At 32.8% G+C, this 72089-nt stretch overlaps 3 protein-coding genes across 3 annotated transcripts; 2 read left to right on the top strand and 1 right to left on the bottom strand.

The window, feature by feature from the left end:
• The first annotated feature begins 25108 nt into the window (after nt 1-25108).
• LOC106693624 (odorant receptor 13a-like) lies at nt 25109-26928 on the top strand. The gene is made up of 8 exons (XM_053737392.1): nt 25109-25147; nt 25211-25577; nt 25645-25667; nt 26136-26176; nt 26248-26359; nt 26439-26546; nt 26609-26809; nt 26869-26928. The coding sequence occupies exons 1-8, from the start codon at nt 25109-25111 to the stop codon at nt 26926-26928; spliced, it is 951 nt and encodes a 316-aa protein (XP_053593367.1).
• A 22503-nt stretch (nt 26929-49431) lies between these two features.
• On the top strand, nt 49432-50136 carry LOC128667442 (ribonuclease H1-like). The gene has a single exon (XM_053737393.1). The coding sequence runs from the start codon at nt 49432-49434 to the stop codon at nt 50134-50136; it is 705 nt and encodes a 234-aa protein (XP_053593368.1).
• A 19145-nt stretch (nt 50137-69281) lies between these two features.
• Nucleotides 69282-70226, bottom strand: LOC128667443 (uncharacterized). Its single transcript, XM_053737394.1, has one exon. The coding sequence runs from the start codon at nt 70224-70226 to the stop codon at nt 69282-69284; it is 945 nt and encodes a 314-aa protein (XP_053593369.1).
• Nucleotides 70227-72089: the final 1863 nt, after the last annotated feature.

The following is a 72089-nucleotide window of genomic DNA, read 5'->3' on the forward strand; positions in this document are numbered from 1 at the left end:
CTTCGGGTTTTGTTAGTCTATAAAAAAGTTTATAGACTTTATTTTATAAACCATTATTCAGTTTTAACAATTAATCTTACGTTGTTTGGTCGTGTCTAAATTATTTCACAAAATATTATGATTCACACATCCGTACAGCTTGATATTCACTCAGAAATTGCTATTCGATAAAATTTTTTAGAACTCCATTGTATAAAATTTTATATAATTATATAAAATTTTTTCGTCCGAATGTATAAATATGTATGATTATATAAGATATATAAGATTACATAACTATATAATAATATAAATATATATATATATAAATATATGATTATATATATTTATATATAATGAAATTAGAAAGAGTTATACAATTATATATAAATATATATCGTTATATAAAACTATATATAAATTTATATAATTATATATGTTAATGTAAAAACAGTTTGAAATAATTAGATATGCCTTATATCATTATATATAATTATACGAAATTATATATAATTACATAAAATTATATATAATTTCATATGATTATATCTTATTATATATAATTTTTTTTTCCCGGGTTTATTTTTCTCAATACTGAACTATAAATTTTTTTTTTTTGAGTTTCGTCCCACACGGGCCGATACAAGACAAAAATGTATTTGTTGGACTGGTTACCTCGAATGTGTATTCGATTGGAGGATAAAAGGTGGATCATATAAATCCTTGGAGAAATAGCTTGGGCGCCCATAAATATTTTAGCGGTGGATAATTGAAGTGGCAAATATTTATTGTGCAGCAATTGCATGTTCTCACGTCAGACAGTTTATTAATTTTACTCAACACATGCACGCTATTTACGTTTTATCATGCTTAAAATCTGAACTGGTGAAAAATTTTTTGTCAAAACGCAATAAAGATGTCTACTATCCCGATTATTGTGACGTAATAAAAATCAACGTAACTATCTTCTGGGCTCTAACTGAATATTGGGTAATTACAACTCCCTGTTATAACCCATTGAGCAGCCAAGATCGGAATGGCGAATGTTTTTAACGTGGAGTTAAATTTTTGACATTGAATTTGAATTTCTGTTAAATTAAATCAACATCCCTATAATTTTGTCATATTCTTAATATTATAAGTTTTTTAACTTCCCGCTAAGAAAATCGATGATTTTCAAAAATTTCGGGAAGTTAATGTTTTCACCCCGATTTGCGAAAATCGAAATTCCAACAGATGTTGACGTTTTGAGGTTCTAGGAAGCTATTCTGACTAAATTCAAGAAGATGTCCGAGTGTATGTATGTATGTATGTACGTACGTACGCACGTATGTACATATTCTGTAACTTTTGAACGAATGAACCGATTTTGATCGTCGAGGTGTCATTCGACGCGGTTTGTTATTTACTATAAGCACTAAAAATTTAAGCTTAATCGGTCGCGTACGTTCGGAGATATTTTAAAAATAAAATTTTTTCAAAAATGTTTTTTTTGAATAACTTTTATTCGCTAGATGGATTGATTTCAAAATCTAATCAGCTCTAAAACTTTGTAAGCCGCGCCGAATTCTACCTCAACCATTAAAATCGGTTCATTCGTTCAAGAGAAATCGTTAACGAACGAATAAAAAAAAAATTTTTTTTTTAGTTTTTTTGAAATTTTTAAAAAACGTCTTGATCGGTCAATTTTGAATTTTGATCAGCTCTAGAACTCAATAAAACGCGTCAATTGCCACCTCAACCACCTCAATCGGTGAATTCTTTTGAGAGATATCGTTGTAGAAAAAATGGTAAAAAACGATATTTTTCGAAAACAAAGGCATACAAAAGTATTTTCAAGCTCGAAACCAGCGAGAAGTTTTGGGGCTTGCCGGCAGGGTCAACTGACAGACCGATTTTTTTTTATCATGTAACTAAACAACTATTTAAACTTCGCATTTTAGACAATTCATAAATCGTAAGTAGCGCACGTGAGTTGAATAAAATTATGGGCAAAACATGTAGGTTAAATCATAATCCGTCATCCGCGATATGTTAGCACTTGTCTCCGGCGCGCAGTATGCACTCGCTTCGCTCGTGCCTGCGCACCTACTACTCGTGCTGACACATTATTAATAATGTACCCTACTAGTTACGCCAATAACTATTTCCGCCTGCTTGTAAATAATTATTTTATAATTATTTTTATTGTTATTTATTTGTATTCAATTTGATAAAAACGGATAATAACAATAGAAATTTGAAAAATCAAATAAAATGTCTAATTTTTATGTCGAATTTAATGATGTTTTAATTTTTTATTTTCCTGATAGCCACGTCAACCGCAGCTTAACTTCAAGCTACGGCCGTATTCTGAAGCAAACTTAAAATCAAATGTTGGAGATCAAACGGTTGCGGTAAAGGCTCGTCCATACCTAACGAAATCTCGAATTTAAAAATCTTAATGACTTTATGAATATTTATAGGGCTCGGATAATAAAAATCTTCCGAGGAAGTTCGACTTCTACTTTTACCTAGACGCTAAGAAAATCGCTTTTATGGTAATTATTAAATAAATCATTCGAATTCTTAAATTTGAAATTTCTTTAAGTGTGGCCCAGCCTTAAGTTGACCGTAGATTATCTATAACTTGGATTTAATTTGACTTAAAGTGTCACAGTCAGACAATGACGTTAAGTTGATTAAAAGTTTTACTTCCAATTGACGGAAAGTTTTTCTGTCAAATTACATTCAGATGACGGCAGTTAATTTGCATTAACTTGCACGCAAATATTATCCAGTCAAGACTTGCCAGAAACTTGTCGTTAAGTTAGCCAAAAATGTTTCACTACAAAACTTGCTGAGCAAGGTGTGGCTATCAGGGTTTATATATAAAACATCGTAGACAATAAGTGACATCAAGTATTATACTCTCGTTCGGTTGGTAACACTCACTTCACTTGTATTCCCAAATTCCGAACTCCAGTATTATTCTCAATGGTATTTGTTATCCAAGGTACTATTTTCCATGTTATTTAAATAGGAAATCAAAAAATGTAAAGAGCTACCTCTAAAACTTAGATTTAAGAGTCGATATTCTGAAAGAATTTTAATTTTGATATATCCTATCAATTTCTGGTCTTGCCCAAGAAAAAAAAAAGTTTTTTGATACAACCTAATATATATAAACTTTTGAACCAATGGTATTTTTTGAATCCACTCTATTAACTATGAAAAATTATGGCAAAATTCTTCGAAAATTTCGCTATGAGGATAAATGCCAAAAATTTCTATGATATCTACTAAAAATTTGTTCTTCTAAAATTTTTTTCTAAAAAGATGTGCTATAAAAATTTGAACATTTTTAGGGATTGAAAACTGCAGATGCAATATATTCATGCAATTGGGAGCAATCGATGGTTAATCACAAGGGTGAATTTAGTGGTGAACACCGACAAATAACAGTAGAAATAAATCAAATGATAAACTTTAGTTTAATGCGTGCCCAAAAGCCGATTTTTTTTAACGGAGGACTATTTTATATCCTATCTCTACAAACTTTCAAGGCAGTAAGTTCAAAGCTAATTGCTGCATTGCTTTAGTATTTTAACTATCTTATTTCTGCAGCTTACAGGTTTTGCATTGTCAAATGCTGTCGTACTACGTCAACTTTCCAGAGAAGCATAGAATTTATTTATATAGAAACCATTAAAAAAATAAAAACTATTTATTCACGTAATCAATTTTTTCATTCATTACTTTATTCGCAAAATTAATTAAAAATAAAAATCAATTTTTAAATTAAACTTACCAAACAATTTAGTATGCTGTTGTTACTGTCTTTCGACAAAACTTCGTCCCATGAATTACCTTTTTTCAAGTATTTATTAATGATTGAAATTCATCAGTTGATGATATATGACCGAACATTCTACAGTCAAGTTGACGAAATTTAGATATTTCATCTGAAACAAATGAATCTTCTAACTAACCTCACTTTCGCACTATACAATTTTAAAGAAATAAATTTTACAGAGTAGAACACATCTACAGCGTTTCGCTTATGAGATATTTAATTCACTTTATTGATAAGTAGAATAAAATATCAAGTACATTAGTATTAGACACATCCATTTGTCATCAAAGTAATATAGAAAACGATATTATTTCATTAAATATTCGGTTTGTATGAATAATGGGGGCCATAAATCAAGTAGTATATTTTACTCTGTTATTAACAATGAGAAAATTGATAGCAAATCATCTTAATTATCTACAAAACACTGTATTATTAGTAATGACTTTAAACGCTTTAAATATTAAGAGCTTCTGATCGACCAATTGTAGTATTTATACATCTTGTAATTACGATATCAAAGAGAAACTTTGTTCAGCACTCATTATGTTGGAGGTCATTGTCTTTTATTGGGGTTTACGACTTCATAAGGTTTTACTTAAACAGTTTCTCTTCAACGGTAAAATAAAAAACATACAAAATATTGTTTGACTTAGTTTAAAAAAAGTTGCATACAAATAAATTTCATGTCAACTTTTATAAAGTAATCTGCAACAATTAATTAAAATTAAATATATAAATAGTAAGTGCTATTTTTTATTAATATGTTATACCTATAATATTTATTATTACACGGAGAGAATTTTTATAATCAATTTTACTCTATAATTGTAAGTAAAGTGGAGCCAGGACGAACTATTATGGTTTCACATTGATATATTGTTCGATGATAAGGTTGAAAATATTCAATATTCCGTCATTTTAAAACACGAAAGAGTAAAAAATAAAACAAAAGGTATTGGTTTTTGTTATTTCATATTCATTTTGTATTGGCCCCGGCTCCTAAATTTTAAATTGTAGGGTACATTTTTTCAGAAAGTTCTTTCCGTATATGTATGTAAGTCAAAGTGTTAAATATCATGTAAGTCGAAACAAAGGACGCCACGGCTAGATAACCGGTGAGAAAACATTTGAGTGTCAAAACAACCGAAATACCTCAATCCTGACTAGTTATTCGCGGTTATTTTGTAATGGATTCCGATCCGAACAAGTTGATGGTGTACGTGTTTGTGGTTAAAAGAAATGATTTGCAATATTAAATGGCCATAAGAAGGGCGATTCAAAAGTATTCAAAGTATTCAAACCATTAAAAAGTATTTCAAATTTTTTTTTTTTCTAATCGTTTTGAATAGTTTCTTTTGATAAGGGAACTTACTCGTGTATACTCTAATATTTTTCTGATAAATAGTCGGTAATTAGAAGATATTCACATAATTAAATAATATGTAATTTACCTCGTCAGTTCATCAGCTCATAATTCTTATTGAATTAAGGATTCAATATACACCAAATAATATGAGGTTTTATCCTAAATGTGATGGTGGAAGTCAAGGTAGTCAACAATCCTAGTGGAAATTTTTCGGACTTTTGTCTGAAAAAGTGTTTAGAACTCTAGAACTGAGTTTTTCAGACAAAAGTCCGAAATATTTCCCCCAGGGAAGGCAACCCCAACATATCCTGACCATCTTTCCTCATACCTAATACTTAGGTTAGAGGAAAAAATTGTTGACAGGTTAACCTTTAGCACCACCGTCCATCTTACGGTTTTAAATAAAATTAATTATTAAGTATATACCCTAAAAGCCACTCTAGCTCGAAATTGAGAGTAATTTGAAGATTGAAATTACCGAAATTTGCTGGCCGAATATTGCTGACATTTTGTGCACATATCGTTTACTGGGGCCTATCAGCTTTCACAAACAGTGTAATACTTGGCTGAAATTATGAATAAGTACAATAATTTAAGCCTTCCGTAAGTAAAAACCGCTGAAAACATTTTCAAATTTCAAGTCAAGTTTATACATTTCAATGCAAAAGTATATTGTTGTTACATTGAGTATCATCCTAACAAAAATGGAATAAAGGGGACTTCTCGATATTGCTGTGATTGTGTGAATGGCAGGCATACAGTTAGTTATTGTTCGCATGTAGCAGCCATAATTTATTATCTATCACATGCTAGTTATTTATCAACAATTGTTAAGCCAGCAGAAATTTTAAATCGAATTTTCAATAATACAGAGCACTAAGTAGTTATTAATGAAGACAATGATGAAGATTGATTTTATTGTGTTTTTTAGGCACATTTGTTAATTTTATTATCATTGACATGGTGTTATGTCTATTGTTACGTCCAACTAGTAGATTGTACTGTGATGTTGGACAATATTATTATAATTATTATTTTCGGCCCTAGTCTTTCAACCAATAGACCGGGATCACACTGAGGAATTATCTGGGAGGTGTTATAAAATAAAGACGTTGAGTTTATAATTTAAATTACTATCTATATTCTACAATTAAACAACTTCATTTGTGCATACAATAAACTTGAGATTTACTTTATACCTTAAAAATTAACTTTACATAAACTCGAAATTATACGGAGATATTAGGTATGTTGTTGCTTATACCTACTCGTATAATTTGCGTTTCACAGAAACTATTAATAATTAATTCGAAACAGTAAATTTTAAATGTAGAATTATTTCTATAGGTTTGTGTCACGAGTTACTATTGAAGTTGGACATTCATTTGTTTTATGTGTTAACTTAACTTTACAGTACCTGTAGTCGCTGCAACTGGATGTTTGTATGATAGTATTTTACACTGACTCTAGGTATTACTTTTATTTTTCTTTTTTTGTTTTATTTTGACCGCTGAGTTTTATACTTGGCAAATCACTGATTTTAATAAAATGTTGCAAGATGATTAATACCGTAAATGTAAAAATACTTGTACAATATAAACTAGTACGGAACTAGCGTAAAGCTGAAGTATGTGTGTGGACACAAAAAAAACTTAAACTAGTACGGAACTAGTGTGAAAACTGAAGTGTGTGAGTACACAAAAACTAAACTAGTACGGAACTAGTGTAAAAACTGAAGTGTGTGCGTACACAAAAACTAACTGTTTAGTCCGGGACTAAAATTGAAGAGAGCATTTTCTCTTTTGTGACACCTTTTATACTTTTCTAATTGGTTAATCTAATGTATTGTTCTGGGGGAAGACTACATCCAATCGGAGCGCAGCTCCTTAAGGGCCTTCCCTTTCCTCATGGTTTTCGCCCTGGAAAACACTCCCCGATGTGGGCCTATGTGCGTGCGCAACCGTGCATACACCCACATGTACATTATTGTATTTACTTAAATATATTTATTATAATATTTTAGATTTCTTTATTATTGTAATTTTATTTTATTTGTTATGAAATTTAAATTTAATTATCATTAAATTTCAAATCTACCTATGTTAAAACAACTTAAATTTATTGTAGTTTATTTATTATAAAATTTATATTTAGTTATTATTGAATTTCAAATCAAAATCTACTTAAAATTTACTTGCTATCATATTCAAATTTATTTGTTGGTGTTAATGATTTGATTATATTTTGCAACTTGATAGTTAATCAATATTTTGAATAATTTGTTGCAAAATTCTAACATTTAAACATTTTCATTAGTTAACATTTTCTGTTAATGTTTAATTTTTATTTCCTTAATGACCTCTACGTCATAGGATTTTGTGTCCGTCTCTAATTTTGTCTATTTATTCTATGATAAAATATTCCAACAAAAGTGCACTTAAAGTGAAAGTAAGGGATTTAGATTGTGTAAAGATTGTTTATTACAACTAAAATTTATTGACCTCTTACCTACGCCGCGTACGCTTTTGTTGATAAATATTTTTTTAAATATATATATTTTTTTGTTTAAAGTGTTTCCAAATAGCCTCTGGGCCTTTACAATTACCTGAAGGGTCATTAAAATTACATTTAGTTGTTTGCTCTAGCATTTCAACAAATGTCAAAACAAACAAGTCTAATCTTTTTAAAAGCATTCCGAATTTTATAAATAGAAAAAGTAAAATCTGGTCGTCGGCTAAATTTTTAGCTGGACGTAACACTATTTTATGTTGGAAAGCCGATTATTTTTGTATTTCTTGACTATTAAAACGATATCAATTTGTTCAAAGACTAAATTATCAGAAAAAGTCAGTTTTTAATTATTTTCATAATGTTGCACCGAACCGAAAAAAATTGAAAAAACTCCCGAGTACAGAAGAGTGTAAAAGACGTCTTCTAACAAAATTTGGTGATTGCAAGTTTTCAATAACGCAGTCAAAAAAATGATTTTAGTTTTCTTCCTTTTGTTAAAAATCGGCTTTTAACTCGGGTATCATGACAAAAGTATTTTGTCATGGCTTTTACTTGTAAGTATTAAGGGAAAAATTGCTATTGATTAATTTTGAATGTTACTACTCAGTGAATACATGACCTTGTTTTGACGTCATACGTAGGTCATAGAAATGTCACAGCATCTTATGTAAATTTGATGTCAATCTGACGTTCAACATGACTTTAATATGATGTAAAAACTTGACATCATATTGATGTAAGCATGACTCTTGTATGACGCTACAGTTATGACATATGTATTACGTACGCTTGACATAAAATCTACATCACATTGTTACGTAATAATAAAGTCATTGTTGTATATCATAATGACGTAATTTTAAAATCATCCATTTATGTCAGTAGCAAAGTCACGGTTATACGTAGTATAAATGTCACTCTTGAATCATATCTTTACATCAGTGACAAGTCAGTATTTTACGCAATGCTGATGTAATTTCAGAGTCATAGTGTTTTTATCATCTATTTATTAAAATAAAACATTAGCGTGCGCATAAAAAAAATTAACCTTTTTTAGATGATATACCAAAAATATCATTGAGGATGGAAAAGAAAATGTAACGACAGTTTGAACTCTTTTGATATTAAAATTGTAAAGTGCAGTATTGCAATTTTTCAATCAATTGAATTTCATACAATTTTGTGGAATGGCCCAATGAACACATCAACGTAACAGGGATGTCACATTTATAGAATGAAAACTTTCGGTTACGTAAAATCGTAAGTCACAAGTACATCACATCTTCATAACATGTATATCATAATATCACACTCATTTATGTAACATTGTTACCTAACATAGTAAACGTAAATGTGATATTAATGTGACGTACATGCTACATTGGTTATATAGCGGTGATGTTATTTGAATACCATATTTATATAACATAGAAGTTATGAAAAAATACAAATTTTACGTTGAAGTTACATAACAGTGACCTCTAAGTGACATCATTTTCTATTAAATTGTACAAAGCACTTTTATGCGCTAGGAATTATATTTGCAATATTAAAAAAAAAACATGGAGGAAAAATATGAGATATTAATATGTGATATATCGGCGGAAAAACATACATATATTTTTTTATACGAAAGTATATTTTTTTTTTAATAAATATGTAAAAATCTCCAAGTTCTTGTTTTTATTTATTTTTTTCAATACTGAAATATTTTGTCTTTATTCAAGTATCGTCCCACATGGGCCGATACGACAAAAATGTATCCGTTTTACTGGTTCGTTCGATTGAGGGATAAAAGGTGGATCGCATGTATCCTTAGAGGAACAATTTGCGCGCCCATGAATATCTTAGCGGTGGAGTCCTGAACTACCAAATGTTTATTGTGCAGTAACTGCATGCTCTCACGCCAGACCCTTTATTAATTTTTCCGCCTGCTTGTAAATAATTATTTTTAAATTATTTTTATCGTTATTTATTTGTATTTAATTTTATCAATAAGAATAATAACAATAAAAATTCAAAAAACCAATGAAAATTGCCAATAATAAAATAAACATATTTATAAGCAAACGAAAATACAGATGTAAATTTATATAAATTAATAAAAACGTTTACTCCATCGATTCGACATGAACCTCAGCGCGTTTCAATGTCAAATATTATTTTTTACATAAATAAAGTGCAAAAATATTAATTATTACAAATACATAATTTTTATGCATAACACTTTCTATCACAATGCCGTCGAAATACGTACTTCATTTTGAAGTAAAAGTTTTTACATAAATGTGATGAAATTTTTCGATGTAAAATAAATATAACTATTTTTTATGGAAGAGCGCTGTAACAGTATGAACATATACGAAACATTACATTGTGATGTAAATATGACGATAAAGTAGAATCACCAAGATTATGTCACTTATAAGTCGATTTTGTTACGTAATTTTGAGGTAATATCTAGAATGTAAAGCTATTGTTAGTATGCGATATAAATATAACGTCACATTAAGGTCACTAATGTGATATCACTCAGTCAGTAACATGCATGTAATCTTAATGTCACATTTATGTCACAAATTTGACGTACCATTTACATTATAATTTATATAATCAGAATGTAAAGTTTCCGTTGACTTTGTTACGTTAAATATTCTCTAGATGTGATATCACTGTTACATTGGTGGGTTCACTAGGTATTTAATGTTTCGCTAAATTTGATACAAGATTTTTTAATTTTCACATCCCAACAGAAAATTAAAAATTTTGAAGAAACTTAATAAAATTTTATATAATTTTTTATAATTATCATCGAGGCCGACAAATATTGATTTTATAAAATTTTATATAAGTTCATGGAGTTTTTTTAAATTTCGTAAAAATCCATTACGAAAACTTATGAACTCTGTCTTTACCGGCATTTCACTCTAAATACATTAATTAAATACAAGACTTGAACTCTCGTGATGTGGACCAGTGATCAACGCCCAGGATTTTTTCATAATTTACTGCTATCATTTCTTGTTTCTGAATTTGTTATGCGTTCGCGTGGTAATAATCAAATAAAAAATTCAGTATTTAATTTTTTTTTTTTTAAATATTTTTTCCGGAATGATAATTTCGACATCACCCATATGTCAGACTGACGTAATGGCATGTCACACAGACATCACATTCACGTCATGTATACGTCATTAGTTTTACATCATAATCTTACGTAAAAAAGTGTGAAATAATGAGTCACACCTTTATGAAATAATGAGTCACTCATTCATGACTTATATCTTACGTAAATGATGACATAGCGTAACGTCACTCTGATGTCAAATTTACGTTAATGTGTTCACTGAGTATTAACAAAAAAGTAAAAATCGAAAAATAAGTTTTGGGATTAAGAGCTGAAATTTTGACTGAATTTTTTTTATTTGGTACCAAAGTGATCCCCGAAGTGCCGATCGAAAACTCCGTCGGGGCCGATTAGGCATCCTTATACGGCTATGCCCTTTAAATAAATAAAAATTAATATTTGTTAACTACTATTCTACTACGGGGTCACCCGTCCGTTTAATGTCCCACGTCGATGCTTCTTAACTCCGGTTATCACTGGATTGTAGTCTGACCCTCTAGTCTGCTATACACTTACAATTAAGTAAAATAATGATCCTGATGATAAATTTGGTTTTGTACATAAATTATTTTGGACAATCTAATCTATTTATCTATAAACTTATAAATGTCCATATATAAATCGATATCGATTTATACTTTTAAATTGCTGCTGAAACCTTTGGACATTTTTTAAGTATTGGGGATTTAAGTTTTATTGATATAGTTGACAAAACAAAAATTTAATAACATTAATATTAAAATTGTCACATTATGTATTATATATAAATATATATATAAATATATATATATATATATATATATATATATATATATATATGGGTCATTCCATCTTAATTCAACGACATTGCGCCGGTGACTCTTTCCGATTTATTTAATTTTTTAATATCTTTCCATACATGTAGAAAGAAGTCTTGAGCTTAATTTTTAACTCTTTATCTCCACCCCTTCCAGAATTATCATTTTTGCTTAAAAAGAATATTACTGTGACTGTAGTTATGATAATCTCACGTCATGAGTGGTCAATATGATCGGTTTTTGACGCTCTTTCTGAAACCGAATTTAAAATCCGAAACAAAAAGTTTTGTAATGCTTTTTCGGTCATTTTTCGTCAAAAAAATCAGTTTTTCGATCAATGGGACACTTTTAATTTTTTTGAAAAAAATTTCCAAAACTCTATGTTGAAAAACAAAATTTTGAACAATAACCCAAGATAGGCATCAAATAACTTCTAGTAAAATTAATTAGAAATCAATTTTTGTTAATGTAATTTTAATTTATTTTCTTGCTAAAATCACAGAATATTTTCAGATAGTCTCACAATACATAACATTACTTTTTTTAAGTATTCTCAGTGGGAAATATATTATTTCACACGAAAATGTATAAGTTAAGTGCTTTTTTTGCAATTTATTGTATCTTTTAAAATTAAAATTCAAATATATCAACCGTTACATCGTATTATTCAGATTTATTACTCTCATTTCCCATTTAAATAACATGCAAAAAATTCTTTTTTGATTAAAAAAATATTATAACTTTTGAACCGTGTGAGATAAAAATTTGGCTCTAAAACATTCTTGTAAAGCATTAAATTTCCTTGAACAAAAGTCTTAGGAGTCAAATTTGTAAACTTGATATTTCGTATACTAACAGGCTATCAAAGTCTAGAGTGAAGAAATTCATATAAATTTAAGGCTTTATTATTAAAAATATCAATACTAAGAAAAAATTCTTAAATTAAATTTCGATGTAGTTATCAATAAATTTGTCTACATGTAGTGTAATTAAATCACCAGCAATATCCACATTGTAACAAATAATATTTTACACTTATCCAAAAAATTGAAGGATCAATAAAATTTTATAAATTTTTTAGTGATTTTTGGAAGGATGTATTTTTGTGAGAAATTATCGTAACGAAAAAATTAAAGAAGCAAATTGAAGCTTAAATTCTCTAGTTTGAAGATCATCCGGCAAAAAAATTTCGATTTTTGAAAAAAAAATTTTTCCGAATAACGTTATAAAACAAGAATTTTTGTATTTTTTTAACTTCCCGCTAAGAAAATCGACGATTTTCAAAAATTTCGGGAAGTTATTGTTTTCACCCTGATTTTCGAAAATCGAGTTTTCATCAGATGTCGACGTTTTGAGGTCCTAGGAAGCTATTCTGACTATTTTCAGAATGATGTCCAAGTGTGTGTGCGTGTGTGTGTGTGTAAACTCTTTGTAACTTTTGAACTAATGAATCGATTTGGACGGTTGAGGTGGCAATCGAAAGAGCTTGTTGGCCATCAACTTTCCTGAAAATTTCAGATTATTTGATCGAATAGACTCGAAAATATTTGCGAATTACGAAAAGAAAAATTTTTTTTTTTAGTTTTTTATTGATTTCTCAAAAACGACTTATACGATCGACTTCAAAATCTAATCAGCTCTAGTACTCAATAAAACGCGTCGATTGCCACCTCAGACATCAAAATCGGATAATTCGTTCGAGAGTTATCACGGGAGAAAGAAATGGTGAAAAACGGTTTTTTCTAAATATTTTCGAAACGACTGACGCGATCGATTTCAAATTTTTATCAGCTCTAGAATTCAATAAAATGCGCCGATTGCCACGTCAACTATCAAAATCGACTGATTAGTTCAAAAGATATCGGCGATGAAATGTTAAAAAAATAACATTTTATGTTATTTTTTCTGGATAAATCATAATATAACGTACTAAAATGTGCCTGATATCATACCAACTCATCTTTTTTATGGTTTCTTTTGATCATATAATGTCATCGAACTTGGTTTTTAGTTTAAATCATATTATCAACAAAAAAATCGATAAAACGTAGTTTTTAATATTTTTATCGAATATTTCATATTTTATTGTTTCTTACATGAGTCAGAACTTATTTAAATCTTGATTTCGATCCCTGACATTGATTTCTGCCTCAATACACTTATTTTACTGAACATAATCAGGACCTAAATTTTAAAAACCGCTTCATTGATGATTTTCGATTCTTAAATTTTCAAACTTCAGCATAACAGGTAACTTGTTAGAGCTTGAAAAGATCGTAAAAAAACAATTGCATGTGATAGCATTTTCGAGCTCGAAGAGCTCGAAAATATATCTACACTAATGTTTTCGAGCTCTTTGAGGTCGAAAACAGCGGGAAGTTTTGGGGCTGGCCCACAGGGTCAACCGACGCCCAGATTTTTTTTTTCGTTTTTCGAAATTTTTTTTTTTCTATTCTCTTTACCTTACATTTATTGAATAACTAACACGAAAATGAGAAGCAATTAAAAAGAAATTAATTTTTTATTTTTAGTAATTATTACACTAACTAATTAAGGAACAAAACTTGTACCTTTAATTTTTTTGTAAAATTTTGAGCAATCGGCCCGGACAAACGGTTCAATGGATCAATCTGAAAACCTTCAGGGTTTTTTGGGGTATATTAAGCTGTGAAATCACCCGACAACATAAACCTTTCCATCAATATTTGCAAAGTAGCGATGAGTTGACTAAAAAAACAGAAAATAGCCATTTCTGAAGGGTTTTTAAAATTGATATTAAGGATAAAAAAAACTTTTTTTTTTTTTGTAAATCGAAAATGAAACTTGTAGGGAATTCGTTTTAGTTTCTTAAACTGCCCTTTAAATTACTGTGCGACCATTCGTTGCTGAGATATCGATAATCAAAGACAAAAGGACCCTTTTTCATTTGAAGGCTGATATCTCAGCAGCAAATTGTCGTACAGAGAAACAAAAAAAAATAAATTATAGCGGAATAAATTTCCTAAACAAGCCATGAATTGTATTTTTCGAAAAAAATTTTCCCAGCCCCGCAGACCTGAAAAAAAAATCAAAAAATTCAGAAAAATTTTGTTTCGAGCTATTTCTTATGATTCTGCAAAACCCGTGGCTTAAAAAAATTTTTGTCGGAAGATCTTTAAACTAGAGAATTCAAGCTTCAATTTTCTTTTTTTATTTTTTCGATACGATCATTTTTTACGAAAATACAGCCTCCTAAAAATCACTAAAAAATTTATAAAATTTTCTTGTTCCTTTTATTTTTGGATAATTGTATTATCGATAAAAATAAAAAAATATATAGGTCAAAAACTGGAATACAATGCAAATAACGAAGCTGAATCTTTACTGGTTTTACGAGCCTAGTATGTAAATTGCATTTTTTACTTGCTTCATCAAATTTTAGTTCAAGAATTTTCTCGTAGTATTACATTACGCCGAATTACGCCTTCTACACCGGTGTAATTTCATTTTAACACCGGGTGGAGTTAAAATAAGTCTATTTTTAACACCGCTCTTCTTACAGTTTAATAAAGCCTGAAATTTGCATGATTCCGTTTACTCGCGACATTGATGGCCTGCTAGTATACGAAATATCAACTTTACCAATTTCCGAGGATTTTTTTTTTAGAAAATTTAATGCCCTACAAGAATATTCTAGAGCCAAATTTTCATCTCACACGGTTCAATAGTAATAATATTTTTAATCAATAAACTTTATTTTGCATGTTATTTGAATGAGAAATTTCAAATGGCTACCGACGCCTTTTAAAATTGAGCTAAAAATTTTGCCCAATGGGAGAAATTTTTTCTCGGTATGTAGGTCCTTTTCAAAAGAAAAATTCGATAGGTTGTATTTTTTGGCTCACCCTAATATATGTATATATATATACATATATATATATATATATATATATATATATATATATATATATATATATATATATATATATATTGTAACGGGTTTTTTCACCACCGGGGATCTACAGGAGTAAAGCCCGAATACATTTATGGTTTGGCAACCTTGTTCAAAATTATTAATGTTGGGTGCCAGATGATTTCATAATTACCAATAAACAATAATCAAAAATCGGCTCAGGGTGGCAGATCGGGGAAAGGTCAGGCACTTTCAAAGATTACGATAAATGATTGATCAGAATTAAGCACAAAAATAATTGGTCGTATATTGAACAAGCAAAATAATTGATCGGTATTACCAATAAAAATTATCGGTTACAAAACAAAACATAATTTGCCAGTTTCGGCTTGACTCGATATAAGCAATAGTTATTGGCGTAACCAGTAGGGTGTTATTCATAATGTGTCAGCGCGATGTGGTTAGCACGAGTCAGAGGTGCGCAGGCACGATTGAAGCGAGTGCATACTTACAATCGAAATTGTTCTTTGAGTCATGAATCGAATTGATAAAAAGAAAAGAAACGTGGCCGTTCAGTTCGAAGTCTCAACCGGATCTCTCGTTTCAATCCATGCGTTGGATTGATTGCTCGGTCGAAGTCGAAATTTTCGATTCTCGATGTCACTAGAATTTGCTCAGTGGGTAACTATTTATTATACTCAATAATTTGAAACCACGAGTCGATGTCGAATTTTTCATCGTGTCACAATATATATATATATATATATATATATATATATATATATATATATATATATATATATATATATATATATATATATATACATATATATGTATGTATGTATTGTTACGTTCCCGTAATATTTTATTGATCTAATTAAATTAATTAATTTTATGCTATGTAACGGAAATCGGTTACGATAAGAGAGTCACCGTGGCTCGCGGGTAGTCAAAACAGATGACGATGCATGAGACCCGGGCCACGACGATTTTCTCACAGAGAACCTGAGATGCAGCGTCAACACTTTGCCAACTCTTTTGGCTTTATTATATTTTTATAATGACTAAATAGTCAGTCTTATAAGAGAGCTCATACAGCTCAAACCTCTGCTCTCTATATAGTTAATAAACTCCATAATTAATTCTAAATTAATTTAATCTTATTTTGGGGTGCCGATTGGCACCCTTAATATTTTCACCTACACGATGGCCTGTCCATAACATTATTACCACCCAGTGGCGAGCGCTTATCAGCGGTTCCACCCGGTCCTATAACCCTGAGCGCTCAACAGCGATTCGGGTTTCTTTCTAGTTTCCTGCCGATTTTCCTGCCATTTACCTACTATAATGAAAATATGGAGTTGGAACCGGCAACGAAATTAAATTAAATCGCGAAAATTAAATCAAATTATGATTTCTAAAATAATCGACGACCGCGGCCCACCAGGGGCCTATAGACACTCTAACGAGGCCGAACCTAAATGAAATTAAATAATTGAAAGTTATTTTTATTTTTAATTATTATGAGGTAATACCCCAGAATGTAACAGTGGTGCTGTAACCCGGATCAGTGACTATTGTTTATAAAGACTAAAAATAATTTTTAAATAATTAAATTAAACTGGAGATTTTCCAAAACGTAACAGTGGTGCTGTGACCAGGATGATCTTAGATTATTTATGATTATTAAGATTGAAAACTTTGTGACAAGCTATGATCAATGATGATAAAGTTACAAAATCAAAAAATAACGGAAATTAAAAATTAAAATTCTTAAAACCGTCCGATTTGGCATGGAATGCCCCATATATATATATATATATATATATATATATATATATATATATATATATATATTAAGGTGGTCCTTATTTAGGTGGTGTTCGAATTTTTTTTCACGATAGTCCTAAATCGGTTCTAAATCTATAAAAAAAAAATTCATGTTAAATTTTAGCTCTTAATTTTAACATTAACTTGTGCCTCCCCCCACCCCCCGATAGCCAAAGTTTGAAATAAAAATAACACGGGAAAAGTTCTGTTAATAATTTGAAATTTTTTTTTATCATGAAATAATGAACAGATCATGTCGACCAATAATAATTCTTATAGAAAATTTAACGCTCTACAGAAAAGGACTCTTATGATTTGTCGCTATCTTGACTGGTTCAAAAGTTATTCAAGGTCAAAATCAAAGTTCTAATCAATTTTATGGTTTTTTTCCATTTTTTTCGTCATTTAATAATTCAAATATGGAAAAAAGGTTATAACTTTTAATCTCGATGGTTTTTTTCAGAAAACTTTGCAAGGTGATCGTGACCCTAAAATAATAATTACACTAATTTTATTTTATTCTTGACCTGCCGTATATTTTTACTGCTTTCTAAGTATTGAGATACATAAAATATTTTTTGATAAGTTGTTAAAAGATTTTGATTTCGATTGGTAAAAACATTGATAAACTCTAGTTTTAAATTTAAATTTTCGGATAAGAACATTCTAGAAGCTGATTATGCTGCCATCTATAAGATTTTATTCTAACTTTTTACATCAAAATTAATTCTAAAATGCCCATAATCTATATTTATTATCTCAACTCTGTCAAAATCATATACAAATGTTTACTAATGCTAATGCTTACTCGTTATTTAATTTAATCAATAAATTTTATCCATTTGATTTCGAAGTGATTAGAAAAATATGGAGCTTTCTCGTTAACGTCAAAACATTTTTTTAATTGGCGATGTTAAGGTCCAAATAGTAGATAATAAATTACCATCTTAATTGCAACCTTTAAAGGTTTTTCTTTTCATACACGTATTTTAAATGCTTCTATCCCAGAAAGTATTGCTGCAGTCATTGATCAAATTATTGTAATTTGAAAAAAAGCTCGAATTCCTGTTCAAGATGTGTAAAGATGCCAAGATAAACTGAAAACATTGTATGATGAGTGGCGCATACTTGTCATACCAACAATCAGAGTGACGTGACTGTAAAAAAACAAAATTTATTTGTATGTTCATTGAAAAAATTATTTGACATTGCAGTGTCAGATGTATTTGACGTTACCGATAAATATTCAAAAGAATTCTTGATCAATCAAAGATCAGATGAACGCATTGGTTTTATTGCAAATATTAAAACGAGATATGATGACGATGATAATGATAATGAATTGAACAAAAAAATCCAGTTAAAAAACAAAAAAAAAAGAGTGAAGAAGAAAAAGCATTTTTGGGTGAATTATAAGAAACAAATAATCAATTAATTTATTATTCTTTATTAACGTAAAGATTCTTTTCGTCATATTAATATCCTTATTCGTTTTAGACAAAAATGCTGAACTTTTATCTAGCCAAGGATGTGCTCTATCTACATCAAGTTGAGGAATATACTTTTCAAGTACTACCAGATTATCTGAATCTAAAAAAACAAGAGGAAGTTATGATATTAGATCGGTGTAAAGTAAGTGACAGAGATGCTGTATTTATAATAACAGCTATCTGCCAGTCGCTTATTGATATGAACCTACTAGATGTGGATATTAACTCTTTGATTATCAATCGATCATCCATTCGGAGACATCGGCAAACTCTGCGAGAGTCAAAATCAATAAAAATAAAAAAACACTTCCAAGACTTAAAGTTACCAATTCATCTATCGTTGTACACTAGGACGGAAAATTATTATCAAATTTGTTGAATATCGAAACTGATCATCGGTTATCAGTAATAATCACTGCAGAGGACAAAGAGATTATATTAGGTGTACCAACGAGTGAAGATCGGACTGAAATGGCACAAGCTACTATTGTTTACGAAACATTACTTGATTGGGGATTTGACACATCTGTTAAAGCAATATGCTGTGATACGACTCCTTCAAATTTAGGCATTTAAAATGGTTTTGCTGCATTGTTGGAGAAATTGTTAGAGAGGGATTTATTATATCTTCCGTGTAGCCATCACATTTTCGAAAGTGTCCTAAGATATGTATTCAAAACTGTTTTTCCGAATACTGTAGGGCCGAATGTTCCACTCTTTACTCGATTTCAAAAGCAATGGGAAGCTTTAAATAAATTGAATTAGATAATCCGAAAAATGAGAATGTGTTAACAATAGAAAAAATAAGGTCTATAAAAACTTTTGCCACTGAAGTTCTGACAACAACGCTGCCTCGTGATGATTACAAAGAGTTTTTGGAGCTTACTCTAGTCTTCGTTGGTGTTATCCCAGAAAAATTCAGTTTTTGTAAGCCAGGAGCTTGCCATTGTGCACGATGGATGGCAAAGGCTATTTACATACTAAAAATGTACCTGTTTCGTGAACAGTTATCTTTGAAAAAAGGTGATGACAATAAACTTCGACAAATATGTGTTTTTGTGACAACTGTTTATGTTAAGGCTTGGTTTACATCATCTAATAGTGTAACAGCTCTGTGTCATGATCTACAATTTATAAAAGAGCTAAACAACTTTAAAGTGATTAACAATAATCTCGCTACTGAAGCAATTGATAGATTTATGAATCATTTATGGTACTTATTTCTAGAGTTAGCGATCATGGCAATTTTTGATGAAAATGTTCCACTAGAAACAAAATTAAAAATTGTGGCTAAGGTGCATACGAGAAAAGAAAAAATTCCAATCGATGCTATTTCGAAAGACGACCAGGATTATATAAGTGAAAAATTTAGCGTAAAACGCTTTCAAAGTACGAGTATAAACGATTTATTGCATAACGATATCGACTTTTTTGTAACGGCAGAACCGATCAAATTTTTTGAAAGGTTTGAGTTACAAACAGAATTTTTACAAATTAATCCTTCTAAATAGGCTGATAATGAAAGTTCTAAAACTGAATTACGATTCGTCGGAAAACTATTGGTTGTGAATGACTGTGCTGAGAGAGGAGTTAAACTAGTGCAAGATTTTTATAAACATTATGCTAAGGATGAAAAACAAATGCAATATGTATTACAATTGGTTAAGGATCATCGTCAAATGTTTCCTAACGTGTTTAAAAAAACTAATGTAACAACTTTATGAAAGTATCTATGATTAAAGAAAAAATGATAGTATTTGTACTTTTATCGATTCATTGTAATTTTAATAATTACTTTTTTCAATCAAATATTACTTTTCTTTCAGAACATACGCCAAGGTCAAAGAAATCGTCTGAAATATGAATATTAACCCTTTTTTATTTTTGAATTATCAAATGACGATAAAAATGGAAAAAAACCATAAAATTGATTAGAACTTTGATTTTGACCTTGAATAACTTTTGAACCAGTCAAGATAGCGACAAATCATAAGAGTCCTTTTCTGTAGAGCGTTAAATTTTCTATAAGAATTATTATTAGTCGACATGATCTGTTCATTATTTCATGATGAAAAAAAGTTTTAAATTTATAGCGTTTTCCTCTATTTTACACACCCCACGGCGGAGTGTGGTTAGTGCTCAATAGCCGTTATGGCTCTCCGTTGGTGCCAAATAGACTGAAAATAAAATAGTAACAACCAAAAGTCCCACCTGGAGATATCCCGAATCTCCCTGGACACACAGCTCTGCTTAGGCTGGGTTAGATATCCTAGTTGGGCGCCAGTTCGTGTGCCCTACGAACAAAATTAATTCAAAATAAATACAACGGAGTAAAATGAAAATGAAAATAAAAATAAATGACAGGGTAACAGTTTCAGATTTTAGGAAAAGGAAAGCAAGAACAAGATAGCAGTATTGTAAATAAAGAAAATTTAAATTAATACCGGGTTGATGACCATTTGTTCCAAAGTATATTGAAAATTATAAATTTTTCACCAATTGCATCGCATGACTCAATAAACAATATCAAATATAAAAATAATAATAGTTCACTTACAAAATAATAATCGTTTGCGAGTACAAGATATAAAAAAATGATACTGCCGTATAAATAATAAAGATATTGTGCACAATAATTTTAATGCATGTATCACTCGCACGCGATAGTAAAATATGTTTAAATAATAATACTTTGCAAATAATAATTTAATAGTTATAAATGAGTGCGTCACTCGCATGTGATAGTAAACAAAACAAAACTATCCCTATAATTCAATAATACTAATCTCAAATAAGACTTCAGTGGTTATAAATTATTATATCATTTGCATGTGATCATCTCAATTATAAAATAAATAATCTCAAAAATAATTTGTAAATCTTTCCACTGAGTAATTCTGAGAAAATTTCAACTGGGGAATATTACGCCGTATTCACAATAACACTATTGTCAGATAATGATAATAGTAATACTACTAAATATTAAACTCGAGATAATTAAGGCTAATATTTGCAAGACCAGTGTATCACTCTCACGTGACCAATGAAATACTGATAAACTCAAAAATAAATATAATGATAATAATAATAAATTACTCAAAAATAAATTTCATACAGTTTTCAATAGTCAAGGAAAATTCACTAATTTATAAATGAATATTAAGAACCCAGTTGCATATGATTTGTCATACCAAACTAATATCCACTACGTGAAATAATAATAAATAATACTTCCTAAATAATAATTTTCCAAAATCACTATTAGATATTAATAAACAATAATAAATAAATTTGCTTAAAAATTTAATGTTCACTGAGTTCAATAATCATTTATTTCCTCATATGCTTGTGAATTTTATTAATACTCGGAATGTATTCTCTCTCTTACTCTTACGCGAGTGCAGATGGCCACCAACGCGGGAAAACAAAAGTATACGCCAATGAATTAGTCAGAGGTACTTACAGTCGTCATTAATGTGTAAGACCTTTACAGGCTCCATTGGTTGATACACCCTCAAACAATAATTATGCCCACGATAATTATCACAAAACAAATGGCAACTGGATACGTCGCGTATTTGCACACAACGCAAATGGCGTCTCAGCAATACTTTTTTCTTTTCTTTGATAGCAGCAGCAGGCACACACACACTGCTCGTACAGCTGTTTATCCACGTCTGACCATGGCAGCACGTGAATTTCATGCCGGCGCCTCGGCCGGCGTCATCTTTCTATTTCTTTCTTACTTTAACCAATGGAGTTGTCTCATGCCAATATTCAACTAGTACCCCCACCAACGTATGGGATGTTGACTGTGTAATTTCACCTGTTCCCAACGTTAAATGTCCATTTGCTTCCCGCATTATGAATTAAAAGTGCCATAAAATGCCAAATCAATCAATGATATATGCGTAACAACCCGAAGCTTATTTATAATTTAATAAATGGAACGATGCCAACTGTTGCGTCAACGCGCAGGTGCCGACCAGCTACAATAATTACAAGCATATAAATAAATGCATGACTATTTTCCCAGCCTCCTAAAAATTCAATTATATGTGTGTATTAATCAGTGAATTTTCCTAACTACAATACAATTTATGCATAAGATATCGAGTCACTAAACATAAAGTAATACTTAAAATAAAATTATAAATGTAAACAAAATAATCATAATATTAATGTATAGAGAGACGTGTGAGCAGCGTGTGCTGCCATCTATTGCCCACCGACCTGATGTGAGACTGCCGCGATATTTGAATATCGTGACAAATTATTAACAAAACTTTTTCCGTGTTATTTCCATTCAAAATTTTGGCTATGGGGGGGGGTGTTAATATTAAAATTAAGAGCTAACATTTGACATGAATTTTTTTTTATAGATTTAGGACCAATTGAGGACTATCGTGAAAAAAAAATCCGAACATCACCTAAATAAGGACCACCCTAATATATATATACATATTAGGTTGCTCCGTTTCCCGCGAAAATATTTTTTTCGTTGATCAAGCAAAATATTGTTTTTTATGCTGAAACGACAATTCCTGCCAAGTTTGAGCTCTTAACTCCAATCCTAAGTACTTTCCATTTGATTTTAAAGATTTCCCATTTCAAATCCACGTAAATTAAATTACTTTTTTTTTAAGTTTCTAATACTCAGCTGCGTTTTATAATATCGACGCGGCTTTGGTCGTAAATTGTCGGGCATTTAGTGTTTTTCAAAAGCACCCATAGTTACTTAGCTGTAATTCTAGCTGTTTCACTTGTGTCAGTTGCGGAAGTCATTTTTCCTATGAAATTGATATTTATTGTCTTGCAGAACGTAAACCAATGAAAGTCCACTAAAAATGTTAATGGGAATTTTATAGGAAATTCTATTCCCTTCAAAAAAATCCTATGAGTCAAGTCGCTAAAGTCCGTAGCTTCCGAATTATAGTAATTTTAATAATTTGAAAAATGTAATATCAATTGTAGGTAGATATAATTATGTATAATCATGCGTCAATTCATATATAATTATATCCAATTTCATATATAATCATACATAATTATTTATAATTAGGCAAAATCATTTTTTCCCGGGATTTAACGAAAAATTCAAAGAAAATTTTGTTCAGTTAACTTTTGCTAAGACTCGTTTTTATTTCTCTATTCGCAGTCAAATAAATGAACGGTTCTATTTTTTCTGTACTTGTATAGTAAATGGGAACTTCGTCCAAGTTTTTCTCGTAAGCTAGTTGATAGAATAAAGCATCGGGTGTGTGTCTTTATTTTACGTTTAAAGCTTTCATTTCAGGGAAATGCTCGGTCATTATTATCTGAAAATGGTTTTTCAGCAAACTGTGCTATTAGGATGATTTTTATCAATCTATTGAGGGTTGGTTAGTTAACAGCCACACGAACGTAAATTAACGTCATCTATGTGTACACGTAATAAGTTATTACTACTGATATGCTACATCACCGCATTTTTTCGAAAAACCGGTGCGCAAATATTTCGTCGCGCTTATTCCTTCCGCGATTATACAGTGATGGCACCAAAACAACAGTATATCACACACTAAGATGGAAAAGTAGGGCATTCCAGCCCATGTGTAGAATTGCCTACCCGAACCGAAGACGAAGGTGACAAACACGCGGGTTGGGACATCCTACCTTCCTCCCTGGTGTGTTTACAATTTTTCACCAGATCTGCACGTGAAAGTTTAAATTTTTGCATCTGTTTGAGGGAAGAATGGGGTATACGCTAATTTTTATCATTTGTTTTCTCATAAAAGAAAAGAATGACTGTCTTCCCCCTACACACGGCAGGAATGTAAACTTTTGGCGCAGGTATCCCGGGTCATAATATTTAGCCTCATTGAACCTCATTCTAGCCTCATCGAACCCAAGTAAGCCTCAATCAAGCCTCACTTATCTAAAAAAGCATTTTGAGCCTCAAATAGTGCTCATAGAGCCTCAATGAGCCTCAAATAATACTAATCAAATTTAAATTACATTTGATCGAACTCGTAAAATTATTATTATTATTATTATTGATTCATTGAGCCGAGACTAGGTTCATTTGAAGCTAATCGAGGCTTATTGAGGATCTGTGAGCATCATTTGAGGATCATTGAGGCTATATGAGCATTATTTGAGGCTCAAAATACGTTTTTAGCCAAGCGAGACTTGATTGAGGCTTACTTGGGTTTAATGAGGCTAGATTGAGGTTCGATGAGGCTAGATATTATGACCCGGGATGGTGAAAAGAAAATTATGCAAAAGATACAAAAACAATGAATAGGTTCGACTCGATCTGTGACATCAATACAACTGTAATTCAATTTTAAATATGCATAAAATAAAATAATCGAAAAATGTGATTTTTAATGTTCTAGATATCAACAAAAATGAATTGGCAAAATGATGATTTTGAACTATTTATAAGACGTATCTTAATAGCTCTGAATTATGTTAAATTCTGGGATAAAAATTCGTTTACTATGTCTATAAAAAAAATCTTGAATATATTTTTCAATATAAGTATAGTAACATTAAGTTTTTTTCTCATTCTTTCAATAGCTGTTGATATTAAAAACAGTCATGATTTATCAAGTTTTGCAAAATTAGATCCACTTTGTTTTCACTTGATTGGATTTTCCAAGTGGATTACTGGAATGTTAAAGATAGATGATATTGAAGATTTAGTTTTGAGAATGAAACGTTGTCATAAACTTTGTTTAAATTACAATGAGAATGATACTGGTATTCATTAATTTATTTAGAATAAATAATCTAATATAAATAAAGTCCTAATTGATTATAATTGTAGATAATCATCAGTATATTACAAAAGTACTGAAATTTAAAGGTTATATGATAAAATTTACATATTTATGGCTACTAATTTGTGTTGGAGGAATGACTCAGTGGTGTTTGAATCCTGTAATCTATGATTTGTTAAACGATTTTTATGGTGGTGTAAAAATAAATTCAACAAGTTCAAGATCTTTACCATTTCCAGGAGCATTTCCATGGACAATTGATAACACATCAAAATATATATTGACATTTACATTCCAGTTATTTAGTTCACTTTCAACTGCTTTTGAATTGGCTATTTTTGATATACTGAACGTCATTTTTTTAGCGAATGTATGTCTTAATTTTCAACACTTGAACGAAAATTTAGTTAAAAACCATAATGATATAATGATTATAAGGTAATATTAATATTTGTATACAGAATAGATTCATGTTGTTGACTTGATGATATTTTTTAGATTTTCTGAAAATCATAAATCGATTTCACAATTTAAAAAGAAACTAAGAAACTGCATCGTACATCATCAAGAAATCTTGGAGTATGTTTAATAATGATTAATATAATCTAGCTCGTAAAGTTTAAGAAAATTTAAAAATAATAATTTTGCAGATTCATCGCAAAACTAAAAATTGTTTTTAGTTATCCGATGTTTATTGTTTGTTTAGATAGCACGATTGCATTGTGCTTAGTATCTTTCGAAGCATCGTCAATTGAAATTAATGTAAATATTTAAAAATTCATTAAATTGATAAACTTTCACTGTAAATATATTTTAATAATCTATTCGAATGAAAAATCAGTCAAGTATTGAAAGCATCACTAAACTAATAAATATGGTACAATACTGGTTAGGTATTGTCACTGAATTGTTTATTTATTGCTTTCTTGCCACTAAAATTGAAGATTTGGTAAGGATTACTTATTGAAGTAAAAAAAAAAAAATATTAATTATTTGCTCAAAATATTCCAGGGTTTGAAGACAGCTGATGCTATTTATGTATGTAATTGGGAACAATCTATGGTGAATTATCATGACGAATTTATCGGAGATTACAGGCAAATAATATTAGAAATAAATCATACGATTACCTTCAGTATAATGTGTGCTCAAAAGCCTATTATTATCAACGGTGGACTATTTTATGTGTTATCTTTGCAAACTTTTAAAGCTGTAAGATTGTGAGCATTTATTCGTTGAAAATTTTTTTACATTTTTTTTTTTTTTGGCAGCTTGTAGGACTCTCGGTTTCTAACGCTATTGTACTGCGTCAACTTTCAGAAGAAACTTGAATTTGAAATTTATTAAGCAGAATTTTGAACTTTAAATCACGTTCGAATTAAATGTTTGAAGAAATATTCAGTACATGTCAGTAATTATCAAATTTTTGTTAGTTTATAAATGTATTGATATAATATTTTCATATTGCAAATACATCGGAGAGTATTTATTACTTAAAATTGGAATATAATGTTATGTGTTATATATTGTCGACTCGGCTAGTAGTAAATTGGCAAGCAAGATATCATCTTTAACTCTCATTCAATCTGATTAGATCCCAATAGTAAAAAAACAGGAATCTACAAGAGTTTCAATAAATTTTTGGGTAAATGTTTAGAATCTCGTTTATTTTTGATAATTGTAAGTTTTCCGAGAACTCGAGTCAAAATCTGAAATGTGGTTTCAGCTGGGATACCCTCAGTTCGATTGTTAACAGGCTTGCCGCTCTCAGGAACTGTAATTTTGATCTCTATGCCCTCAGAGTAGCATTGGGAAGGAAAAATTATGTTTCTAAAGTGATTTTTGAACTGCAATTTCACCCTCCATAGTCTAAAGTTTAATTTAAGACTATACATATTTTGTTGGATTTAAGAATCTTCAACTTTTTAATGATACCACCATCAAAACTTTAAGTTTTGGTGTCTCTACAGCCCGTCGAAACAAGCTGATTTCAAGCCAATGCTGCAAACAACTGCTAGCAAATTTGTAATTCACAAATCCCTTCACAGCGGGCAGAAACACAATTGTTTCTACCCTGTGCTAGTTATATTTAATGTTCATTTGCAGCCTTATTACTCTCATTTGTTTACTTGTCACTTCAGTTTACTCATTTCAATTTTTAAATGATAGTTTTAATTAACCAAATAAAATTACTAAAAAATGAGTGAAAATAATATTTTTGTATTATTTACTATTCAATAAGTGACTGTAAATTAGATATTTCTCATTTCCTAACAGTTTTCGCATCATCGGCGAAATTAACTTGTTTTTTACTGGCTGCAGACGCTGAATCTTTGAGTTCCGATGCAGGTAATCATGAAAAATATAGTGTGTGACTCAGGATAAAACACGATTTCAGACTGCAGGTGATGTCAGCCTTCGCCTGCGGCTCGGGCAGCCAACCTCACCCTAGTCTGAAATCGTCTTGTTTCATCCCTTGTCACACAATATACTATCGTCAGTTCATTGAATTTTTTTAAGTCCAAAATAAACTTGTAAAATTATTCTGGACCTTGAAAATTTTTCAACTCTCTTAATTCATTAAATTTTTCTAAGTCCAAAATTTCTTTTTATTTTATCCTGACGGTTTCGAAATTTCAGTTGAATGAATATTTATTTTACCCAATCGATATTCAAATATTTTCTGGATACTAACTATTTTTAATTAACAGTTCAAGTATTTTTCCAAAGATAGAAAAAAAAATCTGAAAACTGCCTGACGGTGCGGGCCAGCTCCAAAACTTCCCGCTGATTTCGAGCTCAGGGAGCTCGAAAACATTATTATTTAGAAATTTTTAAGCTCATCGAGCTTAAAAATCTGTTGGTCCGGTAAATCATACCTTCACTGAAAAAATATAATTTTTGTCCGACGATATCTTTTGGATGAAACAACCGATTTGAACGTTCTTGGTGGCAATAGAAAGGGCTCACCAAAAGTTAAAACTGATTACATTTTGAGGCGAATAAGTCAAGTGGTTTATAAGTTATACGCAATAAACCGAAAAAAAAAATTTTTCAATTTTCATTATTCGTATAACTTGTGAACTACATGACCGATCGACTCCAAAATCTAATCAATTTTGTCTTAGTGAGCCCTTCCGATTGCCACCAAAGACGTTCGAATGGTTTGTTTTGTTTCAAAGATATAGTCTAAGACCTGGGTTTTTGTACATTAAGGCCCCTATACCTACCGTACATAAGGTGGGAACTCGGTAAGCCTAAAGTGGTAGACGCGGCGAGTGCGCAGGTAAGACAGATTTCGATTTTTGGCAAATTTTGAATGCATTTGACCACGTCTGCCGTTTAGAAATTTCAGAAATTTATTATTATTATTAACGGAAAAGAATAATGGCAGACCATGATCGCGCGTTTAACATTGTAGCAGATTATTTTGTAAATACTAAAAAAAAATTTTTTTTGAAAGTAATTAACCGGATCTGCCATTAACCCATTTTATTAATTATAGTCTTAAAAATATATTGATTACGACATCCGTATTGATTGTGTACACACATCAGCAGATAACGAAATATAAGTGACTATCCGGTCAGATATCTATAAATTACGATAGCTGTTTTACATCAATATAATTTACTTATGATTTACTTAATCACTGAATTTATCGAAATTCATATTTTTTATGTAGTCTTTATACTAAACTTTAAAAGTTTGGCAATAAAAAAAGGCCATTCGGCAGCCGAAATGGAAGTAGATTTCTCATTATTTGATTATTTCAATCTTTTAAATAAACATTAATAACAAAATGAATTTTTTTTGTGACATTCTCAGAAATTCTCAAGGTTATAGAACAAAAAAAGATTGTCAAACAATTTATAGTTAAATGCAAAACATTTAAGAATTGAAATTAGAAAATTAAAAAAATTATCGGAATGGTAAGTCGAATAACGAAAATTGAAGTTAAAATGGATCAAATTATCTACGAAAAAGTATTCTGTGTTTTTTACTATAAGATGAATAGTTAATACAAGATTAAATGAAATAATTTGAGTTAAAATTCAAATTATGATAGATCTAAGTGTCATACTCGAAATCAGTCAAAAAAACTGTCAATACCCAGTAAACACATTGACGTAAATTTGACGTCATAGTGACGTTACGCTATTTTATCATTTACGTAAGATATAAGTCATGAATGAGTCAGGTGTGACTCATTATTTCGCACTTTTTTACGTAAGATTATTATGTAAAACTAATGACGTATACATGACGTGAATGTGATGTCTGTGTGACATGCCATTACGTCAGTCTGACATATGGGTGATGTCGAAATTATCATTCCGGAAAAAATATTTAAAAAAAAAAAAAATCAAATACCGAATTTTTGATTTGATTATTACTGCGCGAATGCATTACAAATCCAGAAACAAGAATTGATAGCAGTAAATGATGAAAACATCCTGGGCGTCTGCTGGGTTCGAACACGGCTCCTCTTGGCTGGTAGTCCTGAACGTTGATCACTAGTCCACATCACGAGATTTCAAGTCTTGTGCTTAATTGATGTGTTTAGAGTGAAATGCCGTTAAAGACAGAATTCATAATTTTTCATAATGAATTTTTACAAAATTTAAAAATCTCCATGAACTTACATGAAATTATAAAAAAACAAAATTGGTCAGCCTCGATGATAATTATAAATAATTATATCAAATTTTTTTAAGTTTCTTCAAATTTTTTAATTTTCTGCTGTGATGTGGAATTTTAAAAATCTTATATAAAATTTTGTGAAACATTAAATAATTTCATAAAATTCAATCGATTGAAAAATTGCAATGCTACACTTTACAATCTTGATACCAAAAGAGTTTAAACTGTCGTTACATTTTCTTTTTCATCCTCAATGATATTTTCGGTATATTATTTAAAAAAATAAAGTTAATTTTTTTATGCTCACGCTAATGTTATAATCTAAAACGTCTGAAATCTATTTTCGAGTTAATCAATTACTTCGGCCCCCAAAATGTTCGACATTTAGTTATTATTTTTACACATTTATACAGTTTTGAAAATTCATTCTATGATTGTTTTATTTCAATAAATAGATGATAAAAAACTATGACTCGGAAATTACATCAGCATTGCATAAGATACTGACTTGTCACTGATATGAAGATATGATTTAAGAGTGATATCCATATTACGTATAACCGTGACTTCGCTACTGTCATAAATGTATGATTTTTAAATTACCTCATTATGGTATCCAGTAATGACTTTATTACTACGTAACATGTAATGTAGATTTTATGTCAAGCATACGTAATACATAAGTCATCACTGTGACGTCATACAAGAGTCGTGCTTACGTCAATATGATGTCAAGTTTTTACATCATATTAAAGTCATGTTAAACGTCAGATTGACATCAAATTTACATAAGATGCCATGACATTTCTATGACCTATGTATGATGTTAAAACAAGGTCATGTGTTCAGTGGGATAAAACAAAATTGAATTTACACACTGGAATTAAGATATTTATATTTTATGAGTGTTACACAGCAATAATAAAAATTCATTCAGTTTCATAAATTTGTCACGATATTTAAATATTGCGGCAGTCTCGCATCAGGTCGGTGAGCATCAGATGGCAGCACACGCTGCTCACACGTCTTATCCATAAATATTGTTATGATTATTTTGTTTAGATGTAAGATTTTATTTTAGTTATTGCGTTATTTCTACCTTATTGTTTTCTTAGGTATAAATTGTGTGGTAATTAGGAAAATTCACTGATTAAGTTACGCATATAAGCAGATTTTTAGAATACTGGGAAAATAATTATGCATTTCATTTATGTGCTTGTGATTATTTTGGTTGTTCGGCGCATGCGTGTCAACACAACAGTTGGCATTGATAAATTTATTTAATTATAAATAAATTTATGATCGTTATGCATAAATCATCCGTTGATTTTTCATTATATGGTAATAATAATTAATAAGGAGAGAAACAAATAGACATTTAAAGTTGGGAGCAGGTGAAATGACACAGTTAACATCTCATACTTGGGAGGGGGTACTAGTTAAAAATCAACACGTGACGGGTATAAAACTCCATTGATGAAGCGAGATACGAATATAAAATGTAGCAATGTTATTTTTTTGAGACGCCATTTGCTTTTTGTTCGCAAATAATTTAAATTATTCATTGCCATTTGGTTTAAATAATATTGTTGGCATAATTAATGATTAAACATTGTATCTCGACCAATGGAACCTGTACGCAGATTGTACTATAATGATGACTGTAAGTACCTTTGATTAATTCATTGGCGTGTAATTTTGCTTACCCGCGTTGGTGGCCATTTGCTATCTCATGAGAGTAAGAGAGATAGCAGATCTCTAGTATTGATAATTTTCATATGCATATGATTAAATAAGTAATTATTGAGCCCAGTGGATAGTAAAGTATTAAGTGAAATCATTTAGTATTGTTTATTATTACCAAATATTGATTGTGTAACATATTTGGGTATTGTTTGTTATCATTTATACGTATTGAATATTATTTTGTTATAACAAATTATATGCGACTGGGTTTCAGTATTTACTTATGAATTGGTGAATTTTTTTTTGTACTTGGTAATGATTACCATATGCGATAATAATCATTAGTAATCAGTGATTTTTTACAAAAAACTTATAATTAATTAATATCGAGCGAAGTTATTGAGGCAGGAATCCTGCGCAACTTGCGTATTAATAATACAGTTGTTTGATAATTACCAAGTTTATTTGAAGTATTATTTTTATTATTATTATTGATTTTAATTATCATTAAATCTATTATTTTTGCGATTATTATTTTTGCAAATATTGCATAGCATTCACCAGTGGTTTAATTTACGAGAACTAATTATTTAAAATATTTAAAGATTATTTGGTGATTATATTATTATTATTTTGAACTATCACGTGCGAGTGACATTATTATTGACATGCGTTAAATTACCTTCTTTGCGTTTAATATATTTATTGTTAATACGTTAGTATTATTTTATGATTTGTATACGCATAAACGAATGATTGTGTAAGTGAATTATCATTATTTTTATCATTGATATTGTTTCTTTTGTTATGTGATACAACTGATCTTCTGAATTTTACAAATTTAAAATATAGTTGGAAGCAAAATGGTCATCAACCCGGTAGTTATTTAGATCATATTTATTTAAATTACCGCTATCTTTTACTTGCTTTCCTTTCCCTAAAATCTGAAACTGCTCTTCTGTATTTTAATTTTATTTTCATTTTCATTTTTACGTTTTATTCTATTTCGAATTCGAATTTGTTCGTGGAGCACACGAACTGGCGCCCAACAGGATTTCTAACCCAGCCTCAGCAAAGCTGTGTGTCCGGTGGAGATTTGAAGTATCTCCAAGCGGGAATTTTTGGTTTCGTTATTATTTTTGTTTTCAGTTGTTGACCATCGGAGGGCCATAACGGCTATTTACCAACTACACTCCGCCGTGGGACGTGTGAAATAGAAGAGAACGTTATAAATTTACTAATGAATACAGTAGTTAGGACTCTATGGAATCTATTGAAAGTAGAAAAACCAATGCAATAGCAAAATTTCATGTAATGAGTGGTAAGATAAGAAATTTCATTGGTCTAGACTAATATATAGGCATGAAAGTAAAATCTTATTTGAAGAGCTTTCAGATGAATTTTATAGAAATTCGATAAGTTATAACATTAAAAAAATATCGAGGAAATAGTAAGTAAAAATATGAATTTTTGACATTTTGAAAATTTTGGAATGCTATAACTTCTGAACTAATCAACCGATTGAGCTCATTTTCCGACTTGATCAAGGTAGTCACCCACAGAATACGTATACCAAGTTCCAAAGTGATCGATTTAAAACTGTGTTGATAATCAAAGTGACAACCCGCATAAGATTAGTTTTTATAATATTTTTGAAACCATTTATCTCTTAGAAAAAGTGGTCAAATCAATGAGCTGCATAGTGAAAATTGAACGCAATCAAGCGAGCTTTCAGATAGAACAAACAAGAATAAGCTATCTCTTTTCGTTTAAAAGTTCCATCTGGTTGAATTGGTCAACATTTTTTTTTTTTATTTTGTCACGATATTTAAATATCGCGGCAGTCTCACATCAGGTCGGTGGGCAACAGATGGCAGCACACGCTGCTCACACGTCTCTACACTTATTAATTTTATGATTATTTTGTTTATGTTTGACATTTTAATTTTATTATTGTATTGCTTGTACTTAATTAATTTCTTAGGTGAAAACTGCGTTGAAATCAGCAAAAATTACTGATTAGGTTGAGTTTACAAGTAAAATTTATGAGGCTGGGAGATAATTATTCGTTTTGTTCATATACTTGTAATTATTGTGGTTGGTCGGCGCATGCGCGGCGACGCAACAGTTGTCAGCAACAAATTTATTATATTATAAATGAAATTTATAATTATTTTGCATACATTATTAATTGGTTTAGCCATTTTATGACAGAGAGACTAATCTTGCCAAGTCTGGTCGCACCTAGTATTATAGTCGAATAATAGGGCGCCACTGGAAGATGGACTCGGCCTTCAAGAACCGGGTGTTGTATGATTTTATTTTTATTAAATTAAATTAATTTATTACTCAGGGTCGTTTGTAATATTTTGTGAGTGAGAAGAGGAATCGTAGAGTAGGCTGAAATAATGTTACTCCAAATTTTTAATTAATTTAAGCACCTTGCTTTAATTTATTAATCTTAGGACAATAATTAATTCTTATCACAACCTAAGATACTCATGGCAAACTAATAATTTCCTTATGACAAACTAATATTTCCTTATGACAAACTAATATTTCCTTATGACAAACTAATATTTTCTCGTCCCCTGGATGGTAACTTATGACAAACTAAATTTCTCTCGTCCCCTGGACGGTTTTCCACACCCACACACCCACTTAATTTATACCTCGTCCCCTGGGCGGTAAACCTTAATATTGTCCCCTGGACATTAACCTTAATATTAATTTAAAAATCATCCCCTGGATGTATAATTAATTAAAATAACTTAACATGTCCACCGGACCTAAATCACAGACACAGTTTTCTTTACTAAAAATTACTGACTCGACTTTGAACTCTACTTTTATTTTATTTAATTCGTACTCAATGACATCACTTTCTTTTACTCAATTATTAAACTTGATATTTTATATAAAATTGCACTAATAAAATTTCCAGTATAAACATTTCACAACTACTTAATTCTCACTGATTCATTTAATTCATTTATTAATTTTCACTGTCTTATTTAATTCAATTATATTTATTAATTAATTAATTTTGGTTTTAATTTAATTATTAATTAATTAATTTTCACTGACAAATTTCCTTCAACATTTGCTTCCAATATCTATATATTTAATTTACTCGAAATTTTCTGATAATTATTCTTACTCAACTTAATTGACTGAGAAAATAATCCATTCTTAAGTTTTACTCGACACAATTTTATCGTAATTTTTCTAGCGTCTTAGTTTTGATTTTATAATTTTAATTAGAATTATTTTAACATTATTTTATAATTATTTTATGACTAATTTTACGACTAGAATTACGTTAAAATTGACTCGAACATTCGGCCGGTAAATTGACGTCGCAAGGCCTTAATTTACGATTTTACAACGCGGGAAAACTTTTGTCTAGAGCGGCCGACAGGCCTGAATACTTTTATTAAAATTATTGAATTTATTTATTGAATAATTTATACGGAAAAATTTATTTTATTCCAGCCGAGAGGCCTCGAATGAAATAAATTTCGAGTTACAACAGAACGACGAGTACACGGCAAAGATTTTACGTAAATTTCGGGACTCCGAGACGCGTGATTACACTAGCCGACGGGCCTTGAAATATCAATCTAATATCGCGAAACCAGCAGAAAGATATTAAGTAAATTAATTATAATTAATTCGGCCCTCAATTATTTAAGTTAGAGGCCTTAATTAATTATAATTTTTACCTCGAGGAAACTCCAACAGTCACGATGAGAAGGTATCAAGTGGTCTCGTCGCCTCCTCTAAGTTTCTCTCCACTGGTCTGCACTCTCTCTCTCTCTCGTCACCCAGGAATTTCAATTGGTAATCTGTCAAGGAACAGTACGCATTAATATTTTGTTAAGTTATCGATTATTATAATTATCGGCCTAAAGGCCTAATAATTAATTAAACAGTTAAATATAAATTAATTATCACCTCGTTCCACGTGAAGCGTGAACGGACGTATATATTTACCTTGATGATGCTAAGTTTGCGTCCGTTGGTTCTCGTCGTCTGGACAACTCTTCACTTCTTTTTGTTCCGCAGTCCATTATATCTTTTCACTCCCGTCCACTTCTCCGGAAACCTATTTCCACTTTCTTAAACTAAAGGAAATGACGAACGGACGGGCCTTAGTGATCTATGCGACACCCGGTGACTAGTCGCAACACTACTCGTAACTTACGAGGTCATCGGCCGGTCATTGGCGGGAACGAAATTCAAATTCAAATTTATTTATTTATTTATGTTCATTAAAATTACCCTGTCACAATTTAGATTACTGTTAATTAGTAATATAAGAAGTAATTGGGCATTTGACGTCGGGAATTGGCAATGTTACACAGTTGACATCGGGTACGTTGTCGTTGGTGGTATTTGGAAGTAACATGCGACGGAGATAGTTCTCCAGTGGGTTAACATGAGATGCAAATATACAATATGGCCGGCCGAGGTGCCGGCATGAAATTCACGTGCTGTCATGGTCAGACGTGGATAAACTTGTGTACGGACAGGGTGTGCTGCTGTGTAAAAAGATTTATTCTAAAAAGTTAATTGATTTAGCGCATAATTATTGCATTGAAATTGCCATTTGTACCGGCTTCATTAGTGTACGCCACGAATAATTGATTTTGTTGTCATTGTTTATTATAACCATGAATCCTGTTCGCCGATTATTATTCAACGACGACTGTAAGTACCTTTCGTAAATTCATTGGCGTGTGACTTTGCATTCCCGCGTTGGTGGCCATTTGCAAGCGTGTGAATATCACGTAGTCGATGAAGTATTATTGCTTGTATTATTGGGCTTTGATTACAAGCATATGAATAAAATTGGTACTAATCGAGTCCAGGGGATGATTAAAATTTAATCACAATTATTTATTATTATTTGAATAACGACTGTTTATTGTCAAGAAATGTTTTGTTGTTATTATTATTTTGTGCCACGTGATTACAATCATATGCGACTGAGCCTCGATAGTCTGATATATGTATATATGTATACATCACACAGCGCTGAGTATAAATATTTTGAGTTATAAATTTCTAGTATTTTGGTTATTATTATGACTGATTATTGATAAAATTTATGAAATATTACTAATTTGACTTAATAAATATTAGTAATTTACGTATCGATTACTAATAATTGGAGTCAGGAATTTTTAGTATCTGAGTATTATTTATAAAATTACCATTGAGTTGATTTGAATTATTAATTTTTATTCAGCGGAATATGGCTTGAAAATGCTTATTATTTAACGTATTGAGTAGTCCTAAATTGAATTATTAATTATTATTTATTTGAATATTGGTTAAGAAGTATTATTGATGTGCGTATTGATTATTATTAATTTGAGGTATTAATTATTGTTAATTTAAATCATCATTATATTTATTTTGAGTTGAGTTATCAAATAATTATTTAATTATTTGCGTTAATAATTATTTTATTAGTTTTGTTTATGTTCATGTGCGAGTGAAGTATTAACTATTCACCGATATAAATTTTCTTTTTTTGTTCAACACATTGATTGCTTCCGCAGTATTACTATTATTTGAAGTAGAATTTATATGCGCATACTATTTCTATTATTTTCTTTTGTAAGTGATTTATTATTATTTTTTTGAACATTATTCATGTGAGTATGCGTTACATATTGACTGATTATTTTAATTAATTAATGGATAATTAAAGCTAATGGTCACCAACCCGGTATTTATTTAATTTTATTATTTTAATTACTGCTATCTTTCTTGCTATCCTTTTTCCTAAATCTGAAATCGCTATCCTGTTATTCATTTTATTTTCGTTTTCATTTTCTCCGTTGTGTTATTTTCGAGTTAATTTTGTTCGTGGGGCACACGAACTGGCGCCCAACTAGGTTTTCTAACCCAGCCTGAGCAGAGCAGCCAGTCCAGGGAGATTCAGGATATCTCCAGGTGGGACATTTGGTTCTGGGTTTATTTTATTTTCCAGTTTTCGACCAACGGAGAGCCATAACGGCTATTGAGCGCCAACCACACTCCGCCGTGGGACGCGTGAAATAGGAGAGAACGTTATAATTTTACAAAATTTCAACTAACTATAACTTCTAAACTTATCGGCCGAATTGGCTCATCTTTGAACTCATCCAAGGTAATCGTTCATAGAATAAGTATACTAAGTTTCATTAAGATCGGTGTAGAATTGTGGACGCTATCGTTGGAGAACGGCGCGTTATATTACATTCATATATGTTAGAGTGTGTCAAAAAAATCGACTAAAATTTTTTTCGATTGGCCGTAGAATTCTGTCAGAGGATGTCAAAATAAAGTTTCTGTGAAAATATGAGCTCTTAATATTGATATTTTGAGGTCGTCAATCATAATTTTCTATTTTCCGTTTAAATAATATAAAAAAAAAAATTTTAAGCTTGGAATTTTATACCTCGGCAATGGCTCATTCTACAAATGAGCTCAGGATATATTTTTTTAGGAATTAAATGCTCTACAAAAAAAGTTTCTTATCATTTTTTCGTAAATTCGTCAATTGAAAAGTTATTGAAGCTTGAAGTCGAATTGAGAGGGAATATCGAGATCTTTTTACTTTTTCGACGAAACTATTAGACTTATCACAAAATACCATGAAATCGTTTTGTAGAGTATTCTATTCTCTACAAATTCTATTCAGTAAACGTTTTTCAAATTCCTCATAACTTTCTTATTATTTCCATTTCAATATCAAGCTCTTAAAAAAAATAGTGTTCTGATTGATTTTAAGAGCTTAACATTAAAATGTAAATAACTGAGAATTTATGCAAAATTTAAGAAAACTTTATCCAAGATAATTTGTCGGGAATCAAATTTTGTGCAAAACAGATTTTATGATATTTTCTGATAAATCTGATAGTTTAGCCGGAGAATTAAAAAGTACTCGAAATTTACGATAAATTCGACTTCAAGATCTAATAACTTTTCAACAGACGGATTTATCGAAAAACGTTAAGACACTTTTTTTCTATAACGTTTAATCCCCTATAAACATAAATCCTGAGCTCATCTTTACAATGAACCATTGCCGAGGTATAAAATTCCAAGCTTAAAATTTTTTTTTCCCATGTTATTTAAATTGAAAATAGAAAATTATGAGTTGCGACCTCTAAATATCAATATTAAGAGCTCATATTTTCACAGAAACTTTATTTTAACACGCTCGTATAAAATTTCACGGCCATTCGAAAAAAAAACCTTAGTCGATTAGTAGTAAAAATTTCTCAATTTTTTTTTACCGGCGACATGAGCGTTACCCAAATTGTACCACGTGGAGGTTGCTCAGTCGGATTTACGCTTCTTACACACGAGCGCGTGTGTGTGTGTGTGAGCCTGTCTGTGTGTGTATGTATGTGTTTGCGTGTGTGCGATAGTTCCACCGGTAAACAAAAATTGAGAAACTTTTTTGACAATGATGAATCATTGCGGATATATCGAAAAAAAAAATTTAGAAAAAAAATTTTTTTTTTCAATTTTTTTCGATAATCAATGTTTTTCATCAAAAAAATTAGGATTGTTGATGAAAAAATAATTTTTAAATTGAAAAAATTAACAAAATCGAAAAACTACCCATTATTGTGATTTTTGGCAAAAACGATAAATTTAAAGCTCCGGAAAACTAAGAAAAAAAATCGCAGCACGATACCCACAAGATAAACTGTATAATTTATACACACTAATTAAAACAAAATGTATCATGTAAACAAAATAATGATAATAGTACCAGTATATAGAGACTTGCAGTCATCGTGTGCTGTCATCTTGCGCCCACCGACGTTAATACGGAGACGCCGCAATATTTGATTATTGTGACACCCTCCAACAGGCCGGGATTAGCCCTTGCAAGACCTTGGCGGAGATTTTAATAGTCTCCGCATCCATTGGCGTATCTAAACTACTCTTAAACACCCTTACCTTACCTTCTTCTTCTTGCTGAAAGTAAGGTTTAGGATGATAAGTAAGTTTAGCATAATAATGAAAATAAACGACACTTTAATAACAGTGTAAAATTAACAAAATCTAAACATTTCACAGCCAACACGGAAAATGTCACTAACGGCAGTGAAACGCCCCTGTATTTTTAACTAAAAGTACATGTAAAGCAATAAATTATCCAAGTGAAGTCGGCAACATAATAGAACGATACCCGATACTACCAGACTATCCTAGAAAGTAAAAAAATAATTGCAAAATAATAATAACTAATATAAAAAAAGAACAAAATAAAGACAGGGGCTGTAAAATAAAGATGCCGTAATATATAACTCATAGTGCACCACTCTAAGAGTAACACTAGGAATAACCCAGTACGAACTGCCGCCGCTTGGGGTTCCCCGGTTGGTTCTTATACCCGCACTGCCCACTCTTCCAACCGATATTTGCGGATTACCTCCTGATCCCATGTGAAGGTTAATAGCCGTGGTAGCGCTCACAACTGCTCCAATACCGTACGTCAGCAACCCCGGTATCGATGCTCCCGCATATGCTTACTGCAGCATATCATGCAGTATCCCTGAACTGCCAAGCGTGCTCGCCCATGGGGCCCACGGCAGATATCCAAGTCAAAAAACTCCACGCATTCATCGCAGAATGGATTGATCTCCGCTGGTGGGTTTGTACACTGCCGCGCAGGGTGTTCCCATAAGAAACATCTCACGCGACCAATGGGTACAGCAAGAGCATTCCATTGACACTGCCACACCGTCAATTACTGATAGAAGATCAGATTGATCTCCATCTCCCATGCGTACGTTCCAGGGGTCGTACACTCTACCCGAAACTACTGCCGGCAAGTCTCGTCTCTGGCCTCTGCCACTGCTTTTTGTTCTTTGGTCACCGCTGGTGCAGCGACCCGGTAGTGGATAAAATTGTGTGCATAAGCCATCACTGAAATTAAATACAATTTCCGAATATTACCCACACAGGTTCTATCACTTATAAGTATCAAGGCATAAGCAATAGAGAGAGTAACAGAATCAGCGGATAGTCAAAGATAGACAAATAGAGAATCATCATGCGACCGGCACCACCACGTTCATACACGCTAAAGAGATAAAACCCTCAGCCGCCTGCACCAAATTCTCAGCGCGTTTGAACAATTCTAAAAACTTGATATGACTGCGACCGACGAGCTTACCTTCGAATGTTTTCAACCCTACTATCACCGGTGTGACTACTTTGTCTACCACCAATGGGCCCATAAACCTTGGAACCAGCTTCTTAACCACTTAATCACTTTTCTCTGACAAAACCATATTTGGGCGATACACAAGGTCTCCGACCTCATATAATCCAACTTGGTGGTTAAGATTGTAATATTTTGCGTAGCGTTCCGATGCCCGACGGATATTTTAGTTGACTAAATCATTCAACGTCGTGACTTCATTGTCGTGTCCATAACATCTCATTGGGCATGGGTCTCGACCAAAGTTGAGAAACGCCGGACTCAACTCCAAACTTTCATGGCTATCAGTGTTGTACGAAAACTGGAACTCGTAAATGTATTTATCCCACTCTCGATAATCGTCCTCTAAATAACTCATTATCATCGTTTGTTTTGTTTTTTTTATAATAATTTATTCGAATTAAAAAAGTACAAAGTTTTATTAGTACAATATGTGGATCAAAGTAATTTAAAAAACCAATACACTATTATTTAATGAACTATTGAACTACTAGTGTAGTAACTCATAGCTTATATTTATTTGAAACTTGTTTATTTCTATTGCAGTTCTTTATAATGTTGGCCCCTAGGTGGACGACTGTATGTCTCGTCAGAGTAATCAGAAGTAAAAAAAAAAATTTCACGTAGAAAAACCACTTGACTCATTATCATCATCTTGATATTACGGTTAACACGCGCCACTGGATTAGCCTGCACGTGGTATGGCGGTGTGGTCATGTGTTGTATTCCACACTCGTTGACAACTGCTTGCACATCTTTATTAACATACTCTCGACCGTTATCTGTCCAAAACACTTCTGGTGATGACGTAATGACGAATATCTTTGGAAATACCCGGGCAATAATATCATGCCTGTATGCGTTCCTGGGTTTTATGAATTCGCAAATGGACTAATTGAGGATGGTCATGGGCCTGTTATAACACCCACCATTCATCTTTAAGGGGTACCGCCAGTTTCCAGCTCTCATCACTATCGGTGATTAAACCCACGATTCGAGCAGATACCCGTTTATATAGTCGCCTGTTGCCAGAGATTAATCGTTTAAAAGCGGAGGTAGAGCGTCAGAGGCGTGAACTCGAACGTCAAAGGCAAGAACTGGAAGCCGCCGCCACTGCGAATAATACTTTGAATAATACACTTAATAACGCGAACCTTACCGTTAACGTAGATCCTATCGATCGTTTTTACACCCCTGCAAAAGATTTTGCTGCTACGGTTCCTATTTTCTCAGGAGATGGTGAGGTAGCATATGAAAAATTTGATCGAGCGGTCACACAACAACTTCATCTATTGCCCAAAAATAATCAGGAACTATACGTGGGTCACCTGTTAAATAGAATAACAGGGCGAGCAAGACGTTATGTAGAATCAAAAAACTTGACTACTGTAAACCAGGTTTTGGAACTTCTCAGGAAAGAATTTAGGCCTCTTAATCCTATCAGATATTTAAGGAGAAAACTAGCGCGATGCCAACGGGAGCGTGAGGAATCTATTGAGGAGTTTTATTACCGTTTAAAGGACATTTTATCGAGCTTAGATGCGATCAAAAATAAAGAACCAAACGGACCCGCAGCTTATATTGCAGCTTGCGTGGACGCTAAAGACATTCTCTATGAGAATCTGCCGAAACATTTAAAACTTGCTTTTGTCAATCAGTTTAAAGACGAAGGAACCACATTAACCACTCTGTTTGAGGAGATTAAGGAGACACTCAAACTTACTGGCGATTACGCTAATATTTCGAATAGAACGCGGAGATATGATGGTGAAAACCCTCGCCCTGATGCTTAGGAAGCTTCTAAATTATCTCGGGAGTATGACGATTACAGAAATCAATTTAGAAATCGTCGGGAATATAATAATGTTTCCACCCCCATTTACGGGGCCAGTCCTAGTAAGGAGGCTGAATCGTTTGCTTATTCTCCTAGCTCCGATCAAAAAATCAATCATTTGAAAAATGAGCCGTCAACGTCTAATTTCAGTAATTTAGAGGACCCAATGTCAAGGACAGAGGGATACCGCATCGCGAAGCGCGTGCAATTTCAAGACGATGTACCAACCCAGGGGCCGGATAACAAGAATAAAGAATTAGAATTTTACCGAGAGAAATACGAAGAACTGTTGCAACAAATGGAAACATTGAAAAACCGTAATTTAAACTCCAATGGTGCTCGACGCATGGGGGGGATGTCGGGCAACCAAACTACCCCACCCCCTCAGAGACGGAACATGCAAAGCCCAACACGTGCTGGGGATCTGCAGAAAAAATTAAATGCAAAACCTTTTCCAGAGCAATAGGAAATGGCCCAGTGGTCATTTTAAATAATAAGGACTATTTCAATAGGCCTGTATCTGTGTTACTCGATACAGGGTCTTCGCATAACTTCATTAACTTATTCACATTGCAAGAAGAGGTAGAAGTTCAAGAAATATCAAAGTCTGTAAATGGAATTACTCCAGAGTCTGTTCCCATAATCGGTATAACAACATTCAACATTTGGGATCTAGATATTGACTTCTATGTAACAGCAGTTCCTATCAACCAATATGACGCGGTCATCGGTAATGATTTCTTTAATAATAATAAGGCTATTATCTCATTCTTTACCAACACTATGGTTCTAGGAAACAGGCCTATACGCCCTATTCCTATTGTATACAATACACAAAACCATAAGGTTATATTGAACCTCGATTCGGGCCCAGTTATTAAGACAGCATGTAGCGACTTACATGAAAACCAACAAAAATTTCTAATTGATACAGGTGGAGACGTTAGCCTAATAAAACTAAAATCTCTCAAACCCCACCTATTAATAGATACTAGTAGAATATTAGAATTAAGTGGAATAGGTACTAGAATTATTGAAACTTTAGGAGTAGTTTTGCTAAAAAATTTCGAATCCGAATATCTTACGGAAGAATTTGAATTTCATATTGTAAGAGACGATTTTCCTATCGCCGGTATAGGAATCATTGGTAATGACATTTTAAAGAAAGAAAAAGCAGAATTATCATATAATAAACGATCACTGACATTAATAGATATACCAACACGGAATATACCTTTCGTTAACAGTGGTAGGGAACAGTGGTTTTCGTTACCGCCTAGAACCAGTATCTGCTACTCAGTTGCCGTTCAAGAGAAGTCCTTAGAGGAGGGGTATCTACCTCCAGTCCAGCCTTTTCCTGGAGTCATCCTAGGGAATGCCGCGGTTAAGGTGAAGAATGATAGAGCTATTGTAATGATAACCAATTTTAACGAGTGCAGAGCTGAATTTGAAATGCAACCAATTCCTATCGAGGAATATGAGGTAAACCCACATTATATACCAGGGGAAAGCGATAGCGAATCTCAGGATGAATCGCTTAACTCTCATCTAGAAACCTCAGATCGCATTGAAGAAATCTTGAAAAGAATCCCTACTAATAATTTAACGTCGGAACAAAAAAAGCATATTCGAGAACTAGTTCGGGATTTCCATGATAGATTTTTCCTTCCGGGCGACGAGTTAGGCCTATCAAAAACTACATTCTGCAGAATTCCATTGACTGACGATAAGCCGGTAAAAATAAAACAATTTCGGCTACCCAAAGAACATCAAGATGAGGCAAAACGTCAAGTAAGAGAATTAATTGAAACTAACGTTATCCAGAGATCCAGATCTCCATATAACGCTCCATTATGGATCGTTCCTAAGAAAGCGGATGCGCAGGGACGCAAACGGTGGAGGATGGTTATAGATTTCCGAGCTCTTAATAAAAAGACGGTCGGTGATTCGTATCCTCTACCCAACATCAATGACATGCTGCTTAGGTTAAGCGGAGCAACAATGTTCAGCGTCATGGATTTAGCTCGTGGTTTTCACCAAGTTCCCATGGCTCCAGAAGATCGAGAAAAAACAGCATTTTCTACACCTGAGGGACACTACGAATTTGTTAGAATGCCCTTTGGTCTTAGCGTAGCACCGCCAACTTTCCAACGAATGGTGGATGACGAAACAGAAGATATGAGAAATGCCGGGGAATTGGAGAATTTGATAGACGACTTTCTGATACCCGCTAAAAACCTGACAGAACACAACAACAGACTGAGAAAATTTTTACAGAGACTAAGAGAAGCAAATTTAACATTACAACCTGAAAAATGTAAGTTTTTCTGTAAAGAAGTGACCTTTCTTGGGCATATTATTAGTCCTCAAGGGATCAAGCCTGATCCAGCCAAGGTTTCAGCTTTAAAGGCCGCTTCCCAGCCCACTAATCAGACTCAAATGAGAAAATTTTTAGGGTTGGCTAATTATTTGCGTAGATTCATCGCTAACTTCGCGGAAAGAACTAAACCATTAACTGAACTTACAAAGAAAAATAAAATTTTTCAATGGTCTAGCGAAGCACAAACAGCTTTTGACGATATAAAAGATGCGATCTGCGAACAAACCTTGTTGCTTCATCCCGATCCAGACAAAAAATTTGTCTTGATAGTTGATGCTTCAGAGGTAGGATTAGGATGTATCTTAGGTCAAGAATTTGAAATAGAATCAGAGTCTAACAATACTGAAAGAATCGTGCAATTTCTACCCATTGCATATGGGTCGCGTACATTGATAGACGCAGAAACCAGATATACTAAACAAGAACGGGAATGTTTGGCACTTGTATTTGCTATTAAACAGTTTAGACCCTATTTACACTCTCGTGAATTTACGGTGCAGACAAATGAAGGTTGCATCTCATGGTTAAAAGATGGAGTCCATCTAACTGGTAGACAAGTAAAATGGAAATCTCTGATAAACGGGTATAGGTTTAAGGTTGTCCTTAAACGGAAAGTCGGCGATCAACTAGCCGATGCTTTATCCAATAATCCCCTAACCCGTTTGATGGAACCTGTCTCTACAACTCAAGTCAGCATGTGTCCAATCGACAACCCTCAGAATGTACCAATTAAAAGGGGGCCAGGTAGACCCAGAAAAACGGATAAACCTAATCCTCCGAGAAAGGCGAACCCCGTCTTTCTGGCGCCTAGAGACACCATAGCTTCCAAATTACGACAAAGAGTGACCGAGTCAAGATCAACCGATCATCTCTATAAAAGACCTAATTATAAAGAATTAGAAACTTCTGAGCTTTCATCAGCGGATGAAAACATCAGCAAGTCTAATCCACAATTATCTCAGGTAACAACCTCGCCACCCAGAGCATTTCCCAAGGAAATACCCTCCGTGGTAGAAATAGAGCCGAATTTTACCGAAACTGATGGAACTGAACCTGAAAATCCTCGGTTATCTGAGGACACTAGCGCTCAGCCAGTGGATAAAAATTCGAGTCCCAAAACAGTCGAACCGGGTAGTTTACAAGACAGTTTCTGCAAATTTGATGAAATCAGTGCAAAGAGTACCCAATAACCATGTCCAAACGCACCAACCCTTGGACCATGACGGAAGCCAAAGTACAGTTAGAGAAGTACAAATACAGAGCCCAGGAGGAAACTGCCAAACGCAGGAAGGAGTTAGACTCGAAACTAAACAGCACCCGGGTCTACCCGATTGACCCTCGGGACGGCGATTTTGACTTCTACCACGATATCACCATCCGTGACCGTACACCGAGACCCATGCCCGAAATAAGTGACGAGGATGGCCAACCCATATTGGAGCTGCTAATCTACGGATTGCCCAGAACCACAACAAAGAAAAAGCTGATGGGGGTCCTGCAGCTTAAATCGGAGGAGATGAAAAAGTTGACTATTTTCCCCGGAAAAAACAATTTAGCGGTAGGGCGCATCCAGCTCTATTCACTTTTGACGGCGCTAAACCTGCAAACTCAGTCCCGGGACAATAAGTTTATCATCGGTAGAAATAAGCTGAGGATTGTTCCATTTAAAAGGTTGGGAGGTAGAATTCCATCAGCTAGCAAGACTTCCGAATCTACCGAACTCCACAAATACCTGGACCCAGATAGCTGGTTTGAAGTTTTCAAATATCTTGAATTCGCGGATATCTGCGTTTTGTCAGTGGGTTTTCCGGGAATGTCTTCAATAATTCAGCAAGTAATGAGAACGTTTGAGGTGAACGAATCTAATATCAGCAGGATACTTAGCGTTACCGGGGCAAGGAGCACAGATGAGTTGCTATCTGGGATTTTCGAGACCAGGCGGCTAAACATTCGAATGTTCGAAATAAATGCGTCGGAAAACCACTTAGTATCACCAGGGGTGATTTCTTCGTTCATCCATTACCGAATACCCGATTGCTTAATCTCATTGGATATATCGGGGGCTATCATCTCCAGTGGATTAGTGAAGGAACTGCACAGATTAAAATTATTAAAGACTCTGGCTATCGGAAGATCTCAAGGGCCATTGGAAACAGAGCTGAGCATCATATTGAAGGAGCTTCCTGAATTGACTGAGCTACAAGTTAGTGATAACAACTTTTTCACTGGATCTGTGCTGAAGGAGGCCGGAGGCAACTTACAACATCTAAAACTAAAGGGTTGCTATCTTTTGAACCTTGAACATTTGATCAAGTTCTTCACGGACAATCAGCTACTTAACACACTAGCCATTCAAGATTGCGACCGGTCTCGGCAACGATATCAGGAGAACATCGATATGCTTCCGTTTATCAACTCGATCGGGAGTATGAAGATCAGGGCACTCAAATTCGGCTGGGGAAATTACCAGGACGATAAATGGTGGCAATACTCTGACAGGATTACCACTAATAATGAGCTAAAAACCCTCGAGATATCATTGGGGAACAACCGAAACAGCATAGTCCATAATCTTGTGTCAATGGCAACCAATCTGGAGCATCTGACTATTTATGCTTCAAAACTAGATCCAATCAACATCCCAGACCACGAGGGTGTAAACCTCGCAACACTTAGCATCATCAATCCTCGTAAACGACCGGGTAGCTTCTACAGAACTTTGAGAACAAACATCAATACACTGGTAGTGTCAGGCGTTCACTTCTCCTATTATACAATCCACGAGATCCTGGATGCTAACCACAGCATCGAGACTATCGACCTGAGTGGAATCAAATATTTCACTCACTTACCAGCATTGTCGAACCTGATAAAGAAAGAAGATGAGGCCAGTTTGCGAGTGGTCACAGTCCTCATACCATCAAGAGGAAACCTGGGTGAAATGCGAGGCAACACCCAGAGATGCAACAAGCCATATCGGATCCTGGTGAAGATAGTAGAATAGTTAATAGGATTAGGAACCAGTATTTAGTATAATAAAAATTAAATAGTTAAAGGTAACATTTTAGAATTCTTTAAGGAGTATCAGCTCCATTTTCCATCAAGGAAACTAAAAGAAATTCTTAGATTACCCTAGATAAGTAAAATATTGTTATATCATAAGAAGATAGTTACCTTATTAAAAATTTTATAAGACAATGCCTTTAAGGAGTATCATCTCCATTTTCCGTTAAGGAAACCTAGAGGTATATTAGGATAGTCCAAGTAGTTTTACAAACATTGTTATAAGAAAATATTTTTACTTGATAGACATACATATACATATAAAAAGAAAAGAAAAAAAAAAAAAAAGGGGAAAAATTAAACAGGACCCCCCCTTTTTCCTTTACACATGCCTTCCCTAAGTAGGAGGAGTTTGGGTCTCTGTTATCCTTGGAGGGTGACGAGAGGTTCAAACTTCTCCATGTTAAAAGGGGGGAGGGGACCTTGAAAAAAAAAAAAAAAAAAGAAAAAGAAAAAAAATTAACACAAAAGAGAAAGTCTCCTTTAAAAAGCATAGTCTTTATTTTCGATTAAAGAAAATAAAGGGACTACATAAAAACAAAAAAATAATACATATTGAATAGGCATATATTTTGCTAGAATAAGTACATTAATCTGCCTAATTATAGGTCATTTTTATAAATATGTCTAATTACAGAATTGGAGCTATCACTATGAACAGTGGTTGTAAACCCTAGGAACCCGAAAAGGACCAAGTATCAAATCCAACCAACGAAAAGGTATTAGCAGGGAAACCTTTGTTTCTAGTGATAGGCCCATACTTTATAATCGGTAATCTCTGTACATGTTATAGTTAGGATAAGATATTTAGTTATAGACTAGAAGGATAAGCTCGCAACCAATAACTCAATGACTCTTACTTAATCATTTATTATTGTAAAGAAGCTTTGTGGTCTACCGTGGGGAGCCGAGTCAATTCCTTTTTATTTACCGCATCCATTTCCATCTGTGAACCGGACATTTCACTTCCCCTCACTCTCAATAGGATGCCACTCTATCTGGTCCTAAGCGGGCACAAACCTGGAATATACAGCTCCTGGGAGGATTGTCGCAAGCAAATTATCTCCTATCCAAATCCAGTTTTTAAACAAATTTCGTCCATAAAAGAATCCCATAAGTATTTACGATATTGGCAAAAGATCCTCTATCCGCTAAATCACCACTTCGGAAGAAATGCTGAGGGTCGGATCATCATCTTCACAGATGGATCGTGTTTTCGTAACGGATCCACAGAATCAGCAACAGGATTAGGTATTTATTTTGGACCAAACCACCCTCAGAATGTGTTTCTTCCGTGCTTTAACCGAAAAACCAACAACGGGGCAGAGCTGGAAGCTATTCTGCAGGCTTTAAAAATTATAAGAAAATTTGACTTAACGAAAATAGATCTTTTCACGGATTCGGAATACTTATGCAACGGCCTTAATATCTGGTACGAAAATTGGAAGGAACGAGATTGGATTACCTCAACAGGAAAGCCAGTTTCGTATAAAGAGGAGCTTAAATATATCAAAACTCAAATGAAGGTCCGAGACATCAAGATCTACCACGTTCCAGGTCACGAAGGAATCTATGGTAATGAGCAAGCCGACCAAGTGGCCAAGGATGGAGCTAAATTATACGAACTATTCAGGACAGAATCCAAGGCAGAGTTCAACATCAGTCAGCCAGATACAAGCTCCGAGAAATAGATTCATTTCTGAGCTTGGGGGGGGGGGGGGGGGGGGGGATGTTATGTCCGACTTCGCAGACTTTCTTACAGTCATTCATATTGAACTCTCCATAGGAATACAATTCCATTTTCGCATAAGAGAAACAAGGATGGGTTCAATCGAGTGTGACAAAACCTATTTTACCAGATTTCTTTCTTTCGGTCTCCCATTCTCTTATTCTTCGGTCCCCACTTACTGTCAGCTAAGATTGCTCTAATGCGCACAATTAGCATTGACTTAAATTAAGTTCCGTCAACCGGACATCCCACAAGATGCAACTCACTTAAAATTTCCCCTTCCCCAAACTCGGACCCCCATGGTTGTGGTGTTCAAAATTTTCAAGTTGAAAATCACTCTACCGAGCACCGGTTTGCATTGCGGTTTGTAGCTGAGTTACCCCTCAGCAAAGAGTCAATTACTAGGTACAGCGGTATCCTCAAATCTCTCATATAAAAAAAAGAAATAAAACCGATCAAGTCGCTTTTATAATTCAATTAAATTCATAAAATAAATCATTAAAAATCGCATCGCGAAAGAAAATCATAACAGGAAAAAATATATCAAGGTATACATTTATACAGTCATATATATATATAAAAAAAAAAAAAAAAAATAATAATAATAATAATAATAATCACGCATCGCGGAAACAAGTATAACCAAAAATAAATATTAAATAAATGTTCGAAGAAAAAAAAACCAATTCCCTTTAAAGAGCACTGTATCTATTTCCTGCGAAGGAAAATAAAGGAACTGTTCCTTTAGTTCAATATAAAATAAAAATTTCTGTATCGAAAGAGGAAAAAAAAATATATATATGAAAAAAAAAAATAATAAATAATAATAAAAGTGTTATTGGTTGTGAGTGATAAGTTAGGTGGTAACTAAAAATTTGTGAGCATTCTTTTATTTATAAAACTTCAATTTATATCAAAGATAATAAGCAGTGTAAACTTTGTGTAAAAATTTTGAGTGTAATTAACTAATGATTAAACGAATAAAGATATTCCCATAAAGAGTATCATCTCTATTTTCTATAAAGAAAAATAAAGGAATCTTTATTATCAACTTTAATTTGAATTTAAAAAATAAAGAAAAGACATAAGTGACAATAACATTGGACGTATTATTCGTAACATAAGCTAAATAATAATTAACCACCTCATCCCTTATTCGGAGACTGCAGCCATCGAGAGTTAGCAGCCTATCCACGGATCTACATCGCTAGTAATACCTCGAGGAAAGGACAAAACAAATACATACATATATTTACTCATCAGTGCAAAGGTAAGACCGTTTCAACTGACCGCTTTTCTTTCTCCAACTTTGATAATTTTCCAATCAGTCTCAAATATTTTAAGAGGAAATAAGGACGCAGTTAATTTCCAATCGTAGGTATTGAGTATTAAAAATTTGTATATCCATCTACCGTCGGTATAACTCTGGTTTAGTTAAAATAGAGAAATAAAAGAAAGTCCGCATCGAAACGTATCCCAAAATTAAATAAATTAAGGCTTGAACTAGACATTTGAGCCGAAAATTGCATTGGTTAGTCCGAACGCCTAATCCACGCAACCAAAATAATTAATAAATAATAGTCGGACATAACAATATTTCAATTGTTAGTTGTGAATAACGAACGGCAGTTGGTGCCCAGAGCTCAGCAGAATTTTTCATCGAGATTTGTCAACATCATTTACCTTATTTAAATAATTTAAACGTTAATGATTATGAACTCTACTAGGATAATAATAAAAAAAAAAATATTTTAGAAAATTTATTTGCATACTTGGCCGATTGCCGGCTGCCATTAATCGACCAATAATCGAGCGCCATTAATGGACCAGGGTTATGATTTGTATATTCAGCTATTCATGGGCCATTAAAAGTTGTGAACGACTGGCCGCTAATTATCATACTTTGCCCGGCGATGGTCTATCTAAGAGTCGGTTTTCAAACTTTGTATGGATAAGAAAAGATTGAATGAAGTGTAATAGGAGACAGTTTCATTATAACATGACATTTTTTTGATGGTATATTTACCATTATATATAATATATTTCTTCGGCCATAATTTTATAAAAAAAGTACTAAAATCTCGGGTAAACAGCGATTTTTAAAATTTTGCGATATATAATTGGATTTATCTCGAAAACTACTGGTTCTACGATATTGGTGCAAATGCCTTTTTTTGTAGGAAATCGAATTCCCTACAAAAAAAAGTTCTGTACAATTTTGTTGTAAAGTTAGTAGTTTACGAGTAAAATGAAAAAAAACCATGAAATTCGAGAAAAAATTGGCTTTACGATTTTTTTACCGGTAAGGCCGGTTACAAAACGCAAATTAACTACAAGCACTTTTAAAGAGGAAAGATTTCTCTGTCATTTCCGCCTATTATTGACTAAATATCATAAAATGCCGCGAAGTTATAGATAATTGAAAAGAAAAAATTAAAATTTACGTGTTAATTAAATAGGGAAATTTCAAATTCATTTAGCGAGTACTTCAAATTAAAATTAAGGGCTCAAATTCGGTGGAAAATTTTTTTTTTATGTCTAGAATAATATTTCGTCAATGGAGCGAAGAACAAAAAAAATAGTCGTTTCAAATGAGCCACCCTACTAAATATACTTATTTAAGTAAATTACTTACATACTCGACCCATTCGCATTTACTCGATTCTAACAAATTACGACGCAACAGTTATTGACTCCGGTAATTAGCCACCAACGCGGGGTCAACACACGCCAATAGAAAAGCTCAAGGACTCACCAAATTATTAATATAGGTATTACTTGTTCACCCAATTAATTAATCAATAACCCCAAAGACGAATAAAGTTCACCTTTTCAATTAGATATTGATCAAATGGCAATGATAATTATTAACCCGATGGCAGATAATAGCAACCGAGTTTACTATATCAAAGCACAAGCACGTCTGACCATGGCAACACGTGTTAGCTTGCCGGCAACTTTGGCTGACGCCATATTATCGTGGGTCTCATTCTCCACCATACAATTATCTATCCGTCTCATATTAAATTACTTCAGAGTCACCGACTCAACCAAGTCCTGAATACTTTGATATCTAAAAATGTTTTACCGTAGGTGGCATATTACTGGAGTATTTATTATGTTAATAAACATAATATTACTGATTAATTATCTCTAATATTTAAATAAATAGTTTCTATTTAATACATGATGACCAGGCCTGCTTTTGAGCCTGACGTGCATGCGCCAGCAGTCGAATAATCGTAAGCATATAAATCGAATACGCAAATAACTTACCCTGGGGTCCAAAATTAGGTAAATCCCCATACTTTAATCTATACCCGATAAAAAATGTTTAAATCCAAGCATATCTGATTGGATCCAAACAGTCAGATATATTTGGATCCAGATTTTGGCGCGATCCAAGCGGATCCAAACAGATCTAATAATATCCAAAGAGATTTTACTATATCTAAGTATATCCGAACAGATCTTAAAATATCCAAAGAGATCCAAACAGATCTCACTACATCCACGACTATGTAAGTGTATTCAAGCAGATCTGCGTAAATGTCAATCTTCAAAGAAATCTACATAGATTTAAGCACATATATCTAAAGAAGTTTTACTAAATTCCCATGAATTCAGACCATTCTAAAATCAATATCTACTCACATCTTGGATCTAATTGCTATTACCTCTTAATGCTTTTGATGAACCCATGTATAACATATATCAAAAGTCAATTGATATCTAAATAGAAAAAATAGATAAATACTTCAGAAATATCGATCAAACTGACTTATTTTATTTATTCATTACAATATCAAGTATATGATTTAAATAACGTATATATCAAAATCCGAAAGAAAAAAAAATTTTTAATTTTCGTTTATAACTCAGATATTTGTGTATAATTAGACAAAACAACTCTGTGTTTAATGTCTTATTCACAATCGAACCCTGACAGTCCGACGAAGCAGAAACCATAACTGTATTTAAATATTATTGGATCTGACCAAATATGACTACATATAGACACACATTGTTGGATATAGTCATAAATTTTTAGATGTATGTATATCTGCTTGGATATAAACCTTTGTATCTGCTCATATATAGTTGAATTTGAGCAAATATAACTATATATACTTGTATATAAGCATATCTGCATGGATCTCAATTTTGATATCTGCTTATATATAGTTGGATCTCAGCAGATATACTTATATATGCTTGGATATGCGTATATCTACTTGGATATCAATCTTAATAAATCTCTATATCTGTTAATATATGATTACATCTGAGCAGATATAATTATATATGCTTATATCTAGCAAGATCAAATATTTGGATATATTTGGATATAATCAGATATAATGAGATCCAGACATGTCTGGTTGGATCCAAACGTTTTCTATCGAGTAATTTTTTCTGATTCAATTGCAATTCATACCTACAAGATAAACAGTATAATTTAAACACAATAATTAAAACAAAATGTGTCGTGTGAACGAAATGATGATAATAGTACAAGTATATAGAGACGTGCAGTCATCGTGTGCTGCCGTCTCGCGCCCACCAACGTTAATGCGGAGACACCACAATATTTGAATATTGTGACCGACTTTAGTCGAAAATTAAAAGTTCTAAAAAAAGTTACTTATTATTTTTGGGTAAAGTTTTCTAAAATCTAACTATTGTATTTGTCCTCATGGTCGATTTTTCAAGGGAATTTGTCACAATCTATTATAATTAATTAAGTAGGGTTTAAAAAAACCATTTATTGAAAAGTGTATACATATATATATATATATATATATATATATATATATATATATATATATATGTATACGATATAATGCGCCGTTCTCCAACGATAGTGTGCACAATTCTACACTGATCCAAATGAAACTCAGTACATTTATTCTATGGACAATTACCTTGGATGAGTTCGAAGATGAGCCAAATCGGCCAATAAGTTTAGTATATATGGTTAATTGAAATTTTGTAATATTTTCAAATAAAAAAATTGTTTACCGATTCAACCGGATGTAACTTTTAAACGGAAAGAGATATCTGGTGGATGCGAGCGACACTAAAACGACGGTCGCTTTGTTCAGGAAAGCGTCGACGTTTAAATAAAAAACGACAATGATTTGAAATATAGATAAATAAGCGAAAGATAATGAAGAATGTAGGTGTACTGATTATAGAAATTTTTTTTAAGACGAGGAGAGGTATAAAGTTCATATATGAATGGGTTAACAGTAAATAAAAAAATGAAAACGATTAAACGAAATGAGTCGGACATATATCATACTAAGCGTGTAATATGTAGGATCGCATGACCGCTGACAAAGCCAATAGCGATATTATCGACACATAAGGGTACGACGATGAAATCAGAGATGGCGCAAGGACTACGGAATTTCAGTCAAGAAAATAAATATCAATTTAACATGATGTGCAGAGCTGTTGATCGATTGCGAGAAAAAAAGCTTCGTTGTTTTTTAGTGGGCGTCGAAAATAACGACAATTATGAAATATACGAATTTTTTTTTCTGTGTTACGTCCTGATCGATGTTCTGGCGCTGGCGTGGTTGAGCGGTCGATTTGAATTGGACGTAATGAGAACTTACATATAATTATAAATAATTATTTAGTAGGGGTTGAACAGCCACCATTCGGTGGTTGCAATAAACTGGTTATTATTTTATATCTCAATCCGATTTATTCAATTGTAAAAGAATAATTTCAATAATCCGAAAATATACAATTGAATCAATTCATAAATTGTTAAAGTTCGTCTAACAATAACTTCGAAAGGGTGAGAAAGAAGTTGAGTGTTTAGTATTGAGCCTGACTGCTCTCTATGATTTTATATTTCAGACTGACTTCTCTTGATCGAGAAAAACTAGAGTAAGTCTCTTATCAATACGAGGCGCTTGGGCATCAGGCCCGCGCGTCGTTCGATATAGAGGGGTGGATCGTGATAAGCAATATTCTCCAATGATCCATTCTCCGTTCTCACGCTTTCTCCGTTTTTGTTATTAACAAATGAGTCACTTATCTATGAACAAAAGTTATCTTAGAACAAAATAGATGTTTGTGCAGCTGCACGTCTCGAGAATTTACTCGAGGCGTCAGCGATTATTTGTATTTGATAAAATATAGAAAAATAACTTTATCAATTATTACTCATATCCTTAACGTTCGAATATCTTAAATAATATTATTCTATTATTATATTATATTATTTTATATAATTAATGAAATACTAGGGAAATTACTTGGTTATCGATATTCGATATAATTAGTTAGATTTCAGGTCGGTAATTATAGAAGTAAATGCCCACGTCATCTGACGTACAGACTGGGACGTAACACGCCCCCACCCGTTAGACGAGCGCCCTCGCTCGTTCGGGCCTTATCCGTGAAAGATACTAAGTATTGAAAAAAAAAATTTATTTTACCGACGTGAAATCTGTACACGTTTAATTTCTTTAATATGAAATTTTTTTGTTTATTTTCTATTTTTTTTTCTTAAATCATTAGAGGATTATTTTTACATATTAATTTATCCATGCAATACTATATAATATGAATGTCTTATTCACTATAATGGTTACATAGGCAACAAAAATTTTATTTTTTTTATTCCGTAAGATTATTATTATATAAAAAAAATTTATGTTATATATTTTTTTCTTTTTTTTTCTTTATTTATTTTTTTATTTTTCTTTATTCGTTCATTTATTTTATTTTTCTTTAGTATATCAATACGATATAATCTGTTTAACTATCTTCTTAATTATTTTACTTTTTCTTCTCTTTTTATTCTTCTTATTTATCTTCAGAAATCTGGTTATTATTATTTTATTTTTTACAATTGTTTATTGTCTATTTTGCGTTATATTATAAATTATTGTTATACTAATTCTTGAATATTTGATTTCTTGCATCGTTTAATTCGTTTTCTTCATTATTCTTTTCTTATCTTTACTAATTATTTAACTTTAATTATGTCTATGTTTCCAATCTTTCGAAATTATTCTGAAGTAAAATTTAATTTTTCTTAATAATACGTAGTTATTCTTACATTTCTTATATTTTTTTGCATTTAACTAAATCAGGTCATGAATTATTTGATGTTTATTTTAGTTGAGAGAAAAAAAAAATTTATGGAAATTATTGACTATTATTTATAGTTCGCTGTGTTTGGTAAATATATAAAAAAAATTTCGAAAATTTATTAATTAAATGTTGTATTGTCTTACTTACGTGCGTTTTTTTTTCTTTTTTTTTTTTTGTGTAATGTGGTCTCGTGTTTTTGTTATTTTCGTGCATATCTGTATATTCCTTCTTTATTTATGTTCTTTTACCTACAGTTCATAGTGGGCTTTCTGTATTTGGCGGGGGTGTTAAAGTCATTAGTATGGGTTTCTATTGGTTACGTTTTATCTTTGTCTTCGAGTTGGTTTCCTGCGTAAGTTTTCGAAGGGCACTGTCGCGCAATGCGTTGTTCTTCAAATTGTCGAGGAAGAGAGAGAGAGAATTTAGTCGTCGATATCTAGTTAAGTTTGTGCGCCTATGAGTCCCATTGTTTCTAAGGGATTCCTAAGCGGGGTGTTTTGGTCGTCGGGAGTGTATAAAATTCCGCGCGGGTTTCACACTCTATCAGTCTTGTCTTTCCTATACTATCAGCACCTCGTGTAAGTGCCACAAAAATTACAGAAGTTTAGCTATGGCTTCAAAAATGAATTATTATTTTGACACTCGTGAGGTAAGTTTGAATAGTTATTCATTATTTTAATTTCTTTATTTATTCGTTTATTTTACTTTTATTTATTTATTTATTTTTTTTTTATTACTGTTATTATTATTTTATTTATCTATATTTTTTTTGTGTTGCAGTTGTCACGTTTAGCGTTTTGGCGGTGTATCCTGCATACGATGTTGTGGCTCGCGGCTATTGTCGGGTTGAAGCGCCAGATTTCGCCCAACGGGCCGACGATTGCACGCTTCCGTGACGGCTTTCAAAAGCTATTCGATTTGTTCAATTACGTGAATCTGCAGCTAGACGTAAGTATCTTATAAGCCTTTTTTTTTTGTTTTGTTGTTTTTTTTTTCTTTATCAAAAATTTTTTTTTTTTTTTATTATTAGCTAATCGTTATTATAATTATACATATTTTCCGTATTCATAATTAATAATAATTTGTTTTTATTTGTTTTTCAGTCGTCATACTATCCGTCGTTAGAGGGGACCGTTAGCGTTCAAGCAATAAAGCGCCGTCGTTGGGACAGGCAGGCAGCCCGGAATTCTTGGTTCCATGATCGCCTTCTGATGCCTGCTGAATTCATCCAAAGCGATGACTTCGATTTCGTAGGCATCCGCTGGATGCACGAGGGTCGTTGGGGCACCGACAGTCCTGCCGATGACTGGTGTCATCCGGCGTGGGGTGTGGAAGCCGGATTGATGTCCGTGTATTCCATGGAATATTTTTAAAATTTCTTTTTCCTTTTTTTTTTTTATATTATTTTTTTTTTTGAATTCATTATTTGCAAGTGTGTGTGTGTGTGTGTGTGTGTTTTTTTTTTGTCGTGTGGAGAGAAGAAAAAAAAATAATTTAAAAAAAAATTTGTATTATTCTTTTTGTATTTGGGCTAAACGGGTTGTGGGTTAATAAACGGGTGGGCTGAAGTCCACTCTTAAAAATAAAACAAAAATGATTTATAATTTCTATGTTCAGGTGTCCTTTACCCTATTCCTCCAACGTTATTTTAATTTTTTTCTTAAATTTATTCTGAGTATATTTTAAGTTAAAATGAGGCGGGAAAAAAAATTTAGTCTAAGTATATTTCAAGTAAAAAAAATTATTACGTTTCAAGTATATTTTAAGCAAAAAAAAATTTAGCTCGTTTTAAGTATTTTAAAAAAAAATTTTGATTTAAGTTTTTTTTCTTAGTTTTTTTTTTTCTTTTTTTTTAGGCGAAAAAGTTTCGCTTTGGTGGTGTAGGTGTCCTTGTCTTAGTTGTGGTTTGGCCGTCTTCCGAATCATCGTCTTTGTCTGTCTTATTAGCAGGTATGGATGCGTTTGTAATGGTGATGCTTTCGCCATCTTTCATTTTATCGCCGTCTTTGTCTGTTTCAGTAACGAGTATGGGGGTCTTGGATGGGGAGGCTAATTGTCTGTCCTTGTCTTTGTTATCGGGTATTATTGTAATGAGTTCGAGAGTCTCCGATTTACTTCGTTTTCTTTGTGTTTGTCCGTTTTTAATATGAAGTATATAATTTGTTAATGCGTTCCAGATCGCTCCGAATAATACCGGACTCCAGCCGAATACTTTATGGAGCGCGAACGCATGTATAAGCGTGTCTGCTGCAAATTTAATTGTTTTCCTATTATTAATATCCCTAAAAACGATGCACTGTATGTTCCTATACTACTAATTATGCTGTGGAATTTATTCCACCATTTTTCCAGGGTGCGTTTCATTGTTTCTTCATCAATGAGTCTATTTATTGTAATTCCCTGATTTATTATATCCTGACCTGTCGCGCCTCTAGCTATCGTATTTAAAACTGGACTTTTCTCTACGGGAAACATCATTGACTCTCGTAACCTTTCTAAATCGCTATTGGAATAAATTCCGCTAAATGAGATGGAGAGGTGTCACTCCAGGACATTTGGGTTTTGGGAGCTATTGCTTGAGGAGAAATGGCTGGTGCTAATTGGGCTAAAATTTGATACCATGCACTATTTATGTTATACATTGCAGGTGCGAAGGAGCTGCAATCTAACTGATTTCCGGTTTTGACAAGTAGATAAGTCCGCGGAAGCATAAAGAATTTTTCGTCTCCTCGAGTTACCGGTAGTTCCTGGTAACACTCCTCCGTCTTGCGTGTTTGTACCTCGACAGATACACATTTTATTAATCTAATAACTTCACCTGCTATATTTGCCATGTAGCCAGGTTCTTTCATAAAGTGGAATGCAAATTCTGCTGGTGCTAAAGCTGCTAACGCTAAAGAATTATGTAAAATTAATTTTTCTAGTTCGCATTGTTGTCTAATGACGTCATTGTACATAGTTACTATTTCTTTTCTTAAATGCTTTTCCAGGTATACGACCTTTGAGTTTACATAGGCAAAAATGTCCATGTCCGTAGGTGTAAGTGTTGTCTTTTCAATAAAGAAATTACTGTCTGGACTGTCAACGATAAAAAGTTTGGGGTGTTCGGTCTTAATTAATTTATGTCCACATGATGGGATAAAGCCTCTTACTGAGAGTGCAAATGTTATTTGGTTTGTGGTTACCGTATAAATTTCTTCACTGTAATTTTTAATAGAATTATCTTTAATTTTTAAGGCATTGCCTTCATATATAACTCTAAATCGGTCGAGTTCCATGTATCTCTTTTTATTATTTCCCAATATGTATTTCCTCCCTCGATACCCATACAATTTTTTGTACTATACGCGCATCTGATACCTGACCGAAGGGTTATCTCATTTTTCATAAAATTTACTGGGGCTAAATAATTTTGTACTGTTATAAAAACTTGACCTTGAACCACTACGTCCTCCCATGTTCCGTAGTGATCAGAAAATTGACCTCTTACACAATTTCCCTTGTTGTCTGCACTACCTGTTAGTGTAATTGCTCTAGTAATTGTACTGTTAGCGGGGATATCTGTGATTACTGTGTTGTACATATGATGTGTTCTTGTTTTGTGTATATCCTCGCAAAACGCTCTAGATGTCTCTTCTATATATTGCATGTGGCCATTGCTTACCGTCGAGATATGACTCGAGCGTCCACAGTAATATATAGATCTTTGTATTTCTACTTTACATTGTATGACCCTAATGGGTGAGTGTTCTACTGTTTGTATTAGTTGTATTTTTTTTTGTTGCTAGTGGTTTGGTGATTGGAATATCACAATTTTGAATATCTACCAATAAAAGGGTTGCCATATTAGCTGCCAGAGCTCCACAGTCGTACGCGATGAAGCCGTTACTCTGATTTATGGTTGAGGTCATTATCCCCATGAAGAAAATATATATCGTATTGCTCGACATCTTTACCTGAAAAATTTATTTGAGTAAGACCTTTTTTGTCTGTGGTGCGATAAACAGAGAAGGAGAAAAAGCGAGAGGAAGAAGAACTTAAACTACTTATAAGCTATTTTAGCTCTGTCACTATGGATGAGTTTTCTTTTTCCAGGTTTATATTCAATTTCTATATCGTTTTCATCTGGGAAGATTTCGGTAATTTTATAAGGACCTAAATAATTATCATCAAATTTACCATCTCTCTGATTCTTTACTAAAAATATATTTTGGCCTATTTTAAACTTTACAGGATTTATTTTTTTATCGTATCGTACTTTAGATTTTAATTTTGAATTTTCTAAATTTTCTCTTGCTTCTTTTCCCGATTCTAACAATCGAATTGCGAGTTCTTTAACGTAATCTGCGTATGTAGGAATATCATCTAAGTATGAAAATTCTGATGGTAATCGCGCTTCTTTACCAAAAACTAATCTATATGGGGTGAACTTTGTACCTTCGTGTACACTCGTATTATAAGCAAAAGTTGCATGAGGCAACCACTTATCCCAATCGTTTTTATTTGTAAAATGTTTGATATAATCTGTTAAGACTTGATGACTTCTTTCTAATGAACCATTAGATTGCGGGTGAAAAGCTGTCGTTTTTATTTGTTTCATTTTGAAAATTTTAGCTACACAACCCATAACTTTACCTATAAATGCTTGACCTTGGTCTGTTAAGATTACTTTTGGGCAACCGTGTTTTAATATAAAATTCTCAACTAATGCTATAGCAACGTCTTTGGCTGTCATAGATACTAGCGGTATTGCAAAACAATATTTTGAAAGATCGTCTTGTATCGTTAAAATATATGAATATCCGTCAGCTGAAGTTTTATTCGGTACTTGTTTTAGGATTATTTTTTATTTTTACATTTTCTATATTAGTTTTATTCCTATCAGTGTTTACAATAGTCGGCGGCATTACGTTTTCATCGGACGACGTCTGTATGTCCATCGGTCGTGCGAGTGAGTCATTAAAAGTAGTTTTATCAATTTCCATATTTACATGAATATTGGATTCGTTATAAGGATCAGCATGAACTAAAGCTTCTACATTTAAAATTTTTTGGTGCTCACCACCTTCTTCTGATGACCATGAAATCGCGCCTCCCATATTTTTAGAATTATTAATTTTTCTTATAGGACTCCGTATGGGAGTCGGGCATAATTTAATCGGACTTTTTGTGACATTTCGTGTAGGTGTTCTTGGAGTAATAGGAATAGTTTCTATTGGCGATTCAGTGTCAATGTCGTTTGAGTTACTGGAATATATTTTTGATTTTATTATTTCTGTCTCGTCTGTATTTGATTCGTCATCTGAGGTGTCTAGAGTAATAATTTTTGTTGTCTTGTAATTAGTTTTATCTATTTTTCTGCGTGTACGAACTGCTGGAGAAGGTGTGAATTGTGCTATTCTATGTGATCTTTTAATTTGAGAAAGTATTGATTTATTTTTGTTGATTTCTGTATTTTCAATATTTGTCTGTAGTTTTAAATTTGAGTTTGAAGATGCAATTGGCGTCTGTACGTCTGTTAATAATGGTAATAAAGGATCAGTGATTTTAAAACTTTTAGGTATATAGGAATGTGAGGATTGAGATGACGCTGATAAATTATGAAATTTCTTATGTTTTGGAGAGTTTATAGAATTATTAGATATATAAGACAAACCGAAATCTGTCATATCAGATCCGTCACTTAAATACGAAGGGTTATTTTTAATGAGTTTTTTTCTTAGAGCTACAGCATCATAAATTTCTCCTGATGATGATGATCCGTCAGAATAATCAGGAAGTACAGTAGACTTATTCGATTCAAAATTTTCGAAGGGTTTTCTTTTATAACTTTTTAAATTTTCATCAGTTTTTACTTTGTAAGTTTCTTTTTTATTTTGATTTTCACTATCAAGCTCGGAATTTTTATTCGAAGCGTTTCGAGTATTATAATTTTTCAAGTTTTTATTTACTTTATCATTTTTATCTTTTTTATTATTTATTTTTGATTCGGTTTCCGAAATTTTTTTATATGGATTATACCGTCGAACGTTAGATTTTTTATTCTTTAAATTTTTATTTTCACCGATATATCCGTTTTCTTCATTTTCGTCAACTAATCGCCGATCGATAGGGTAGCTAATCCTATTGCCGTCGCTAGTATTTTTGACTGTTGGGTCCGTAGTTAATTTATCGATGGGCCCAACCATTTGAGTTCTTGACTCATTTACTTTACCTTTTTCGACCGAATTTTTGTTATCGACCGCTCGAGTTGTTGGCTCGAGAATTTGAATTACCGAATTTATTTTATTACTTGAATAACTTTCCTCTGAACTTACATTTCCTTTCTTATTTTTGTTTAAATTTACAAGCAATTTATTTTTATTAATATTCCGCGTTTTCAATTTTTCATCTGAGTTGCTTGGCTCTGTATTAGTATATTTTTTTTGTTTTTTTATTGTGACTCTTCCGGAGTCAGATGGATCCGAAGATCGCAATCTTGCGATTCTAGGTTTACCGGGTCGCCATTTAATTTTAATTGTATAAACTTCGCGGTTTTCAATTATTGGGTTACGCAATAAAGCGTCTGCGTTTGTGTTTATTTTTTCCGCCTTATATAACACGGTATAATCGAACTCTTTGAGCCTTCCTCTCCATCTCATTACACGCGATGTTAGGTCATTCATATTATTTACCCACACCAGCGGTCTGTGATCGGTGACAAGAGTAAACTCTCTGCCATAGAGATACGGTCTAAATGTTTTCATACCGAATAAAGCTGCGATCATTTCTTTTTCAGTGGTCGAGTAATTTTTTTCGTGTTTATTAAGTACACGAGAGGCTGCTGCAACAATTGTATCTTCGCCAATTTTGCCTTGTGAGAGGATTGCTCCAACTGCATAATTAGATGCATCGGTCGTTAAAATAAACGGTTTCGAAAAATCGGGGTATTGCAATGTCGGAGCTGTACATAGTTTGTCCCGCAAAGTTTCAAAAGCTACCTGATGTTCAGGCGTCCATGTGAATCTTGCGTTTTTACTTGTAAGATCAGATAGGCACTTAGCGATTTTTGCGAAATCCCTAATAAATCGCCGATAGTAATCAGCAAGTCCAAGAAATTCTCTCACTTGTGTTGTGTTTTCAGGTGTTTTGAAACATTTGATCGCCTTAATTTTATCGGGATCAGGCTTGACACCGTCGGCAGATATAAGATGGCCTAAATAAATTACTTCTTTTTCAAGAATTCACATTTATCGGCTTGTAGACTTAATTTTGCGCTACGTAAACGTTCAGCTAATTTTTCGAACTTAGTGTTATGTTGTTCTAGAGAACGTGCGTGCATGACTATATCGTCTAAGTAAACAAAGAGATCCGCTCCTTGTAACCCGCGTAACACTAAATCCATTAACCTTTGGAACGTTGCCGGAGCATTTTTAAGTCCAAATGGCATTCTATTAAACTGGTAGTGACCATGAGGACTTGTAAATGCTGTTTTATGTCGATCCTTTGGATGCATTTTAATTTGGTGGAATCCAGATTTTAAATCGAAAATTAAAAAATAAATTGCGCCTCCAGGTTGATCAAGAATGTCATTTATCAACGGTAGTGGGTATGCGTCTTTAATAGTTTTTTCGTTTAATTTACGATAATCAATTATTAAACGCCATCGTTTATTGCCTTTTGATTTAGCCTTTTTAGGTACTATCTATAGAGGGGAATTATAGGAGGGAATCGAAGGTTCTATTATGTCCATCAGCATTAATTCTGCAATTTGTTTTTGAATTTCGTCTTTTTGTGCAGATGGATGTCTGTATTGTCGAGTATTTACGGGAACGTCATCGGTAGTGGTTATAGTATGAGTCGCAGTATCTGTAGCACGCAGTGGTTCTCCCGGAATGTGGAATAGGTCAACGTATTTCTCTACTAGAGAAACTATTGCTTTACGCTCTTACTCATTCAGATGCTTTAAACGCAAGAGTTTTATATTTTACTTCGCCGTATTTTATTAAATTTAAACTACATCCCGTATCAATTAATATTTTTCCGCAACTCGATATTATATCTTTAGATTTAAGCATGATAGACGTAGGTTTGTAGTCTATTGACATAGCACCTACGACATAAGTTCGCGTTGGTATTCTTAATTTTTGTTCGAAATTTGGCGCTGAGTTGATACGTTTCCCATCGGAGCGCCGTCTCGAGGGAACGCTTGATCGTTTCCCGTACTTGTACTCTGTTTTGAATTTAATGCATCGCGTTTTCCTTCTTTATAAATTTTTTTCCAACAGTTATTCATTAAATGACCATTCATTTTACAGTAATCACATTGAATAATATTTTTGTCTATAACTCAATTAGATTCAATGCTTTTTCTTTGCATTAAATTTCTACATTCTTCGATACTATAATTATTTCTTTTACAAAAGTTACAAAATTTAGTATTTTGATTAAAGTTTCTTTGAATTTGATGTCTATTCGGTCCCGATTTTCGTGCGTAGTTTTGATTATTTTTTGGATATTGATTTAGATTTTTATGATAATTATTTGTATTACGAATGTTGTGGGTAGAGTCAGTATCATTTTGAAAATTTTGTTTAGTGTCTGAAGTAAAAACGTGGTGGTAATCTGTACTTTTTGTTCGAGAATCATATACATTGAAAAAATTATCAACATTTCTCATTTGTTGTAGCTGTTTTTCGACTTTTTCGGCTGATTTTGTCGCGGAGTCGAGGTCCGAATATTTATCTTCTTGTAAAAAAATAGCAAATTTCGGATGTAAACCCGATATAAATGAACGAATAACAGTTTCTTTAGCTAGCGTAGCTTTTTCTGTCATATTTTCCCCGTCGGTATATTCAATTTCTGACAATGTATTTCGCAAATGTTGGTTTATTCTATAGTTATAATCCCTAACGCGTTCGTGTGGGCGTTGTTGAAAGCTATCAAATTCTCTCATCTATAGTGAGATTTATTTACTTTGTCTAAAGTGTAAATTTAAAAATGAAATAAAGTCGTCAACATTCATAGTTGGCACTATGAATGTTATTATCTTGCAGGAATAGCGAAATAAAATTGTGTCGAGGGCAAGAAAAAAACGTCGGCTGACAATTTTAATAGTTTTTCCTACGTTTAATTTTTGTTTCATTACTGTTTTTTTTGCCTGCCAATAAATATGCAATCTGTTCTCGAAATACCTGCAATTGTCAGCACTACGGATGTCATTATCTTGCAAAAATTCTAAGATAAAAATTCTATCAGAAGCGAGAAAAAAAACGTCGTCGTTTCATTGTAAGCGTCGGAAAAAACGTCGGCTCGACGATTTACTAATTTTACATCTATTTAATTTTTTTTTCATAACGTTTGTTTCTCTCGCTAATAAATATGCCATATGGGTTCAAAATAACTGCAATTTTCGTCACTACGGATGTTATTATCCTGCGAAAATTCTGAAATAAAATTGGTGTCGCAAGCTAGAAAAAAAAACGTCGTCGTTTAATTGTAAGTAGTGAGACAGGGGGGTACACCCCTCCCCCGATAACACAGGACCCTTCCTTACCGACAGCCGCCGATATAAACTGTCGGTAATGTACCCGTCGGTAAATCGCGCATGACCTTGGTGGATCGGCGTATCTTTAGTCGGTAATGTAGGAATTATCTTTATCGATTTTCGCTGATACTGACACTTGGTGAAACTTTATCGACCAGCGGCCAATTATCATGGGTTTTACAAAAAATACTGTCACACTATCATCAGAGCTGGTATCTTACCGTATACCAGCTCTGATGATAGCATGACATGCATTTATGTATGATCTTTCGAAGGCTTTATATATTCAAACGTGGTATAGTACGGGCACTTGCGAGAAGCCTTGAAGTCCCTGCCATCTCGCGGTTTAGTTCTTCCTCCACCCCTCTGTTTTAGCGGATAACGTTATCAAATGTGTCTGAACTCTTGAGGGAGAGTGGGGGAAATTAAGCTGCGCAAATGCTTCGATGACCTTTGCGTCGATTACCGTTACTAAGTTTATATTTCAGACCAAGTGGGGGATTAAGAACCTGCGTCTCCTTACCCGATTACATCATTTTTTTACGTCATACGACAAGTCCAAACTCGTTTTTCGGTAACTGAGTGGGTGAATAAAGAGTTGAGTGGGCGACTCCTGCAGCCCTATGCATCTGTCTGCTCAAGTATTTTTAAGTAGAAACAATTGTTGTGCTATTTAAAACCTATAAAAAAGTGATTATCGAATGGATCGTCAAAATCTTAGGTATTATAAAAAAACATATCTTCTCAAGTAAACTAGCGTACATCTTTCTCATTTGCAACCATATACCTGAACCACCCCTTTACAGACCTCATGTATGCACTGAACGTTGTGAACATTCAGCACAGATCGAGTTCGAGGAAGCGAGTGAAAAAGAAGACAATTACACTTATAAATTACTTACTAAAGAAAGAAATTGACTTTCAAATCTTATATTGGAAGAACTTTTTACTCTCTTTCAAAGATCGTAAAGACTACGAACAAGCCTGTCATAGAATCACATACGTTATAACTCATTTAATGTTCAAAACTAACTCATCAAAAATTAGAGTTTAGACACCTCGAATGGATCAACTAAGTGAAGAAGAATTAGATTATCTTATAAACCATCCGCCAAGCGCTGTATTTGAAGCCGATTTATTAACACGTTGCTTTGAAGAACCTATTCAAGACTACATTAAAAGGTTTGTACGTGATATTCATCTTCTACAAACTAATTTGAATATCATTCAAACTAGACGTGATAAAAACGTGTATCCATACTGCTGTACATTTAAAGACTCTGTAAAAAAAATTGCATCAAGTGATCGAAAGAATCGAAAAACTAGAAGAACGTACCAACAAGAAATAAAAGACAATGGAATTCATCATAGATTTCGCAGGGTTTGTTATGTCCGATGACATTTTAGTAGTGAAAGAATTGTGTGTAGTTGACATATATGAAAATTCCTCAAAATATAAGTGTAAACATTTTATCTTTCAACCACCATTGGAGTATGATGGAGCAATTATGCAAGAAACTTTCGATGATAGTGGGTGCGGCCATGGTATCCGGTGGGACTCAGGTGAAACACCATACGACAAACTCCAAGAAATTATTAAAGATATAGTGATCAAAGCAAGTTATATTTATGTTGACGGAAAGCAAAAAGACAAATGGTTGACGATCATGACCGATTACTCCGCACAAATTATCGACATCCAACTAATGAGACATTATTAATTTGAAAACGTGATTCGCTATAATAAGGAAAAATGTCCGCTGAGGATATATCATCGTCGAAGAACACATGCATGTGCTTTTCAAAATATTCAACAATTAAAGCGTTGGTTTCTGGAATTCTGGGGTGACAATCCATCATACGAAAAATCTGCGCAAATATATTATCAACTGTCTGATTTGAAGAAAATGCATAAACGTGATATCGTTTGCCTTGATTATCACATTCTTCTACGTTTTACAAGGACCCAAATACGTCATGTCTACGATATACTTCCGGTGGAATTACAGAATAATGATAAAATAAGAGATTACTCATTTTGTATGGACCACTACCCAGCTACTGGTGGCGATTGGGATATCTGTCGAATATGGCTTTATCCATACCGAAAAGATTGCCCAAAGTGTATAAATAATAGTAATCCTATAGAAATAATAGTTCATAAAACAAGTTAGAAAAAAAATGTAGAATTTAATTACAATTATGTTATTGGAATGTATCAGGTTAAGATTATAAATAAGACGAATTGATTCATCGATAAAAAAATGTTTATTTATTTACTAAGTTTATTTTTTAATCAATACAGGTTCTATAATATATCTTGATCTTTCTATCCTAAGTTTAAACCTTTCTCGATCTCGAGCCATTTGCTCCCATTCACCTTGCCTAGCAGTTTTGTATGCATAACTCCATGTATACATATAATGTATAGTTGGTGTAAGATCAAATTGCACAACCATGTTTCAAGTCAATTTTCGTACAATGCTGCTGATTGGGTTATACTCAACGATACGATCGTGGATTATTAAACAAGAAGCTGTTGTGTTTTGTGGAAATTGATTTGTGGATTCAAACTCCAATCGAATGTCTACTGGTCCAGATTTAATTGCCTCATTCTGCTTAGAACAGTCTATAACACAGAGCGGAGCTTCTTGCAAAAATTTCTGCTTTGTAAACAGTGACTCTGTCTTTTTATTATAGTATGAAGATTGGAAATCAGTGTACATATGATACAATAAAGCATTCTGATTGTCGTTGATATCCAAATTCAGATCCCCGTACGGATAACTCTGTGAGTTCAGGAATAACTTTACGTAACGGAGCGTACAATGATCAAATCGACTCGCATTCTTCCTTGCGTCGTTTTTTCTTGCTGTCTGAAATCCGAGGATGACGTAACGTGGCTTCTCCAGTTGTGTTGATGTTTTGACAGCCCAAATATGTCTTGATGTTGCTGGTAACAGCGGATACTCATACGATTCCCAGGTTCGAAAACTAATTGAGATAGCCGGATCACTGGTAATATAATTTAATGCTTGAATTTTTTCCTTGTCTGATAGGGTGACATACGGCACAATCCACTCGATTTTTTGCAAAGTTAACTTTACTTCCTCAGCACCTGCTGCTTGTTGTATGTAAGCATTAATGTCACTGTTTGAAATTGTAAGAATTATCTCTAGCTGAACATTCATAAGGACTTTCAGATAATCTTCAGCAAAACCACTTAAAATATTCAACGGAATCAATAAATCAAAGCTTCCAGCAGCGTTTGTTAATTTAACATTATCTTGCATCACCCAGCCAGCATTCTCGATAGCACTCAACTGATTTGGACTGAATGATACATAACCTTTCATCAGGCTTGATATACCAACGTTACTACTTCGATTAACTTCAACACCATTCATAAGTAAGCGAAATTCTTAAATCATGTGGCCAATCCCCATATTAACCAAGTTGGTTGTGGCAGCGACAACAGTATTATCACTCTTAGTAAGCTTTCCGAGAATATGGAGTGCACTTTTGCTAGAAAGTATGCACAAATTTTGATTTTAGATTGTGATACGAACTTCATCATTGTTGTTCAAAGTCGACGATGCATACGGTTGATGAGCATGCAGTTCATAGTGATCAATTGACTCATTGAATATAATTGGTCGTTAAATATCTAATATATTAGCCATTATTTTTTATATGCTCGGTCACCTACTGCACCGTACTTGTTGCCTTTCTCGTAACCGCCGTACGCTGTACTAACTTTAATGCTTGGTGCCTAATATTTATCTTTGCTATTTTTAATATCTGTGCCGTATTTACTTTGTTGGCTCTCTAAATACTCTCTTAAGTTCTTTGAAGCTTCGTTATTGGACATTATACTCAATAGCTTACCACCTAAGTCTTTCGACACGGGATTATGCAGCAGAAATTGAATTTTATTTTATTGATCTTCAACGTAAACGTAGTCCGAGACTTTTCAGGAACAGCTCGTTCTGATGTGTTAACGCCTTGTGAGGTCTTCTTCGACTGATTGTGCTTGTCCATGTTGATATCTTTTTATAGCCTGCGCCACTCTTTGTATCATATACAATACCCATTGTATATTGTTTTCACATGTAATCTTATGGTTATAGTTTCACCCATGAAATTTGCTAATTTTCCATCGTGATCCACTATACGTAGTCTTATATTATATATAGCATCTGCGGTGATTGGAAGGTAAATGACGTGTTATTGCAACTCAACGATCTTATATCCTCGTGGTACGCTCGGAAAAAACTCATGAATTGTGTGAACTTTGAGTTCATTTATGTAAGCACCTGTAATATTACACTCAACCCTTAAAGCATTTAGTTTTAGTATAGCGACAGGTAATTCCGATGAGTGAGTTTTGTTTGGTTGAAGCCGACGATTCTTGAAACCTAACAGCCGACCAATAGAATCGTTAGGTATAAAATTTATAACCTGATCACATTTAATTTCACTTCTTAGTTCATTATTATTTGCTTTTATACTGATGCTAAGCCTCGGCAATGACTTTTGTATGTATTTCTCAATATCTCTAATGTCATAACTACCGATTGGTATTTTAATTACTTTTTCTTTAACAAAACGATTCTTTTGGGAATCTCTTTTACGGGTTGCACATCAATCTTCGGAACCAATGAAACATCATCATTTCTCGTCACTATAGTGGCATCTCGTTTTTTCCTCTTTCCACCAGGTTTATCGATATTTCCAACGTTGTTATCCTCAATGTCATTCGTATCTTCTTCTTCTTCATAATCCAGAGGATAAGTTACATAAAACTTATTAGCGCCAATGTCTATATTGGGTATCAAATTAAATGTCAGCAATTCTACAAGACCCAAGACATAATTTTTCTCCTCTAACAACTCGATTGGTGGGAAATAATTCGCCTCTAACACGGAGGACGATCCTGTCAGTCTTAACGTGAAAGACTCAGCCATGACTAATGTCCTGAGTAACTAGTCATGTCAATTTAAAGTTGTCCGGAAAGAAATTTTAGACACAAATGCCCACATATAATTGTGTCAAATTCTTGATATCTTTTATGATTATATTTCACGCTACCAACATCGAGATATTTTATAAGGTCTTTCGGTGGTTGTAAATCACCAAAACTATCGAAATAAATTACATTATCACGACTTTTTTTGTACGCAACCTAATGAGTTCTAAATCCGAATCTGTCATCAAGATTGACAATAGCCAATTCGAATTCTTTAGGTCCAGTTTTTGGCAAATCGTTT

This window comes from Microplitis demolitor, chromosome 3, assembly GCF_026212275.2.
Source record: "Microplitis demolitor isolate Queensland-Clemson2020A chromosome 3, iyMicDemo2.1a, whole genome shotgun sequence".
NCBI classification, from domain to species: Eukaryota; Metazoa; Arthropoda; class Insecta; order Hymenoptera; family Braconidae; genus Microplitis; species Microplitis demolitor.

Coding starts and splice junctions, on each gene's coding strand:
- LOC128667443 (XM_053737394.1), bottom strand. CDS start 70,226: ATGAATGGTGTTGAAGTTAATCGAAGTAGTAACGTTGGTATATCAAGC.
- LOC106693624 (XM_053737392.1), top strand. CDS start 25,109: ATGAATAGGTTCGACTCGATCTGTGACATCAATACAACT. Junction 25,668..26,135: donor ATCATCAGTATATTACAAAA/GTACTGAAATTT, acceptor CAATTTAAAAAG/AAACTAAGAAACTGCATCGT. Junction 26,810..26,868: donor CTTTGCAAACTTTTAAAGCT/GTAAGATTGTGA, acceptor TTTTTTTGGCAG/CTTGTAGGACTCTCGGTTTC.
- LOC128667442 (XM_053737393.1), top strand. CDS start 49,432: ATGCCACTCTATCTGGTCCTAAGCGGGCACAAACCTGGAATATACAGC.